The sequence below is a fragment of the Rhipicephalus microplus genome, chromosome 1 (assembly GCF_043290135.1).
Source record: "Rhipicephalus microplus isolate Deutch F79 chromosome 1, USDA_Rmic, whole genome shotgun sequence".
Classification (NCBI taxonomy): Eukaryota; Metazoa; Arthropoda; class Arachnida; order Ixodida; family Ixodidae; genus Rhipicephalus; species Rhipicephalus microplus.
The window spans coordinates 95,217,339-95,289,427 of NC_134700.1; positions in this window are offsets into that span (position 1 = coordinate 95,217,339).

Genomic DNA, 72,089 nt, shown 5'->3' on the forward strand with positions numbered 1-72,089 from the left:
TGACAAAGCAAATGGAAAAAAGCCATATTTTGTACACGATAAGTTACGGATCGATGACGACACTTCTATGTGGAACGATAGCAAGAACATAAGCGTGAAAATTTGAACCGTTTTAAAGCCGACACCAGTTTCAAGCATAGTTAGTCCATGACAAGCCCCTTGCCGATGTAATCAAAGTTTTCGCCTCCTCAATATTGTTACGTCTACGAGAGGGGTTTATTCAGAGCCGACGTAACAGTCGACTCGACGATATACAGCAGTGAACGCGCACCAGCGAGCTCTTGCCACCAACCGAACGTCCTCTTTTTCTGCCACCACCATGTTCCCCGCTACACAGGTGCACATACCTAAATTACCCATGTGGTAACGTTTCCCTCCGCGCAGACGAAGCCCACTGCGCGAGTCAGTCTCTCAGGGAATAAAGCGCTTCAAACGTGCAACATGGACAAGTTCAGTTTTTGCAGACCGTCGGCCGTTCGAATGGAGACGCGCTATGCGGTAAACTAAATCACTGATACGGTCTACAACAAGATAAGGGCCCGCATAGTGCGCTAGAAGTTTATCGCTCAAACCGCGTTTTCTAGTTGGTGTCCACAGCAACACTAGGTCGCCGCGATTGTACGTCACGTGTCGGCGTCGGCGGTCAAAACGTGCCTTCGAGTGGTCTTGCGAAGCAAGAGTGCGCAAATAAGCAAGGCGTCTAGCTTCTTCGGCCCGACAGATGATCTCGGATATGCAGGGTTTATGGTGGTCCAAACACAGGAAGATGGTATTCAGGGTATGACGAGGTGGTCGAGTATATAGAAGAAAGAAAGAACTGTAGCCGGTAGTTTCATGCTGAGCGGTGTTGAATGCATATGTGATAAAGGGTAGAATACTGTCCCAGTCATTGTGATCTGATGCAACATACATAGACAGCATGTTCGAGAGAGTTCTGTTCGTTCGTTCAGTTAGACCGTTCGTTTGGGGATGATATTGATTTGTAGGGTTTAACGTCCCAAAACCATTATATGATTATAAGAGACGCCGTAGTGGAGGGCTCCGGAAATTTCGACCACCTGGGGTTCTTTAACGTGCACCCAAATCTGAGCACACGGGCCTACAACATTTGCGCCTCCATCGGAAATGCAGCCGCCGCAGCCGGGAATCGAACCCGCGACCTGCGGGTCAGTAGCCGAGTACCTTAGCCACTAGACCACCGCGGCGGGGCCTTGGGGATGATATGGCGTAGAGTTCCGAAAGCTTGAAGCACAGACACAAAGCATCTCTTCCATAACATCTGCTGTGAATCGTCGGCCACGGTCACTGATTACAATTTTGGGAGGTCCATGTCGAAGAATTACAAAACGTAGCATGAAGGAAGACACATCGGCTGCAGTTGCCGATGGTATGGCAGCTGTCTCGCAGTACCGTGTTAAATTGGTCGGTGCAAACGACTATCCAGCGATTTCTATCAGAAGACCGGGGAAAGGGTCCAAGGAGGTCAATTCCGACTTGCTCGAATGGAGTTCTAGGGGGCGGCACCGGATGTAATCGCCCTAAAGGAGCACTTAATGGGCGCTTATGACGTTGACACTCGTTACAGCTAGGTACGTATTGTTCCGTCGTCTGGCACATTTTGGGCCAGTAGAATCTTTCTTGAAGACGGCAAAGGGTTTTCGTTGTGCCTAGATGACCAGATGTTGGGTCATCATGCATAGCCTGCAAGACATAAACGCGAAGGCTCTTTGAAACCACCAGAGAATATCGTGAGCCGGTTTTGGTGTAGTTCTTTTTGTAAACTAGCCCATCTCGGATGCGGAAGCGCGTAGGCGATGATTTTGGTTTGGTAGAAAGAAGCTGTTGCATGGTGCTGTCCCTTTGTTGCTCATGCTTAAAGGTCTTGGTATCGGGAAATGGTTGGTCGAGTGATTCAATGTAGGTATCGAAGGTGTCCGCGTCACATTCCGTCGTTGGAAGCGGTAGTCGCGAAAGAGAATCTGCGTCAGCGTGACTTCGGCCGCTTTTATAGGAAACCGTGAAGTAATATTCTTGTAGGCGAAGTGCCCAACGCTCCAGCCGACCAGATGGGTCACGCATATTGACCAACCAGAATAGAAAATGATGGTCTGTTACGACGGTAAAGGGGCGTCCGTACAGGTAAGACCGGAAGCGCTGCACTGCGAAGACTACTACAAGGCATTCTTGCTCTGTGACAGTGTAGTTACGCTCCGACTTGCTGAGCGAGCGACTTGCATACGCTACGACGTGTTATGATCAATATTAATGCTCAAACCATTGTTAACAAAACTGTAGAACTCGAAAGTATATTGTTAACCTACACACGCCACATCACCGTTCTTGCGGAAACTTGGTTATGCGATAATAATTCTGATTAAGATATAGTACCGGAAAGCTACAAAATATTCAGACGAGATAGACCGAATCGCGGTGGTGGTGTCGCTGTTGTCTTGAATACTCACACAACCACTATTCTTTTGGATCAAATAGAAGATCATGAAAGCTTATGCCTACAGTTAAACGTCTTTAGAAACACAACTATCTTAATAGCCGTTTACCATCCCTCGTCTTCAGAAGTAGAATTTTTAACCAAGCTTTATGATTATTCACTCAAACACTCCAAAAACCACTTGAATATTGCCGGTGAATTTAATCTCCCGAACATCAACTGGGCTAAGTTACGCTCTCCATGTTTTAGCGATCCAGTTGTTTTTGATATTTTGTTGGCTTGTGATCTTGATCAAGCAGTATTAAATCCAACACGCGTTCAGGAAAAATAGTAAAAGTTTCTCCAATGTATATGTATCTGCAGAAGACGGTCTGTCCGACCATAAGCTTGTCCTTTTCTCATGTTTTGTAGTAGATCTATCTGACCAGGTGCCCTTAGAGCGAAAAATGCTTAAAGACTTTAGTAGGGCTAATGAATAATCTATTCTCGACTATCTTGATTTGTCTTTTGTTGGTTTTTCAGGCAATGATTCTAACGTTCTGTGGAAAAAGTTCCAGTTGCTGTGTGAGTTTAGCCTCGAAACCGTTATTCCAAACAAAGCTAAATAGTCAAACCACAGAAACCCTTGGATAACCAGAGACATTATTCATTTAACGTGCAAGGTTAAGAAAACGAAATAGCGGCAGCCGAAAGGCCCGCAGCTTCAAAAGTTGAAAGATACACTTGCTTATGATATACGCGCACCCGAACTCCATTACTTCTCAGTCACCCTGCCACAGTTCCTAAATAGTGATCCGGCTAAATTCTGGCGCAAATTTCGACCTAACAAACAAAAATCAGTCGAATGTGTCAAGTTCGAAGATGAGATTATCCGCGATTCTAAGCAAATCGCGATTGAATTTAACCGCTATTTCCACTCAGTGTTTTCTGACTCGTCCGAGTAGGCCAATTCAAATGATAACTGTATTAAGGTTGATCCCTATTTCATAACATTTGAAGGCGTATTTTTCATGCTTAGTATCAAAGCTAAATCGTCATGTGGCCCAAACAACAATCCTAATGTATTTCTTCGTCGCTACGCCGAGTCACTCGCACGTTTCCTGGTTGTGATTTTTCGCTCGGCCTTTCGCAAGGCAATGTCCCGAAGGATTGGTTCATCGCCCGGTTGGTCCTAGCCTTTAAAAAAGGAGATAATGCCATCGTGACAAACTATAGGGCCATATCACTAATTATGTCGATGATTGATATGTGGGGTTTAACGTCCCAAAACTACCATATGATTATGAGAGACGCCGCAGTGGAGGGCTCCGGAAATTTCGACCACCTGGGGTTCTTTAACGTGCACCCAAATCTGAGCACACGGGCCTACAACATTTCCGCCTCCAATCACTAACTTTGTCGTGCTGTAAACTCATGGAGCACATTATTTAAAAATAAATTTTTAACTTTTAGATGAGCGTAATATTCTGTCACTATTTCAGCATGGGTTTCGTAAGGGCCTTTCTACCACTACTCAGCTTATTACTTCTGTTCATTCCTTCTCTGCTGTAATTGACAAATCAGGCCAAACTGACATAGTTTTCATAGACTTCAGCAAAGCCTTCGACAGAATTTCCCAATCGAGGTAATTTTCAAGCTTAATTTACTGGGTCTTCCATCTACAATCGAAAACTGGATAAAATCTTACCTGCATTCCCGCGTTCAATTTGTAGATATTGTGGGCGTTTGTTACTCACATCGTTCTCATTCCTGCATGATCACAATCACCATCATCCGCTTGTCTTTTTTTCCTCATGCCACTATGTGTCATCATCATCGTCATCGTCTTTGTACTGGCTCTGCCCGTTCGTTTTGCGAGGTATTTCCTCAAATAAACGCTGACGACACAGAGACTACCAAGACATCAAAATATAAATGGTTCTTATTCAGACTTCTTACGTGTTAATTCCAGCGTCCCCCAGGGAAGTATTCTGGGACCATTGCTTTTCCTGATTTATATTAACGATGTAGTATCATGTGTTAAAGAAGGCGTTGAATACGATTATTTGCAGATGACTGTTTGTTATCCAGCACAATTAATTCTCCTGGTGATCAGCAAATTTTAAACTATAGCCTTAGCGCAATAAATAATTGGTGCGACCTTTGGGACATGAAACTAAAGACTGAGAAAACCGTAGTTATGCCTATTACTAACAAAAAGCAACCATATGAACATCGGTACACAATCAATGGTCTTCTTATCTCACGACCTGATAGCTTTAAATATCTTGGCGTTACAATTACTAGTAATCTAACATGGTCTTCCCACATTCTTAAAGTGTGTGCCTCAGCACGACTAAAACTAAACCGACTAAGACATAAACTGAAAAATTCGCCTGCGAACATGAAGCTTATTGCGTGTAACTCAATAGTACTAGCATGCCTTGAATACGCATGCATAGTCTGAAATCCACATAATAAAGAATACATTGTCGATCTCGAAAAAATCCAAAGATTACCCGTTCGCTTCATTTACAACCGATACCGCCGTCATGACACCACGACAGAACTAATGAAAGTGAATAAAATCTCTACTTTTCAATCTCGACGCAAAATGAATAGGTAAAATTTCTTTTCCAATTTTCACATGGAAATATCAGACTCGAAACATCGGCCTTCCTGACTCCATTATCATCACGTCCCACCAGGAATTACCATTCTGCAAAGTACACGCCTATCACAGCGCGCACTAACAATTTTAAGTATTCCTTTTTTTCCTTGAACTACGTATAACCAACGGGAGCAACCTTCCGCATGAAATTCTTTCATCCGATAATCTGCTGAAATGTATTGATCAAATGTTTGACTTGTAAATTTTGTATTATTACTTCACAGTGTTTTTCAAAATAATTTGTATGGTCCTGTTTATTGTTTTTACCTCGCTAACGATTGTATAATTGATCTAACGGCTCTGTAACACCCCCACTCCTGCTTGAGCCCAATTGTGGCCTGCAGTATTAATAAATAATTAAAAAAAGTCGCCGAGAAGGAGCAGCTGCGCGTCACCGACGAGGGCGATCGCCTCAGTGAAGAGGCGAGAGAAGTCTGCCACTTTCTCACGGGGTGAACTGTACACGTTTAGGATGAAAAGCGACTTGCCTGTGCGTTTGCGTAGTAGAACCTGTACGATCATATGCTGTATGCTCGTAGCTTCCAATTGGTACTGTACAGCTGTGATGCTGCTGTAAACGAGCGCGAATGTGCAGGGGGAAGAATGCGCATCAATCTGACGGTAGGCCACGTAACCGGGGGGGGAGGGGGGGGGGTTGTTGGAGAGAGCAGACGTCTCTTCGATAACACCCGGGGCCGGTTCCGTCGCCTGTGGATCAGCTTGCACTTTCTGTACGAGTTGCTGCAGGTGGCTCCGTTTCTTAGGGTACCCCCTGCAGTTCCACTGTCATGTGGTCAATGTGGGACACGCTATGATTAGGAGACTGCAGGCTTGGGGCCAGCCTGCTGCGTGGCAGGTTGGCCGAACGTGGGCTCGCGGCGCTCGAGCCATGCATGGATTTCAGCGGTGGTAGACTACGTGTAATTTTTAGAGCATTCAGTGATCGGTGGCCTCCATGTTGGTGGCCTCTTCAGGGCTTTCAGTGAGGTGTTTGTGTCCGCAATGGCGTGTTGCAGAGTCTTAAAACGGACTTCGAATTTCCCGTCTGGGATCGTGAGAGCCGCAGATACTGCTATAAAGACCGCCGTCACGATATCGGTTTCCGCATGAAGCGACGCGGTAGAGGTGCTTGCTTCGCGCTTACCCGCTAGCTACGATTGCGGCTGGGACGGGGAAGAGAAAGAGATGGCCTCCATCGGTTGCGACGCGGTCGCGACTGGTTCCTCAAGGGCTCTGTCTAGCTTTGCTTCTAATGACTGGATGTATTTTGTAAAGTTTCCTACCTGGGTCAATAGTTTAAAGAGCTGAGACTGGTGCGAGGAAAGTTGTCCCTTAAGTAAGGAAATTTCCATGACCAACTCCCTCATCAGTGGATCGTTCAACGGCGTCGGTGACGCTTTGAGCCAAGCTGGGGGTCCTTGGGCCCAGGCAAGCTTCTTGGGACCAGGCACGGACGATGACTGTGACAATCCCTGGGACGAACCAGGGGAGGAGGAGAGAGGCGACGAGGGCGAGTTGACGTAGCTAGCTGAACAGGACCACTATAGCCAATTGTACAGCGACTCGCACCGTAACTTGGACCAGGGCCTGGACCGAGGCCTGGACCGGCACCGCCACGGTTGCGGGGTCCGGAATGTCTGGTCTGTTGCTGCTGCTGTGGCTGGCCGAGAGGCGGGTACGACTGCTCTTGGGACTGTGAGTGATTGGTACAAAAGATTGATGGCTGCTGTGGTTGTGGCGCTTTGTCGAGTGCTTGGGCCGGTGCGTAGCCGTGTGGGGTAGGATTCTTAACGAAACCGTATTTGCGGTTTGAACTGTTCGTTAAAGCGGATACGGCATGTCGGGGGGGTGCCCTGTGGGATCGGCGGTTGTTTCTCGCCACAACGTGAACAGTTGTGGCATTTTGGGTGAGAGCAAACGTTAGTTTGGTGACCTACCTTGCGGCAGTTAAAGCAAGCTTCTACTCTTGGGTAGAAGAAGTAGAGGCGAATGTAGGCGCCGTGAGAGAAAATTCATCGGGGCAAACAATCTCCAAACATGGTGATGAATACGTCGTTGTTCCGTCCTGTGAGACGACCGCCCCCGACATGCATAGTTGTATTGCTCTCTAGCAAGTCCTTCCAGATTTCTGCATCAGTAAAGCTGTCGTAGGCGTTGAACATGATGCCACAAAATTCATCGTCGAGTGGTGGGGCGTAAACGTGAAATTCAATGGTCCGGACTCCAATCTGTAGTGACGTGATGCGAAGGCAGGCTCGTTCTCAGGCGGATCCTTGCAGACTAAGGGTGAAGGTGTTGTTTGTGGGGTGAACCCGCACACTGTCGCGGGACGCTGGTGGCTGGTTCGGTAGCGACGCGGCCTTCAGTAGGGCTTCGTACAGTTGTCATGGCGGCAGCTTCGCAAAGTCGACGGGAATTTTTGGCTGTCCCACGATGTGGATGGTGCCCGGCGACATCCTAGGTAGTGGACCGCGTCTTCGCAAGAGCGGCGGGCGCGCTTTCGTGTCGTTACGTGGGGAGCGTGGCTTGCTGGGCGTCATTCAGGTGCGGCGTTGCCTTGTGGAGCTCGAGGCGTCGCTTCTCCTGGGTACGGAAACCGGGCGATGGCTGCCAAGAGCCATCCGATCATTCTTCTGCCGAAATCATGGTCCCTTCAACCATGTACTCTATGTCGGGGCGACCGGGCACGGCAGGAACTTACCTCGCTCATCAAGCGGGATATATATTAGGAACGAGAACTTCATGAACGCGCTCGCACTGATATTATTTTTCATACATTGAGGTGACACGACGCACATTCTTGAATCCCACGAAGTTCAACCTTCAACAGGGTGACGGATGGCGCTCTTAGCCCAATTTGCGCGTTAAATATGTAATGCTCATCTTGCTATCACGCCTTTTTCTCGGATAATGCTTCGCAGGTTAACGTCTACATATACTACAATAGCATGTTTAAAAAGGCCACTTATGCACGGCCACGTAAAAAGTAATAGAATAAACTATTTTTGATACGGCATATTGTTTGCCATCGGTTCTTTGTCATATAAATTTTTTTGTGTGCCACAAAATCGCCTGCTTGTTACATGACGTCACGAAGCCAGAGAGCGTCTCCTTCTAAATGTAATTTAAGTAGACTAGCTGCGAATCACATAAGCAGCGGCTACATATGGCAGCTGGCGAAAGTTTAATAAAACGTTTACACTGGTAGCATAACTGTGTTTAGTAGTTTGTGTGCTTATCCGTCTCTTTGAGCTCATACTTGCTGAGAGAAAGATGAATAGAAAAAAATAAACAGCGCTTCGAGACTAAAATGTGTTTCGAGCTGTAAAGGACAATTCGAGTTGAGCGACAACCACCGAGCCCGACTCTTAACTAAGCCTCCATGGTGCAAAAAATCATGGTATTTCACGTTATTTCTGGTCCAGTGGGGTCAAGTTGTGCGCCTAGCCTAAAGGCTGAGCTTCCCGCTGAGCTCGAGTCCCCTGCTTCATTGGTGGCAGCCTTGCAAGCTGATGCTAAGGCTCAAAGTTACCATAAGCAAGGCAGCTCAGGTTTATGGCAGACTAAAGCGAGAACACTTTTGGGCGTTTTAGTGCAAAAAAACTTGAACACGTAAAGCGCGTTGTCACACTCATCTCGCAACAACATCGACAGAGCAGCGGTGATGATATATCCTTTTCCAAGAAAATTATTTTCCGGGAGCAGCAAATGCTTTGACCGGTCCATCTGTTGCGACGGAAAAATTTGCCTTACTTGTTAGTTTCCCCAGCGTGCAGCCAAAAGTGACCTCTGTTGAAAGTGGGGGAAGGCTCAGCCTCCCCTCTCTCAACTTTCCTCAGTGGGGAGGCTCACGCCCGCTTTTCCACCCGAGCTGATACGCCTATGGGCGCGTCTCTCCGCCGTAGATATCACACAATACATCATTTGTCCTAACGCTACGCAGAACATTGTTGTGATTAGCCATGGCAAGCTAACATCAAGGCCGGCGCAAGTTTAGAGGCTATCACCATTAACAACGCAGGGTACAAGGTTATCTCATACATTGCTCCACCCGACAACACATGCAAGAGAATCATCAGAAACAATGATATGGAGACTGACGACGAAGAGCTCAGGAGACTTATTATTCAGCCAAGGAATCCCACTGTTTTCAAAGTGCGGCGAATCAAGAATTCTAATACAGTCGTTATCTTTTTGGAAGGACTTCGAGTCCCGAATCGTGTCATGTGCGGTCAGATGCACCCTCTACCAGCATAGTCAGATGCACACTCTACCGACGGCGGACGGACGTCTGCTATGCCTGTGGTAGACTCGGCCATAGAGCCGACGTGTGCCCCACTCCAGGAAATGTCAGCTGCCGGGGTTGCGGAACAACCTCCCCTGGCGACAAGCACGTTTGCTCGCCGAAGTGCACCTTTTATGGAGGGCCTCATCCAACGGCCTACAGAACCTGTAAACAAAGATTCGAGATACCTTACATTGTCAGACAGCAAAGAAACAAGAGACGCGACTTTGACAAAGATTTCACAACGATACGTAAGCTGTCCGAACCGGCAAACAAGTACAGGTCCCAGTCCAGGTCCAAGTCCCGGAGCTGAGGGGGCGCTCCCGATACAGGAACGGTACCCGGTCCACAACCTGTTCCCAGTCCAGGAGCTGTTCCCGATTAAGGGGCCCGGCCATCAGCATTCAGATGCCTGCTGTGCTGCCATGGCGACCGAGTGGGCTGACCGCCTCAAAGGGTCCAAAAAACAGGTACCGGGGGGTATGCCGCCAGAGCAGAATATTTATAGATTAATTAAATTGCAAAGGAACAACGCTGGACTAAAAGAGGCGATTCCGCAACTTGGGGTCGAGATGTTTTCACTTAAGAATGCCAGTAACCCTAAATGTCAGGCTCTACAATCAGGCCACTACACCCGAAACGCCAGTCGAAACGCCGATAGAAACGCCCATGGAAACACCTATAGGCAGCCGGCAATGCAGTTTACGAGATCTGATGGTAGCGCCAGAACACAGCCTAGCAATAGGCGCCGCAAAACCGAGTCTTTCAATGCATAGCCTAGCGAGTAGACGCAGCAAAACGGAACTTGCACGTGCATATTATTTTCTTTTTAGTTGTGAACAAGGGGGTGACGGCTGATTATAAAAGCCCCCAGGAAGCGTTCTTTGAAAACGTGCCAAAAAGGGCACTCACATTTTAGCGCGTCACTGTGTTCAGCGAGCGTTCCATTTTCTTTGTATCCCTGGTGCTCGGTGCCAACAATGCTGAGGCAGCCCAAAGAGCTTCATCGTGCCCTCTGGTCCACTGTCGGGTGCCTATGAAAAGAGCCATAGAAAAACCCGCGCAAACGCTCGTCGAAACGCCCATGAAAGTGCAGTGTACAGTTCGTCCAGCCAAAAAGAGGACTTGGACGAGGCCCGCACATGATGAGGAACAGTCGCATTGGTTCATGTTAAGGTAGACACCTTGGTGGACAAGTTCAGCGCGCTGGATGATAAGGTCCATACGTTGAACACTAACTTCTGTTGAGTGAAGGAAGAGCCGCCGTGCCCATGGCGAAGCCCACCCGTCGACATCATCTTCATTCCGAACAGTGATCTACCTCCCCTATGATGATAACATCACTCCTCGTCTTCTACACAATTTGTAACATCCTCCACGCCCCCCAGCCCCGCCGCGGTAGTCTAGTGACTAAGGTACTCGGCTGCTGACCCGCAGGTCGCGGGATCGAATCCCGGCTGCGGCGGATGCATTTCTGGAGGAGGCGGAGATATTGTAGGCCCGTGTGCTTAGATTTGGGTCACGTTAAGGAATCCCAGGTGGTCTAAATTTCCGAAGCCCACCCCTACGGCGTCCCTTATAATAATATAGTGGCTTTGGGACGTTAAACCCCACATATCAATCAATCACTCTCCGCGCCCCCCAGTGTGGCTTCATGATTAACAATATCCCAGTTGCTGCAAACACCAAACACACAATGTTCGTCTCTAATAGTTTGAGGTCCAAGTCAATCCACGTGGAACAATCCTGGTTTGCTCTTGCACCTGGTTTTCCAACAGTGCTTCCGACGCTTGTTCCATATACGTGCCTTCGAACGCGTTGCCTTCGGTGAACTTTCGCTCTCGATGATCAGGTTTTGTTGGCAGAAACAAGGTTCCTTCTGCGAGCTTCTGGTGTGACTTATTTTGAGAAGTTTTGCCTTTGAATTTCTCGCCTTGGCTGTGTTCACCTTAGAAGCACCATCTTTGTTCCTTCATCCCGGACTTGATTTCTTCATTCGCCGGTTCGGCCCGGTCTCAATATACTGAATCGGTAGCGAGGCAGCTTGTACGGTTCACATTCTTCTCCCCCTAGATGTTTGTAGCTTACTCGTAGGACTAATACAGGTAGCAGGCTCTTCTGCCCTCGCAGTTTTTCTCATGCTTCTTTTCGATTGAATGTGCCTTGATTTGCTTCCGTCAGACATTTCTACACGTGGCTGCGAGGACTATGCAACATCTAAATCTGTAACACAATTTGTAACAACTTCTGTGCATTGCCCGTTAAGGTCAACGCGCTCGAATGCAGGCACATATCTTTCAAGCCTAACCATGGCGCGTCCACCTAAACACGTCAGGATTTGGCAGTGGAAATGCTAGGGGTTCATCCACAAGAAGGCAGTTCATTCGTTCTCTTTCTGAAAAGCCGCACGTCATTTTGCTTCAGGAGACGCTTTCGGATTCTGTTATTCTTCCGGGTTACAAATCTCACGCTTTTCATGAAGACGGGTGACGAGGCATTTTCACGCTCATCTCTAGTGGATCCACCTATACTTCGCACGACCTTTCTATGGACACTAGTAAAGTGGAACACTAATTGGCCGCAATTATTCTGGGGGGTCACTACAAAAGTAGTGTTTTGATCCCTCATATTTATAGTTCGCCAAATGACTCGAGACAAAGGTTTGCGGTTCCCTTGAGTAAGGCTGCCGCCAGTGCCGGTATCTCCCCGCTTGTGGTTGCGGGTTACTTCAACGCTCCTCATCGGGCTCGGGGTTATCTGCGGTCATCCCGTAGAGGCGAGGATTTGTGACAAGTAGCGGCAAACCTGAACCTCACACTGCCCACGGACCCAGCAATCCGACCAGGATGGGTAACTCCTGCACGAGGGACACAACACGCCAGATATTACCTATGTTAAAAATGTTGAATCTGCTACTTGGCACAACTTGCACATAGATCAAGCTAGTGACGATAATGTCTTAGCTACCCATATCAATGTAAAGAGAAAGCCCGTAAGAGAGTTGAGTTTCACAAATTGGGATTACTTCCGGCATACTAGAAAAGAACGCGCGCAAGCTGAAGACTCAATTCCCATCCTGGATCAATGGGCCAAACAGCTCAAGGGAGACGTTGGTGAGGCAACAAAAGAGATACACACGGATTTGGAAACAGATAGGATGAACGAGAGGCCAAAAAATCATTGCTCAATAGATGGAAGGGACAGAGGCTAAATCATCGGCTCCACAAGAAAATTCCAGAACTTAATTGATCCATCGATCACCACTACCAGATTCTCTTAGCAGCAGTAGGATGAGATGTGCACTTCTGTTTATGGCTAAAAGAGAATAGAAGGGACATGCCGTTCGCTAAAGCATCTTTTGAACGAGTCCAATTCCAAAAGTAATTAAAGGAAATCTATTGCTAAACTCATACAAGCAGCCAGACAGTCTGAATCCGAAGACGCTATACTGTACGATTTGGCTTGCAGATATCTACTAATTGGTTCTTCGAGCTGTTCAGACTATCCATCCTACACTGAGCCCCCTTGCACTGAGATCGGAGAGCCCTTTAATGTCAGCGATGTTTGGAAAGTTCCTCAAAATATTAATGGACGATCGGCTCCGGGGCCGAATGGAATCTCTAACAGGGCCCTCGGGAAGCTGGAAAACGAATCCAACAGTTTTCTTACCGATGATAACAATCGTATATGGAGAAGGTGCTGTCCCAGACTGTTAAAAAATGGCGTCAGTTGTGTTCATCCCCATTCAGGGGCGACCTCCAGGTTTAGCCAATCTTAGGACCATATCGCTAACGTCCAGTATCGGCAAGTTGGCGCAGCACTTCACTTGCAACCGTATCTTTATGTACATCGAGAAGACGGGTCTTTCCCCTTACAACTTGGTTGGATTTCGTTTGTCTTTGTCCACACAAGGCACAATGAAGACACTCGAGCATCAAGTCATGGACTTGAACAGAAGGGACGCAAGAGGCATCCGGGGTCTTGCCTTGGAAAAAAAAGCGTATGACATCGTCTCTCACGCGCACATCTTAAACTTCATTTCAGAGGGACCAAGCCTTTCACAGATACCTCAGCTCTTCTCTCAAATCCAGGAAGGCCACGCTCAATATTGGGGACATGAAATCCTCTCCTATAGCACTCGGTCCTAGAGGCAAGCCGCAAAGAGCGGTGATATCCCCGCTTCTCTTTCACATCGCCTTGTGCAAGTTGTCGGCACTGCTATCCAACAAGAAGGGCATCAGCCACGCGCTTTACGTTGACGACGTTACCATCTGCTGTGCAGGAGGTAGCGAAGGGGAAGTCGAGACTTGCCCCGCCGCGGTGGTCTAGTGGCTAAGGTACTCGGCTGCTGACCCGCAGGTCGCGGGTTCAAATCCCGGCTGCGGCGGCTGCATTTCCGATGGAGGCGGAAATGTCGAGGCCCGTGTGCTCAGCTTTGGGTGCACGTTAAAGAACCCCAGGTGGTCAAAATTTCCGGAGCCCTCCACTACGGCGTCTCTCATAATCATATGGTGGTTTTGGGACGCTAAACCCCACAAATCAATCAATCAAGTCGAGACTGCACTGCAGGAAGCTGTCGATCAGACGGAGCTCTTCCCTCTTGGCACTGGGCTGAGATGCTCCTCGAGTAAATCGGAGTTTTTTTATGCAGGCCCGGTAGAAAATGATCCAAGTCAAAGAGCTGGAAGCCTTTATCAGAGGTGGACATTGAGCTTCACACTGAAAGTGGCGCCCCCATTCCGAGAGTGGACGCCATTAGAGTGCTGGGCATGATTATAGAGTCGCACGGGCACAACACCGTCGCTAGTATTTGAACGAAGACCGAGAACACGATGAGGTCAAATAAAAAATTGGCCCCGCATCTACCTGTTAACCTGCAAATGGCGTCGAAAGGCGATAAGGTTGCGTGTGGAGAGAGTGAACAAAACATTTATTTGATGTTCTGCGCAAGAAAATTGGTGAATGATTTTTTGGAGCACCTCAAGCGTGCAGCGGAGGCGAACAAGCGCATCAAGTAACGTCACACGTGAGACATGAGCTCCATCTGGCAGTTTTCTTGGAAAACGTAGCGCGGCTCTGAGACGAGCATGCGCATGACGATAGTTATAGCGCGACAACAAAACGACTACACAGAGACAAGATGGACACGAAAGACACGTGCGCGCGCCTCAGAGGTGATAAGGTGTAGAACGCAAGACGACGGGTAGGTGCCGCCACCGTGTCGTCTTAGCAAAAAGTTGGAAACACTCGCCTTTTCGTGCAAGCGTTGCATGGTCAGTGCAGCGTGATAAACGCTACCGTCCTTAGAATTACTGATCTTTGCCTTTTCTAGTAAGAGACGCACATGCAGAATATATACGTCCTGTTATGCTGCCTTAGTTATGCGCAATAATTGCTTTTTATTTGAAGATCGCACAAGTATGACACTGAACATTGAGCAACATTGGTGGGCGCTGCGCATTGGGTCAGCTGTTTGGGGTATCGAGTGCTGCCGTTTCGAGTACCGTTAAGGGTGGACAAACAGACAGACCAAATTTTCTGCGCCGAAGGTCTCCAAGAAAGACTATAGTCTTTATTAGGGTTTCAAACCAAATGGTGGGACTCAGGAAGGACAATCTACTGCGGCTCTTTCATGCATTCCTCATTAGCCATAAAACGTACGTTGCTGTCATGCATTCTTTGTACTGTTTTGAAACAAAGAAGCTGAAAACTGATCAAAAAGAGCATGAAAAGAGCGTTGGGTATCCCCACGCGGACACGCACTAAACAGTTCATGCAGCTAGGGATTCATAACACCCTAAATGAGATCATTGAAGCCCAAGGGACTGCACATCTGGTGCGCCTGTCGTCTACGCCGGCTGGTAGGAAGATTCTGTCCGTCCTTGGTCTCAGCCCTGCGCTTGTAGATGATTGCCGTTTTCAAGTGCCGGATGAACAGCGTACTGCCATCCAGGTCTCTCCCTTCCCGCGAAACGTTCATCCTCAGCACAATGTAGGCAGGCGCTGGGCTAGAGCCATCACGCTTCTGAAGACCGTCAGGAACGATCCTAATTCCTTGTGTTTTGTCGATGCCACTCAGTACGGTTGCTCAGAAAGGTTTGCAGTTAATTCCGTCAATCACGTGGGTTTTATTGATGATGTTTGATGTTTTATGGCGCAAGGGCCATTTCACGGCCAAAGAGCGCCAATTCATCTTACTAAAAACATGGACAATGATTGCGATAAGCGGCTGTATAAGGGCCATAAAATTCCTCGCGGTAAGGCGGGTAAAAACATACAAGTAATAAAATCATGACCATGTCGTGAAAGGTGTGTGCGGTGTGAATAGATGACAAAAGTTGGTGATAATAAAAGACGATGGTGGATATTTATGGCATTAGCACAAGTGCCTCACTCGTTCATACCCTTGCGTCCAAGGGCCGTGAGGCAAGTGCTTTCTTGTGTAACCACCGCAGCAAAAACCTCTCTGGAGAGGTCATGCTACGGGATGCCAGGGTGTATGATGTGAAAACTATGAATTTCTTTAAAAACGCTAACAATGATTTGTGACTAAAAAGCGGTTCCCTACCGACGAACATTGCAGGGTGTAAAGGTATATGTTGTCGGTAGGGTAATGGAAAGTGCTGTTTTCTTACAGTGTCCAATTCTTTGCACTCAATTAAAATGTGAAGAACTGTTAAAGCCTCACCACATTTATCACACAATGGTGGGTCCCCACCGGATAAAAGATGTGTGTGTGTCGTGTATGTGTGCCCTATCCTGAGTCTTGTTAGTGTTACCTCTGTTAGACGTGATTTTGATACTGGTGGCCAATGGCCAAGGTGTGGCTTGATAACGTGTAGTTTGTTTTGTGTGTGTGTATCCCACTTGCTCTGCCAGTAGTTCCTGAGGTTTAGTTTGAGAGACGGCTTAAGATCAAGGGCCGGGATTGATATGGATGTAATGGCGGTGCTCTCATGGACGGATGCAGCGAGCTGATCCGCCCTCACGTTGCCTTGGATCTCACGGTGCCCTGGCACCCAGCACACTACAACATGTTGTTTGTGTGTGTAGAGTGTGCACAAAATGGAGTAAAGTGAGACAAGGACTGGGTTTTTTTGTTTTTTAAGACTGTGCAGAGCCGTTACCACACTGAGGGAGTCTGTATAAATTACTGCTTTTTGTATTTGTAATTGTTTGATGTGTTTAGCTGCCACCAGTATCGCGTAAGCTTCCGCTGTGAAGATACTTGTGCGTGGATGTAGAGGGCCAGCATCCGAAAAGGATGGGCCGACAGCAGCGTAGGACACAGAGGAGTTAGTCTTGGAGGCATTTGTGAAGAACTCAGGACGTGTGTATTTGTGTTGAAGTTCCAGAAAGTGTGTTCGAATATGGGCAATAGGTGCATGTTTTGTAACCTCTAGGAAAGACACATCGCAGTCTATAGTCTGCCACTGCCACGGTGGCGGGTATGCTACAGGAGCCATTAAACTGTGTTCGAGTGACACTCCAGTGTCCTCAGCTAGACCCTTCAGGCGAACTGAGAAGGGCTGCCTCATTGAAGGCCTATTTTGAAAAAGAATGGAGCTCGCCAAGTCATTAATAGTAGAGTATGAGGGGTGCCTCTTGTCTGCTTTCACCTTAAGGAAATATACAAAGGACATGTAGGTTCTTTGCAGATGAAGCGACCACTCATTTGACTCAACGTAAAGGCTTTCTACGGGGCTGGTGCGAAAAGCACCCGTAGAAAGGCGGATGCCCAGATGGTGCACGGGGTCCAGCATTTTCAAGGCACTTTGAGTGGCAGACTGATAGACAACGGCCCCATAATCTAAGCGGGTACGAATAAGGCTTCTATAGAGGTTCATGAGGCATTGCCTATCACTACCCCACGTAGTACGTGACAACACTTTTATAACATTCATGGCTTTTAAACATTTTGTTTTTAAATACTTTATGTGTGGTACGAAGGTCAACTTGTTGTCCAAGATTAAGCCTAGGAATTTATGCTCCGCATTCACAGACAGACGTTGGCCGTTCAGTTCAATGTCGGGTTCTGAGTGCATGCCTCTCTTTCGAGAGAACAAGACACACGTGCTTTTTCCTGGGTTCAGCCGGAATCCGTTTTCCTCTGCCCATTTGGAGACCTTGTTTAAACCTAACTGAACCTGTCGCTCACACATTGCTAGGTTGCATGACTTAAAGCCAAGCTGGACGTCATCGACATATGTGGAATAGAACATGTTGCGGGGGATGGACAGGTGCAAGGAATTCATTTTTATAATAAAAAGTGTACAACTAAGTACACCACCTTGCGGTACTCCCGTTTCTTGCACAAATATTTGGGAGAGAGTACTGCCCCCACGGACGCGGAATTTCCGATTGGACAAGTAACTCTCGATTATGGAAAGCATTCTACCGCGCACACCCAGGTGAGACAAGTCTCTTAATATCCCAAAACGCCATGTTGTGTCGTAAGCCTTCTCGATATCGAGAAACACTGAGAGGAAGTATTGTTTGTGGACAAAAGCGTCTCGGATCTGTGCCTCGATACGCACCAGATGGTCGGTGGTGGATCTACCCTCCCGAAACCCACACTGAAATTGGTCGAGCAGATGGTGTGTTTCAAGGAAATGTAAAAGTCGGCGGTTTATCATTTTTTCAAAAAGTTTACAAACGCAGCTGGTTAGTGCAATGGGCCTGTAACTTGAAACTGAGGAAGGGTCCTTGCCCTGTTTCAAAATAGGGATAACAATAGCCTCTTTCCAAGAAGCAGGGATGGTACCTGAAAGCCAGATAGCATTGTATAGAGAGAGTAAAGTTTTTCGCGTTTCGAGCGGCAAGTTTTTCAGCATTTCATATGTGACACGGTCGTAGCCTGGAGCGGAATTATTGCAAGAGTTTAGTGATGTTTGTAGCTCAGCTAAGTTGAAAGGTTGGTTGTATTCCTCGTAATTTGTGCACTTGGATTCTAGTTTCTGCTTTTCTATGTTTGCTTTGTGTCTTTGGAAAGCTTCAGTGTAGTGTGACGAGCTAGACACCTGCTCGTAGTGTGCACCGAGGAAGTTCGCTTGATCTTCCAGGCTATCACCTTGTGTGTTTACGAGTGGGAGTGAGTGTACTTGTCTTCCTGCTACCTTACGAACCATGTCCCAGACTTTAGCCTCTTGTGTATATGAATTTATCCCTGATAAAAACTTGTGCCAGCTTTCTTTTCTGGCCGCCGACGCGTTCTCCTGCCTCGAGATTTTATTTTTCTAAAGCTCTCAAGGTTTTCTGCTGTCGGCGAGTTCCGCAGCAACCTCCATGCCCTGTTCTGTTCCTTTCGCGCATTCTGGCACTCAGTGTTCCACCACGGAACGTGTCGTTTGCCGGGCAGTCCAGATGTTTGTGGAATGCACTTGGTTGCTGCGTCAGTAAGAAAAGCCGTGAAGTACTGCACAGCTTCATCTATGCCTAACCCGCATATGTCAGTCCAATTTAGGTGAGTAAGCTTTTGAAATCGTTCCCAGTTGGCTTTGTTTACCAGCCATTTGGGAACATGTGGAGGACATTCATTTGTTATTGGTGTACTCAAAACTAAAGGGAAATGGTCACTTCCGTATGGATTATTTATGACTTTCCACTGAAGTAATGGTAAGAGTGAAGGAGATGCGATACTGAGGTCTATGGAAGAGTAAGTTTTGTTGGCAAGGTTATAGTATGTTGCCTCTTTCCTATTCAACAGACAAGCACCCGATGAAAGGAGGAATTTTTCAATGAGACGACCTCGGGAATCACAGCGAGAGTCACCCCACAGACCATTATGTGCGTTCAGGTCCCCAAGGACCAGATAAGGTTCAGGTAGTTCGTCGATTAAAGACTGGAATTAAAGTTTTTCGAGACGGTGGTGCGGAGGTATGTACAAAGAGCAGACAGTGACAAGTTTGTTTAGAATAACTGCTCGGACAGCCACCGCCTCGAGGGAAGTTTGAAGGGGTAATTGTGTGCATGCTATACCTTGACTTACTATAACCGCTACACCACCGGATGGTAGCATGGCATCATCTCTATCCTTTCGGAAAATTATATAGTTACGTAAAAAGTTTGTGTTAGTTCGTTTTAAGTGTGTCTCCTGTACACACAGCACTCTTGGATTGTGTTCATGGAGGAGTTCTTGTAAGTCATCGAGGTTTCGAAGAAGGCCTCGGATGTTCCACTGTAATATTTCTGTCTGCATATTTAAACCAGAGAGATGCTGCTGTGTGTACAAAGAGTATCCTGTGTTGGAGTGAGGTCAATAATTCAGGTGGCAGGACGGTCGTCCGGCCCCGTTATTGGTTTTTTATTTTTCTTAACGCGCTCCAAGGAGGCGCGCCGCTCTTTTGGTACCAAGGGTACCGTTGTATCCATTGCCTCCGCAGAGGCACTGGTTGCCCGCACCTGCGAGCTGGTGGTTCGGATTTTAGGCCTCGCCTGGTGTGGGGAGGCCTTGAGACCAGAGGACCCTGGAGTCTCCGGCCTCAATTCGCTAGGCGGCGGAGTAGACTGAACTACTGCCGCCTTCGGGGCAGGTGCCACAGCCGTCGGCTCGCTCTGCGCTGGCCGAAGGAGTGACGAGGGCTGCTGCGGCGTTGCCCCCTGACGCGCCGCATCAGCATATGTAGCGCCATAAAATGGCGACACTCTTCGTCTTGCTTCCTTAAATGTAATATTTTCTTTAATTTTCAATGTGATAATTTCTTTTTCTTTTTTCCAAAATGAGCAAGACCGTGAGTATGCGGCATGATTTCCGCCACAGTTCACACAGTGTGATTGTTCTTCGCAATTGTCAGAGTTGTGGCCTGACACTCCGCATTGTGCACAAGTTTGGTGACTACGACAGCTTTGTGAGCCGTGGCCATACTTCTGGCATTTGAAACAACGACGTGGGTTAGGTATGTATGGTCTGATCGACGTCTTAGTGTAGCCTGTTTGAATACTTTCTGGGAGATTACTGGAAGCGAACGTGAGTATTAGGTGTTTTGTTGGTGTTGCCTTGTTGTCTCTTCTAATGGTGATCCTTTGTACATTGGTCACATTCTGACTCTTCCACCCCTCCAGAAGTTCCTCTTCAGTCAAGCTGAGCAAATCAGCATCAGATACTACTCCACGGGTTGTGTTCATGGATCTGTGTGGCGTTACAGTGATGGGAGTGTCACCAAAAGTTGAAAGATTCTGTAGCTTTTCGAACTGTTCTTTTCCTCGGACTTCAAGGAGGAGGTCTCCGCTGGCCATTTTGGTAACTTTGTACCCGGCTCCAAGAGTTTCTGTGAGACATCTGGCTACTACAAATGGTGATACGGTTCTGGCTTGCTTGCTGCTTATTTCACTATGTATAACATGAAAATGGGGGAAGTTTTCACTTGATTGGTTGAAAAAGCCTAAGTCTTCGGTGCGTACACGCTTTAAGGCGGTACGATCACTTAATAGGGGAAATGCTTTATGCATGCCAGTTTAATTTTCTTCAGAAGCGTTGGCGGCCACCCACCACGGAGCCCAACAAGGGGACGCTACAAGTTTGTGGATGCTAAAACCTGCAGACGCCAGCCGTACAACGCAACTATAACCCAATGCGCCTAGACCAAGGTAGGCTATTTGCACAGGGTTAACCCTCGCCGCCAGGAAGTTTGGAAGTAAACAGAAGAGAGTAGAAGACAGGACAGATAAACAGTAAGAGTTAAAGACGAAGATGTAGGGAGGGAGAGATAGGAAAAGGCGACTGCCGATTTCCCCTGGGTGGGTCAGCCCAGGGGTGCCGTCTACGTGAAGCCGGGGCCAAAGGGGTGTGTTGCCTCTGCCGGGGGGCCTTAAAGGTCCAATCACCCAGCATTGGCTCAACCCCCAGGATCCCCTTTTCCCCGGACACGGCAAAGCCACGCACGGCTAGGCGTGGGAGGGAGCCGAAACTCCCCCGTTAGCTCGGGTCCGTGGTGTCGCTACACACCAAACGCCTACTTGCGCAGGCGCCCCTGCGGGGCACGTGGGTTTTATTATCAATGCTGCATTAATTAGTGACTATACTCCCTAAAGAGCCAAACAGTTAGATGTAGCCCTTGCCCCTTTGGAGGGCAGTACACAACAAATATTCGCCGACTCAAGGTCAGTGGTCAGGGATTTCGCCTCTAGTTCCGTCTGTGCTGAAGTATTTAAACAACATCAATATAGGTCACTTCCTCCGCAAACCATGGAAGTGGCTAACACTTCCAGTTCAGTAGGCAGTCATTTGTTCCTCATCCAAGTCTTTCCTCAGCATGGTCTCCTCAGAGCCTTTTGACTCTACTTGTACTGATTTTGGGGAGGTTAGTGACTTTGAACATACGCTCTGGCGGTGCCCCTCATTACGGGGCCCCAGTCAGCTCACAAAAGAGGATTGGGACTTTGCCTTACGAACTTCACAGTTACTATCAAAACCACAGGCTGTCCAGAGAGCCCACGATACGGCAGTGAGGCTAGGATTACGGGGCCCAAGTCAGCTTACAGAAGAGAATTCGGGCTCTGCCTTACGAACTTCACAGTTACTATCACAACCACGGGCTGTCCAGAGAGCCCCCGATACGGCGGTGAGGCTAGGCCTCCCCGTTCCTAAGTGGTAGCGGCCCGCGGCATTGCCCTAAAAGACTAGCGTTTCTCAGGACTCAGTAAGGTCCTCTGTCTCTCTGTCTGACTGTTGGTCCGTCCATCCGTCCATTCGCCCATCCTTTCGTCCGTCCGTCCGTCCGTCCGTCTGTCTGTCTGTCTGTCTGTCTGTCTGTGTGTGTGTCTGTTTGTCCGTCTTTCCGTCCATCCGTCCGTCCGTCTGTCTGTCTGTCTGTCTGTCTGTCTGTCTGCCTGTCTGTCTGTTTGTCTGTCTGTCTGTCTGTCTGTCTGTCTGTCTGTCTGTCTGTCTGTCTGTCTGTCTGTCTGTCTGTCTGTCTGTCTGTCTGTCTGTCTGTCTGTCTGTCTGTCTGTCTGTCTGTGGCCTGGCATCCACACTAACCACTCTGTGCTCAAGCTACTAGGGATAAAAGAAGGTAAAGCATTTCAAACGGAAAACTCGGAAGGTCGGCCGCTTGGCAGATCCGTATTTGAATTCGCAGAGCATGTCAAACAATTCGTCAGGAGCTGCAAATTCTAATGTGGAACTTATCATTGTTTGCACAGTGGGGTAATTGAAAATACTGCTGTTATAGAAAGAACAGAGCTAACGTAAACTGTGTAGGATTTATTTGGTGTTGAATGGTTTACATAATTCTCTCTTTCTTTAGCGTGGGCCTTTGTGCTTATACAGCTCCAAGCAAGTAATTTCGTGATGAAAAAATGCACGCTTTTTTCCCGTAATCGGCCCCAAATCTCAATTTTGTGCTCCAGAAGCCAAATTCTGCCCCGAGGAGTGCTCCCAATCCTAGTCCAGCTGTTGTATCTTTGCTCTTAGGTGTTGAAGCTAAATTTGCGTTTTAACGCCACAGGGTTAAAGAGCTTGTTTCGCAAAAATTGCGGCACCGGCGTCGGCGTCATTGGTTGTGAGCAAAAATTATCAATTTATACGTGACCAAAAATTGAGAACGATGCAATCGATGAATAAATAAATGTAAAAAACAAGCCTGGAGGGGCGTGGGGTTCAAACCAGGGTTGTTTTGGGATCGATCCCAGGTCGTCTGCGCGGCAAGCGGATGTTCAAGAACACGCCTACGCTTCTGCTTGCGAAAACAGTGAAAACAACTTTCTCTGTTTGAAAATGCAGCGAAAGTGGCTTTCATTCCTCACAAACACACGCTCTCTCCATACTTGTTTCACAATGTAACAAGAAATATTGCAGTAGTAATGCCTGGTGCGAGCGTCCACTGCCGATGGGCGTCGAATAAGTGATTATCATAATGGCTCTGTGGTTGAAAGCTGGTACCCCACAACAGAAGGCAGACACGCTACTGCGCCTATTCTCTTTTAGGCCACAAAGTAGGTGCATAGCAAATTAAAAAAGGTGTCATGCACTAAGTGAAGTACGCATTAGGTACATGATGTCAGTATCGGGTTGAACTCATAACGCCGAAGTTTTACGGCCCCCTTATTTTTGGTTCCACGCAAGGTGTCTCAAAGTAGTTTCCAACACCAACGATTCCCCTAAAGTTTAATAACTGAGAGACACAGCGATCACATAAGAGTGTTTTATTTTGCTTCATTTGTCGTATTTTATATATAAATGAATTCCTTTCGTAAGTGATGCCACCTTAGGCAAACACTTCCATGAAGGTTAAAGCAGTTGTAGCAGTACAGCATTTTCGTTTATCTTTTACGTTAAAGCGCACCGCACCAACTCAACATGTCTGATGAAAAAGACCGTATGCAATACATTTCTTTCTTAGAAGAAATGTTAGACGTTCTTAGAATTCTTAGAACCGATGAGGACAATCACTCATGTTAATCGAGCACTTCTTTATTTCAGCCAGTGTCAATTATCTTACTCAAGGTACAAGTGTGCAGCACTTGTTACAACTATGCCAAAGCACCTAAGAAAGTTAATTCAAAGTTTGCCTGAAATAGCACTATTTGAAGCTTCTCTGAAATAGCACTTAAAATCTAAATTCGATGTTAGAAAAGTTCTTTTTGTTTTAAAAGATCTAGAACATATCACATGAGCGTATTTCTCACGTTGATTTTTGAACAGTTCGTTTCAGAATAATTACGAATGGCCAAACGGTTTATGTGACGTGCGCTTTGCAGCTATAGTAGACATGACTGCGGAAATAAAAAAGGAATTCCTCCATCAAATTTATGAGCATTTAATCTCTAGGATAAATTTTGGAATGTACGTATCAGCAGTTTGGAACTTCGATTTGCGGAGTCTTATAACCAGCATCACGCACGCGAATGAACACCGTTTGCGAAGTATTTTCTACTATACATCTCATATCTTATATAGACCAATGCGGCCTGAAGGAACGGGAGTTGTCCTAAACGCCGCGTCGGCGTCGCCTAAATAAGCTCGCCGACACTGAGTCCAGAACAATGGCGGGCGATTTGGCCGGGTCGACCTCAGCCAAGGCCATGAACGTGGTGTACGAGAAGGTCAACTCGTCGCCATTTCGTGGCAGCGCCCTCGCCGCAGCGTGCGCACTACCACGCACAAACTCTTCTCGCTGCTCCGGAGGCACTCGATGCAACACGGGGGAAGTGCCCCTGATCAGATCTGCGCGCAAAGAAGAACGTTAGGTCATACCGGTGGTCTGACTTCAGTAACTATATAAAAGCTATCGGCCCTTACGAGGTCAGAATAAATACAAGTTTCTCTCACATGGATCTCCGACTGAGCGAGAGAATGATGATATATGATGTTTTTGGCGCAAGGGCCATTTCATGGTCAAAGAGCGCCAGTTCATGGGACAAAGAATGTGGACAATGATTGTGATTAGCGGCTGTATAAGGGCCATAAAATTCCTCGCAACAAGGCGGGTAAAAACATACAAGTAATAAAATCATGACCATGCCGTGAAAGGTGTGTGTGGTGTGAATAGGTGACAAAAGTTGGTGATAATGAAAAACGATGGTGGGCATGTCTGGCATTAGCACAAGTGCCTCACTCGTTCGTACTCTTGCGTCCAAGGGCCGCGAGGCAAGTGCTTTCTTGTGTAGCCACCGCAGCAAAAACCTCTCTGGCGAGGTTGTGCTACGGAATGCCCGGGTATATGATATGAAAACTATGAAGGGCTTATAAAAACGCTAACAATGATTTATGACTAAAAAGCGGTTCCCTACCGACGAACAATGCAGGGTGTAAAGGTATATGTTGTCGGTAGGGTAATGGAAAATGTTGTTTTCTTAGGGTTTCTAAGTGTTGGCACTGGATTAACGTGTGAAGGACTGATAATGCTTCACCACATCTGTCGCACAATGGTGGATCGCCACCGGACAAAAGATATGTGTGTGTCGTGTATGTGTGTCCTATCCTAAGTCTCGTTAGTATTAACTCTGTATGACGTGATTTCGATACGGGCAGCCAATGACCAAGGTATGGTTTAATAACGTGTAGTTTGTTTTGTGTGTGTGTATTCCACTTGCTCTGCCAGTATACCTTGAGGTTTCGTTTGAGAGACGGCTTAAGATCAAGGGCCGGGATTGATATGGGTGTAGTGGCAGTGCTTTTGTGAACGGATGCAGCGAGCTGATCCGCCCTCACGTTGCCTTGAATCTCACGGTGCCCTGGCACCCAGCACACTACAACATGTTGTTTGAGTGTGTAGAGTGTGCACAAAATGGAGTAAAGTCAGACAAGGACCGAGTTTTTTTCTTTTCTAAGACTGTGCAGAGCCGTTACCACACTAAGGGAGTCTGTATAAATTACTGATTTTGTATTTGTAATTGTTTGATGTGTTTAGCCGCCACAAGTATCGCATAGGCTTCCGCTGTGAAGATACTTGTGCCTGGATGTAGAGGGCCAGCATCCGAAAAGGATGGGCCGACAGCAGCGTAGGACGCAGAAGAGTTAGACTTGGAGGCATCTGTAAAAAACTCAGGACGTGTGTATTTGTGTTGAAGTTCGAGGAAGTATGTTCGAATATGGGCAATAGGCGCATGCTTTGTAACTTCTAGAAAAGACACATCACAGTCTATAGTCTGCCAGTGCCACGTTGGCGGGTATGCTACAGGAGCCATTAAACTGTGTTCGAGTGACACTCCAGTGTCCTCAGCTAGACCCTTCAGGCGAACTGAGAAGGGCTGCCTCATCGAAGGCCTGTTTTGAAGCAGAATTGAGCTCGACAAATCATTATTAGTAGAGTATGAGGGGTGCTTCTTGTCTGCTTTCACCTTAAGGAAACAAACAAAGGACATGTAAGTTCTCTGCAGATGAAGCGACCACTCATTTGACTCAACGTAAAAGCTTTCTACGGGGCTGGTGCGAAAAGCACCCGTAGAAAGGCGGATGCCCAAATGGTGCATGGGACCAGCATCTTCAAAGCACTTTGAGTTGCAGACTGATAAACAACGGCCCCCTAATCTAAGCGGGTGCGAATGAGGCTTCGATACAGATTCATGAGGCATTGCCTTTCACTACCCCAAGTAGTACGTGACAATACTTTTATAACATTCATGGTTTTTAAACATTTTGTTTTCAAATACTTGATGTGCGGTACCAAGGTCAACTTGTTGTCCAAGATTAATCCTAAGACCTTATGCTGCGTATTACCAGACAGACGTTGACCGTTCAGTTCAATGTCGGGTTCTGAGTGCATGCCTCTCTTTCGAGAGAACAAGACACACGTGCTTTTTCTAGGTTAAGTCAAAATCTGTTTTCATCTGCCCATTTGGAGACCTTGTTTAAACCCAGCTGAACCTGCCGCTCACACTTTGCCAAGTTGCATGACTTGAAGCCAAGCTGAACGTCGTCGACATATGTACAATTGAACATATTGCTGGGGATGGACAAGTGCAAGGAATTCATTTTGATAATAAAAAGTGTGCAACTAAGCACACCACCTTGTGTCACGCCTGTTTCCTGGACAAATGTTTCGGAGAGAACACTGCCCACACGGACACGGAATTTCCGGTTTGACAGGTAACTTTCGATTATGTGAAACATTCTTCCGCGCACGCCAAGGTGAGACCGGTCTCTTAGAATTCCAAAACGCCATGTTGTATCATAAGCCTTTTCGATATCGAGGAACACAGAGAGAAAATATTGTTTATGGACGAAGGCGTCTCTGATCTGTGCCTCGATACGAACAAGGTGGTCTGTGGTGGATCTAGTTTCCCGAAACCCGCACTGAAATGGGTCGAGCAAATTGTTTGTTTCAAGAATATGTACAAGTCGGCAGTTTATCAATTTTTCGAAGACTTTGCACAAGCAGCTTGTAAGTGCAACAGGCCTATAACTTGAAGCTATGAAGAGTCCTTGCCCTCTTTCAAAATGGGAATAATAATAGCCTGTTTCTAGGAGATAGGGATAGTGCCAGAAAACCAGATAGCATTGTACAAACAGAGTAGGGTTTTTCGTGTTTCTGCTGGTAGGTTTTTTAACATTTCATACACCACACGGTCAGAACCTGGGGCAGAAGTACTGCACGAATTTAGAGATGTTCGGAGCTCAGCTAGACTGGAAGCTTGGTTATATGCCTCGTATGTAGCGGTTTTGTGTTCGAGTTTCTGCTTTTCTATTCTTGTTCTGTATTTTTGGAAAGTGTCAATATAGTGGGACGAGCTGGATACCCGTTCAAAGTATGCCCCGAGGAAGTTTGCCTGATCTTCCAAGGTATCACCCTGAGTGTTTACGAGTGGGAGTGAGTGTACTTTTCTTCCTGCTACCCTACGAACCATGTTCCAGACTTTGGCCTCTTGTGTATATGAATTTATCCCTAATAAAAACTTGTGCCAACTTTCTCTTCTGGCCTGCCGACGGGTTCTTCTGCCTCGAGTTTTTGTTTTCTTGAAGCTATCAACGTTTTCCGCCGTCGGCGAGTTCCGCAGCAACCTCCATGCCCTGTTCTGTTCCTTTCGCGCATTCTGACACTCAGTGTTCCATCACGGGACGTGTCGTTTGCCGGACAGTCCAGACGTTTGTGGAATGCACTTGGCTGCTGCGTAAGTAAGAAAGGCCGTGAAGTACTGCACAGCTTCATCTATGCCTAATCCGCATATGTCAGTCCAATTTAAGTGAGTAAGTTTTTGAAATTATTCTCAGTCGGCTTTGTTTACCAGCCATTTGGGAACATGTGGAGGGCATTCACATATTATTGGTGTACTCAAAACTAAAGGAAAACGGTCCCTTCCGTATGGATTTTTTATGACTTTTCACTGAAGCAATGGTACAAGTGAAGGAGATGCGATACTGAGGTCTATGGAACAGTAAGTTTTTATAGTATGTTGCCTCTTTCCTATTCAACAGACAAGCACCTGATGAAATGAGGAATTGTACAATGAGACGACCTCGTGGATCACAGCGAGAGTCACCCCACAGACCATTAAGTGCGTTCAGGTCCCCAAGGACCAGATAAGGTTCAGGTAGTTCGTCTATTAAAGACTGGAATTGAAGTTTTTCAAGACTGTGGTGCGGAGGTATGTACAAAGAGCCGGCAGTGACAAGTTTGTTTAGAATAACTGCTCGGACAGCCACCGCCTCGAGGGAAGTTTTAAGGGGTAATTGTGTGCATGCTATCCCTTGACTAACTATAACCGTTACACCACCGGATCGTGGCATGGCATCATCTCTTTCCTTTCAGAAGATTACGTACTTACGTAAAAAGTTTGTGTTTGTTCGTTTTAAGTGTGTCTCTTGTACACACAGCACTCGTGGATTGTATTCATGGAGGAGTTCTTGTAAGTCATCAAGGTTTCGAAGAAGGCCTCGGATGTTCCACTGTAATATTTCTGTCTGCATATTAAAAGAAGAGATGCTGCTGAGTGTACAGAGAGTGTCCTGTGTTAGAGTGAGCTTGTTAGGTGGCAGGACGGTCGTCCGGCCCAGTTATTGGTTTTTTCTTTTTCTTGGCGCGCTCCAAGGAGGCGCGGCCACTCTTTCGGTACCAAGGGTACCGTTGTATCTATTGCCTCCTCAGAGGCACTGGATGCCCGAACATGCGAGCTGGTGGTTCGGATTTTAGGCCTCGCCTGGTGAGGTGAGGCCTTAAGACCAGAGGACCCTGGAGTCTCCGGCCTCAATTTGCTTGGAGGCGGAGTAGACTGAACTACTGCCACCTTGGGGGCAGGCGCCACCGCCGACGGCTCGCTCTGCGCTGGCCGAAGGGGTGGCAAAGGCTGGTGCGGTGTTGCCCCCTGACGCGCCGCATCAGCATATGTTGCGCCGTAAAATGACGACACTCTTCGTCTTGTTTCTTTGAATGTGATGTTTTCTTTTACTTTAAGAGTGATTATTTCTTTTTCTTTCTTCAATTAGGACACGAACGCGAATACGCGGCGTGTTCCCCGTCACAATTCACGCAGTGAGGCATAGTAACACAGTTGTCAGATGTGTGGCCGTGGCTACCACATCTTGCACAAGTTTCCTGACCCTGGCAGTTCTGCGAGCCATGACCAAATCGTTGACATTTATAACACCGTCTTGGATTGGTAATGTAGGGACGGACAGAGAGTTTGATGTAGCCTGTGTCTATAGATGAAGGCAGTGTGCTAGATGAAAAAGTGAGTATTAAATGTTTCGTAGGTATTTCTTTGTTGTCGCGTCTGATGACGATTCGTTTCACATCCGTGACATTTTGCTCTTTCCACCCTTCAAGCAGTTCCTGTTCAGACATTTCAAGAAGGTCTGCTTCTGAAACAACTCCGCGTGAGGTGTTCATTGATCTATGAGGTGAAACAGATACTGGTATATTACCAAATGCTACGAGACTGCCAAGTTTTTCAAAGTGGTGTTTTTCAGGCAGCTCTAGGAGAAGGTCTCCGCTAGCCATCTTTGCACCCTTGTATCCTGGGGCCAAAGAGCTCAGTTAGAGATTTAGCAACAAGAAATGGAGATATGGCTCTGGCTTGTTTTGCTGGCTTTTCGCTGTGCACTACATGGAATTTCGGAAAGCATTGTCTGGGTTGGCTGAAAATTGATATTTCATCGGTGCGTCCCCTCTTAAGCGGAAGACGATCTAGGAGATGGGGAAATGCAGGTGTTCCCATTGTAGTGTACTTTTTTTTCGGCAGCAATGGCGACCACCCACCATGGAGTCCAACCAGGGGACGCTGAAGCACTTAATAGCATAAGGCTGCAGACGCCAGCCGTACATTGCCACTATAACCAAATATAACTACTCAAGGTTGAGTAATTACACAAGGTTAACCCTTGCCGCCAGGAAAAATCGGAAGTAAATGGAAGAGAGAAGAAGACAGGATAGGTTTAAAGACGAGAATAGACTAACTAAGATGTAGGGAGAGAGGGATAGGAAAAGGTGACTGCCGATTTCCCCTGGGTGGCTCAGCCCAGGGGTGCCGTCTACGTGAAGCCGGGGCCAAAGGCGTGTGTTCCCACTGCCGGGGGGCCTTAAAGGTCCAATCACCCAGCATTGGCTCAACCCCCAGGATCCCCTTTTCCCTGAACACGGCAAAGCCACGCACGGCTAGGCGTGGGAGGGAGCCGAAACTCCCCCGTTAGCTCGGGTCCATGGTGTCGCTACACACCAAACGCCTACTTGCGCAGGCGCCCCTGCGGGGGACTCAGCGAGGGAAAACTTGCAGGCATGCCCCATCTAAATGTATCAGCTAGCACATTTGACGTATTTTAGGCAATTGCACGTGCCCATACACACACATATTTAAGGGTGTCTTTTGAAATTCAAGGCACTTTTCCGCTGCTTCCAGTATTCGCAATTCGGGAAGCATAATTTTTCATGTAGGAGCGATGAAATTTCAGTCATTATTATGCATAGTGTTAACAAAGTCAGCAAAAATGACCTTACGATTACAAGTGACATGACTCAGCAAGGCTCTCTTACACACCCAAATGTTAGGTGCACCACTGGCTACATCGGCCTCAGGTCACGGCACTCAAGCGAGCGAATACATATTTCATCATCCGATAATACACATTCTCAGATGATGATGATGTTTGATGTTTTATGGCGCAAGGGCCATTTCACGGCCAAAGAGCGCCAGTTCATCTTACTAGAATTATGGACAATGATTGTGATAAGCGGCTGTATAAGGGTCATAAAATTCCTCGCAGTAAGGCGGGTAAAAACATACAAGTAATAAAATCATGACCATGCGGTGAAAGGTGTGTGTGATGTGAATAGATGACAAAAGTTGGTGCTAATAAAAGACGATGGTGCATATGTATGGCATTAGCACAAGTGCCTCACTCGTTCATACCCTTGCGTCCAAGGGCCGTGAGGCATGTGCTTTCTTGTGTAGCCACCGCAGCAAAAACCTCTCTGGAGAGGTCATGCTACGGTATGCCCGGGTATATGACATGAAAGCTATGAATTTCTTTTAAGAACGCTAACAATGATTTATAACTAAAAAGCGGTTCCCTACCGACAAACATTGCAGGGTGTAAAGGTATATGTTGTCGGTAGGGTAATGGAAAGTGTTGTTTTCTTACAGTGTCCAATTGTTTGCACTCAATTAAAATGTGAAGGACTGTCAATGCTTCACCACATCTGTCACACAATTGTGGATCGCCACCGGACAAAAGGTGTGTGTGTGTCGTGTATGTGTGTCCTATCCTGAGTCTCGTTAGTATCACCTCTGTATAACGCGATTTCGATACGGGCGGCCAATGACCAAGGTGTGGCTTAATAACGTGTAGTTTGTTTTGTGTGTGTGTATCCCACTTGCTCTGCCAGTATACTCTGAGGTTTCGTTTGAGGGATGGTTTAAGATCGAGGGCCGGGATTGATATGGGTGTAGGGGCAGTGCTTTTGTGCACGGATGCAGCGAGCTGATCCGCCCTCACGTTGCCTTGAATCTCACGGTGCCCTGGCACCCAGCACACTACAACATGTTGTTTGAGTGTGTAAAGTGTGCATAAAATAGAGTAAAGTGAGACAAGGACTGGGTTTTTTTGTTTTTTAAGACTGTGCAGAGCCGATACCACACTTAGAGAGTCTGTATAAATTACTGCTTTTTGTATTTGTAATTGTTTGATGTGTTTAGCTGCCACAAGTATCGCGTACGCTTCCGCTGTGAAGATACTTGTGCGTGGATGTAGTGGACCAGCATCCGAACAGGATGGGCCTACAGCAGCGTAGGACACAGAGGAGTTAGTCTTGGAGGCATCTGTGAAGAACTCAGGACATGTGTATTTGTGTTGAAGTTCCAAAAAGTATGTTCGGATATGGGCAACAGGTGCATGTTTTGTAACTTCTAGGAAAGACACATCGCAGTCTATAGTCTGCCATTGCCACGGTGGCGGATATGCTACAGGAGCCATTAAACTGTGTTCTAGTGAGATTCCAGTTTCCTCAGCTAGACTCTTCAGGCGAATAGAGAAGGGCTGCCTCATCGAAGGCCTGTTTTGAAACAAAATTGAGCTCGACAAATCATTAATAGTAGAGTATGAGGGGTGCTTCTTGTCTGCTTTCACCTTAAGGTAATAAACAAAGGACATGTAAGTTCTCTGCAGATGAAGCGACCACTCATTTGACTCAACATAAAGGCTTTCTACGGGGCTGGTGCGAAAAGCACCCGTAGAAAGGCGGATGCCCAAATGGTGCACGGGGTCCAGCATCTTCAAAGCACTTTGAGTCGCAGACTGATAAACAACAGCCCCATAATATAAGCGGGTGCGAATGAGGCTTCTATATAGGTTCATGAGACATTGCCTGTCACTACCCCACCTAGTACGTGACAACACTTTTAAAATATCCATGGCTTTTAAACATTTTGTTTTTAGATACTTGATGTGCGGTACGAAGGTCAACTTGTTGTCCAAGATTAATCCTAGGAATTTATGCTCCGTATTAACAGACAGACGCTGACCGTTCAGTTCAATGTCGGGTTCCGAGTGCATGCCTCTCTTTCTGGAGAACAGGACACACGTGCTTTTTTGTGGGTTCAGTCGGAATCCGTTTTCCTCTGCCCATTTTGAGAGCTTGTTTAAACCTAACTGAACCTGCCGCTCACACATTGCTAGATTGCAAGACCTAAAGCCAAGCTGGACGTCATCCACATATGTACAATAAAACATATTGCGAGGGATGGTCAAGCGCAAGGAATTCATTTTTATGAGAAAAAGTGTGCAGCTAAGTACACCACCTTGTGGAACGCCTGTTTCCTGGACAAATGTTTGAGAATGAACCGTGCCCACTCGGACACGGAATGTCCGGTTTGACAGGTAACTTTTGATTATGTGAAACATTCTTCCGCGCACGCCAAGGTTGGATAGGTCTCTTAGAATTCCAAAACGCCATGTTGTATCATAAGCCTTTTCGATATCGAGGAACACGGAGAGAAAATATTGTTTATGGACGAAGGCGTCTCTGATCTGTGCCTCGATACGAACAAGGTGGTCTGTCGTGGATCTACTCTCTCGAAACCCGCACTGAAATGGGTCGAGCAAATTGTTTGTTTCAAGAAAGTGTACAAGTCGGCAGTTTATCATTTTTCGAAGACTTTGCACAAGCAGCTTGTAAGTGCAATAGGCCTATAACTCGAAGCTAAAGAAGGGTCCCTGCCCTCTTTCAAAATGGGAATAACAATAGCCTCTTTCCAGGAGGTAGGAATAGTGCCAGAAGACCAAATAGCATTGTACAAACAAAGTAAGGTTTTTCGGGTTTCGTTTGGTAGGTTCTTTAACATTTCATACATCACACGGTCAGAACCTGGGGCAGAAGTACTGCAGGAGTTCAGAGATGTTCGGAGCTCAGCAAGACTGAAAGCTTGGTTATATGCCTCGTATGTAGCGGTTTTGTGTTCGAGTTTCTGCTTTTCGATTCTTGTTCTGTATTTTTGGAAAGTGTCAGTATAGTGGGACGAGCTGGATACCTGTTCGAAGTGTGCACCGAGGAAGTTTGCCTGATCTTCCAAGGTATCACCCTGAGTGTTTACGAGTGGAAGTGTGTGTACTTGTTTTCCTGCTATCCTATGGACCATGTCCCAGACTTTAGCCTCCTGTGTGTATGAATTAACCCCTGATAAAAACTTCTGCCAGCTTTCTCTTCTGGCCTGCCGACGCGTTCTCCTGCCTTGAGACTTTATTTTCTTGAAGGTTTCAAGATTTTCGGCTGTCGGCGAGTTCCGAAGCAGCCTCCAAGCTCTGTTTTGCTGTTTGCGCGCGTTTCGGCATTCAGAGTTCCACCATGGCACACGTCGTTTTCCAGGGTGTCCATTTGTTTGTGGGATGCATTTTGTTGCAGCATCGATCAAAAACGCTGTGAAGTAGTTCACCGCAACATCAATGTTCAAAGTACGGATGTCATTCCAACCTAGACTAGCAATAGTATAAAACTGTTCCCAGTCGGCTCTGTTTATGAGCCACTTGGGAACACGTGATGGACACTCAGTTACTGTCGTGCTCAAAACTACGGGGAAGTGGTCACTTCCGTACGGATTACTGACGACTTTCCACTGGAGTAGAGGCACAAGAGATGGAGATACTATGCGCAGGTCTATGGAGGAGTAGGTGTTATTGGCGAGATTATAATAGGTTGGTTCTTTTCGGTTTAGGAGACACGCGCTCGACGAGAGAAGGAACTGTTCGATCAGTCGACCTCGCGCGTCATACCGAGAGTCTCCCCATAGCCTGCTATGCCCATTAAAGTCTCCAAGGAGAACATAAGGTTCCGGAAGTTCATCAATTAAAGAGTGTAAATCACGTTTTTGTAGCTTATAACTCGGAGGAATGTAAATCGTGCAGATTGTGATCAGTTTATCAAAAAGAACCGCTCGAACAGCCACTGCCTCAAGGGATGTTTGGAGTTGTATGTGTGTGCATGCAATTTCTTGATTCACTATGATGGCAACACCTCCGGATGATGTCACGGCATCATCACGGTCCTTTCGAAAAATAACGTATTTGCGAAGAAAATTTGTGTGTTTTGAATTAAGGTGTGTTTCTTGTACACACAGCACTTTTGGTGAGTGTTCGTGTAGGAGTTCTTGGATGTCGTCAAGGTTTCTGAGAAGGCCCCTGACGTTCCACTGTATAATTTGAGTGTTCATGGTGAATGTAAAATAATGCTGTGTGTACGAAAAACAAGTGGCTGTTTAGACGGGGAGTTTGAGTTCACTTAACAGGGCCATCACCAGGCCCTGTTATTTGCTTTTTTGTTTTCTTGGCGCGCTCCAAGGAGCCACGCCGCTCTTTCGGCACCAAGGGTGCCGACGTATCCATTGCCTCCTCGGAGGCACTGGATGCCCGCACGTGCGGGCTGTTAGTTTGGATTTTGGGCCTCGCCTGGTGAGGGGAGGCCTTGAGACCCGAAGACTCTGGAGTCTCCGGTCTCTGTTCGAGAGTAGGCGGTGTAGCCTGGGCTACAGCCGCCTTGGGGGCAGGTGCCACAGCCGACGGCTCGCTCTGCGCGGGCCGAAGGGGTGGCGAGGGCTGGTGCGGCGGTGCCCCCTGACGCGCCGCATCAGCGTATGTAGGTCCATAGAATGGAGCGACTCTTCGCCGTGCTTCCTTAAACGTAATGTTCTCCTTCACCTTCAATGTTATTATTTCTTTTTCTTTTTTCCAGTATGTGCAGGAGCGTGAATATGCGGCATGGTTTCCTTCGCAGTTCACACAGTGTGCCGGTTCTTTGCAGTTCTCGGACACGTGGCCTAGGACTCCACATTGTGCACAAGTCTGGCGACCACGACAGGTCTTAGAGCCATGGCCATACTTCTGGCATTGGAAGCAACGACGAGGATTTGGTATATACGGCCTGATAGATGTTTTCGTGTACCCTGTTTGAATGGAATCTGGTAGTTTACTGGATGCAAACGTGAGTATCAAGTGTTTCGTTGGAATTTCCTTATTATCTCTTCTGATGACGATTCTCTGTACATTATTGACATTTTGGCTCTTCCACCCTTCCAAAAGTTCAGTCTCGGTGAGCTCAAGTAAGTCTGCATCAGATACCACTCCGCGAGTGGTGTTCATGGATCGGTGTGGTGTTATGGTGATCGGTACGTCACCAAACGTTGAGAGGCTGTTTAGCTTTACATATTGTGCTTTGTCCCGAATTTCTAGAAGAAGGTCTCCGCTCGCCATTTTGGTTACTTTGTATCCAGCCCCGAGAGTTTCCGTAAGACACCTGGCAACTACGAAAGGAGATACGGTCCTGGCTTGCTTTCCGGTTTTTTCACAGTGAATGACGTGGAAGTGGGGAAAAGTTTCTATTGGCTGGTTGAAGAGATTTATGTCGTCGGTGCGTACCCGCTTTAGGCCGGTACGATCACATAGTAGAGGAAATGCGCCTTGCATGCCGGTCTTATTTTTGTTCAGCAGCGTTGGCGGCCACCCACCACGGAGCCCAACAAGGGGACGCTGCAAGTTTACAGGTGCTGAAAGCTTGCAGACGTCAGCCGTACAACACTGCCATAACCCAATGCGCCTAGACCAAGGTAGGCTATTTGCACAGGGTTTTCCCTTGCCGCCAGGAAAATTGGAAGTATACAGAAGAGAGTAGATCTCCCTATCGGAAAAATTGTCATGGTGGATACTGGAAAACATGGTGGGCGTAGTGGAAATAATAGTGGGCATGGTGGAAATAATAGTGGGCATAGTGGAAATTATGATGGCCATGGTGGGGCGTAGTGGAAAATATGGTGGTTATGCCGGGACATACTGGGTGGTATGGTGTACAGATGATGGGTAAAGTGGAAATGATGGTGGAAAGCAGAGGCTAGATAGTGGGCAATAATGGGACACTCTGCCCACCATTGCGATAATGCTGGGAAGCCCTAAGCATATGGTGGGTGGTGCTTATTATGGTGGGCTACATGGTGTACCGAGCTGAGAAACTCTTCCCACCATTTCGATAATGCTGGGAAGCACTAAGCAGATGATGGGTGCTGCTTGTTATAGTGGGCCACATGGTGTACCAAGCTGAGAAGCTCTGCCCACCATTGCGATAAAGCTGGGAAGCAGTAAGCAGATGATGGATGGGCTTATAACGGCGGGCAATTTATATAGTGTACCAAGCTGGGATCTGTACACTACATGTTCTACCACCATGATTTCCACCAAAGGTTAGGCCTACTGACCGAGCCCGTACAATTGTGTTGTCCGTGCTTCCCGGTTTCAGAATACACGATTACGACGACTAAGTATGACAATACAGCGCAGCCATATGGCATCAATTAACCTAAACGAAGCATTTTTCATTGCGTATGGTGTCCGCTCAAGAAGCAACAAACATCGATGCGACGCGATTAAAGCCCTCCCAGAGAACGTAATTAAGTGTCTTCTCACCGACAGCCGCCGGTCGCACTCGCCGGCACTTCTCTAGCTTTTGTACGAGAACTCAGACGTGGCAATTCGTGTGCTTAGTGAACCAATATGATAGCGTAATGTTTCCGGCAAACTGCATTCGTTTTGGCCAAGCCGTTATGTAGTTGTTGCTTTAGCGAAAGAGCTACAGCATTGCGCTGGCGCGACCGCCCTCTACATTGCGCGAAAAGCATCCCAATACTCAATCAATTAAATTAGGCGGGATTATCTAAGGAATGAGCCTAGAAGCATCATAAAGCGTGAGCAGATGTCGCCCTTTAGAACGAGCGCGAAACGGATATTAAACTTGGCAGACCCCGCCGGTAAACTGTTGCTGCTCCCCAGTCCACTTGGTTTTTTTTTTCTTGAAGTTGTGAATTGTAAAAAAAAAATAGCACTAGTGCCATTAACATAGTGGCAATCGTTAGAGGCCGCAGTTGCTTGTGTTTAATAAATGTGCAATTTTTAGTAGCAGGTATAGATGTTGTATATGTTGTGTACACGACAAACATCACTTAAGTTGAACCTTAAGTTTATATGCCAACTAAGTATTTAACACTCAATCAACGTCATGTTGGGGTGGCGCAGTGGTTAGCGTCTTCATATGGGAATCCGCAGGTTGGAGGTTCGATCCTCCGTGGCGCCTCGTTTTTTTTTTTTACGGGACGGGTGTTTTTTATATCGTTTTTATAGAATTCTTTTTTATTTTTTGTAGCAGCTCGTCACGGTGATTCTGACGTCATTTCGCGCTCAAGTGTTGCCGGCACTGCAGCACCCACCATACCCACCATGCGCCATGGTGGGCGTTTCCCACCATTCACCCACTACATTAATCCACTATAATGGTGGGTGGTGGTTTCCACCATGCCCACCATTCGTTTTTTTCCGATAGGGGAAGACAGGAAAGATGTAAAGTGAGAACAAAAGACGAAGATGTAGGGAGAGAGAAATAGGAAAAGGCGACTGCCGATTTCCCCTGGGTGGGTCAGCCCAGGGGTGCCGTCTACGTGAAGCCGGGGCCAAAGGGGTGTGTTGCCTCTTCCGGGGGGCCTTAAAGGTCCAATCACCCAGCGTCGGCTCAACCCCCAGGATCCCCTTTTCCCCGGACACGGCAAAGCCACGCACGGCTAGGCGTGGGAGGGAGTAGAAACTCCCCGTTAGCTCGGGTCCGTGGTGTCGCTACACACCAAACGCCTACTTGCGCAGGCGCCCCTGCGGGGTACACATTCTCAGAAAAAGCCGTTTTATTTTCTTTTCTGTAAAGTCAACCTGGACGAAAAGCCTGCTACAAAAAAACAAAACAGTAAATATATAAAGGTTTTTTTTACATTTAACATGCCCCTCCTCTCTGTAATGTGAAAACCCTGAGGGTATAATAAACAAATAAAGGTCCAAGACGCTTTCTTTCAACATAGGCAGTAATTATCAAAACTCGAATATTGCCTTGCGTTAAATAACTGAACACACTTAAGCGATCACTACTACTGTGAATAGCATTCAATCACTTTCAACTTGCTTGCTTTCTGTTTCTTTTGCACTTTCGAACATCGTCTTAATAGCGCAAAACACGTGGCACATTTCATTTTTACCGGAAAATACACAAAACGTGCTCCGCTGAGAGCCTTCACCAAAGTTCAGCAGCGTAGGTATTCACACTGCAATGAAGTAGCTCTAACAGCTAGCAGGCGCAAGAAATAAATGACCATCGAGCAGAAAGAGAGGTCGCTGCGGTCGCCGAGGTGAATGGACGCTCTTCACGTCGGCTCCGTTCTCATAGAATGATTTCGCAGCGAATACAGCCAGGCACCGCTCGCATTTACATACCATCTTATTCTTCTCGTCACCGAGAATCCGAAGAGACCATATTCAAAGGTGGGTGATCATTTTTCGAGATTTTACGACCGAAAACCAGCCCCATCAAGCAGCGTCTACTATTTCTACGACCGGCGCTCCGCGTCGACTGGGGCGGCCTCACGATAACCAGGCCTCGGCGTTCGCGTCATACAGGCCGTAATCATCAATAATGGAGGTATCGCAGCAGAATGAAGACGCCACCCAACGGGAAGACGAAGACGTCCCCCAACGGGGAGACGAAGACGTCACCCAACGGGAAGATGACACAGGTGATGGGTGGACAGAAGTTCGAAACAGAAAACGTGCGAAGAAAGGTAGCCAGGAACGCCGGGGTAGTCCTAGCTCTACACGAACGCGGAGAACACGCGGTGCAAATATGATATCCCTGATAACCAGTGCCAGCAAAATGCCAAGACTGCCGACAGGTGACTACAAGATAATTAAAAGGCCAAGAGGAGGACTGCAGCTATCCAAACTCAGCTTAATGGCGCTAGACAAAGCTGTGTATGAAGAATCCGAGACTCCTTATGAAGAAAAAGAGACGGACACGATTTGTTCGAATAATTTCAAGAACATCAGGGTCATTAGCACCCCAAACCAAGACCATGCAGACAAATACCAAGGTATCAAGCACATCAAAGCCAACGACAAGTTGTACGAGGCGGGAGCATACGAGACGGCCCCAGAACTGACTGCCAAAGATGTAATCAAAGGAGTTCCCTTGAAAGAAACCCCACTGGACATAACCGCAGCAATTATTACTGCCCGAACTCCTACGGCGATCACAGCCAATCGTCTTGGCAACACCACGACAGTGATATTACTTTTTGACGGCAGCAGAGTTTCGACGCACGTCAAGTACAGAGGAGGGCTCACACGCTGTTCACTATACAGAAAACAAGTTGACTTTTGCAAACAGTGCAACAGACTTGGGCACATGAGCGACGTGTGTTGAAGGCCAAACGACAAGCTATGAGCGGGTTGTGGAACGTCTGATCTGAGCGAGGACCACCACTGTCAGCCACGATGCCAGCTGTGCGGCAAGGATCATACCACGGCCCACAAACTCTGCCAGGCCAAGTTCAAGACACCCTACATCGTAAAGCAATGCCAGTGGTTCCGACAACTTCAAGAGACGCACGAGAACTACCCCCCTGCCACCAAGCCAACCGAACGAGGGCAACGCCTGGATCCAGATCGAGATTCTAGTCCTGCACAACGCCACGCTGCCACACATCCCAGTCTCCGGGACCGAGAAGGCGCACTCTGTTCCGTTCCAGATCCCGGTCTAAGCCAAGGGTTGGCAATGGCCATCAAGGGAACCCGGCTTTCATGGTGAGCTGTACAGACGTGGCTAAAAGGATGCGCCCTTAGCCTTCGCGGCAGACTGCGCATAACGTCATGGATATAGCCGAGCTGAAAAAAGAAAACGCTGGGTTTGAGGATTGATATCACAGCTTACTCGGGAAATTCAAAGTTCTAAAAACACCACAGATAGAAGATCAAGTAAAAGGCGTTCCGCGGCCCAAGAGCGCCTCGGAGAAATGCCAGATAACCGAATGGACGAGTACAATACCCTGCCACCTCTCAAAACAAAAGCTCAGGTGTCTAATGACAACACTACGGCACCAACCTCGAACATTAATCAAACATTGTCTGAAATACAGAAAGCAGTTAAGGAACAGGCAGAGGCAGCAAACAACCTCTCGCTTGCAATATTTGTGATCATGGATAGACTAGATAAGCTGTAAGCTAACGTAGCCAATGTCAACCCTACGACATCTCCAGTACTTCCAGCTGCCAACTTTCCGATGAGCACTGAAGGCAATTCACACTTATCTCAGGGCACCACATCAGCGGCTATATGAACTAATGTCATGAGGCCTGCCTCGTTTCACCCTCCTCCCTCTTCGTTAGCCAATCCAAAATGGGTAAGCCCAGAAAAATGTACTTAATTATTTGGCAGTGGAATTGCAGGAGCTATGAGGGGAAGAGAGCTGTCCTGCAACAACACCTTAGAGACAGAACCAAACCGGATGTTCTAATTTTGCAGGAAACAATGGTTTAGCTAAGCTACCGGGATATCAAGCAATCGGCCCCACGACAGGGGATATTAGAACACTAACCACTCTTGTAAAGAAGGGACTCGTACCAATCTGCCATGACATCCGCATCACATAAATATAGCATATATTCGTACAGCTTGCCCCTACAAGAAAAAAGAAAAAAAATCTCGAGCATACTTATTCTGAATTTGTACAGCAATCCTACACATACGACAACGCTTCCTTCTTCTCTTTAAGAAGGCCGTAGAAATAGCGGGACCCAATCCACTCATCATAGGTGGAGACTTTAACGCTCCACACAGTGCTTGGGGATACGGATACACAAGAGCCAAAGAAAAAACGTAATGACAAGATATTCAAGAAATAGCTTCACTCTTATCACCGACCCTAACTCCCCTACACGTATGGGAACTGGGCTTGCAAGAGACACCACTCTAGACTTAACGTTAGTTCGTAACGCGGGGACCGCTAAATGGAAAAACACATTCGATGATATGGGGAGTGGTAATCTAATATTTGAAATCAGGATAGAAACCGTGGCTGCCGCAGAAATTCAGAGACAGAATAGATGGACCGACTGGAATAAGTTTCGGAAAGTCAGAAATGCGAAAAAACAAGACCCTATCAGCAATAGTGAAGATTGGATCAAACATGTCAGTAACGACGTCAGCGAGGCAACGCGAACTATCACTTCAAGCCACCCCTAGAGCAGGTTGATAGCCGTCTCGCACACATGTGGGATGCCAAGCAATCACTGCAGAATAGATAGTGGGGACAGAGGCACAACGGGCCCTTGCGCAAGCGCATAGCCAAGCTGAACAAACAGATCAAAGAACATTGTAAGCAGCTAATCAAACAGCAATGGGACCAAGTTTGTAGTAGTCTCGACGGCCAAATGAATGCTGGCTAGACATGGCGCATGCTCATAACACCAAGTCAGCACACAAGCAAACCTTGCGTAAACTTGTGCACCAGTACAACGGTAGTGAGGAGGACGTTATCGCTGAGGCTAGCAACACGTACATTCCCGCCACGCCCGTCATAGACCATATACCGGGGGCGCGAACGAGCTCTTAGATGAGGAGTTTACCGTGGCTGAAATCAGGGCGGCGCTACAGAAGCTAAACAGCAAATCTGCACCGGGACCAGACGGGACCATTACAAAACACTACGGAACCTTGACAACAATGCCATAGAGAACATCACGCAATATATTAACGAGTGCTGATTCGAGGGCACTATTCCGAAACAGTGAAAAAAAAGCTAAAATTATCCTCATCCCCAAGCCGGGAAACCCTCGGATTTATCAAATTTACGCCGCATATCACTAACTTTCTGTGCTGGGAAGCTCATGGAACAAGCTTTCCTAAACAGAGTCAACACCTATCTTGAGAAAAACGAAATCTACCCGGATTCTATGTTGGGGTATTGCCATGCTGCAAATTTGCCATGCTGCAAATTAAGCAGCAGATTCTGGACAACAAAACAAGAGCTACCCAGCGAACTTAGAACTAGACGTTACAAAAGCCTTCGACGAAGCATCGCATACGGCAATATTACATCAGATCTGCCAATTAAGCTTAGGATCAAAAGCGTATAACTATGTCGAGGACTTCCCAACAGACAGAACGGCATCCATCGTAATGGGAGAACTTAGATCTGAGGAAAGGCTTATGGGCAGTGCTGGTACCCCGCAACGTTCGGTCATATCGCCACTGCTCTTTAATCTCATAATGATAGGACTCTCGGTGCGGCTTAACTCAATATACGTAATACATCATTCGATATATGCAGATGATATCACCATCTGAACGTGTGAAGGTAGTGACGCAGAGATACAGCAGAGGCTACAGGAGGCCGTCACCACTATTGAGGAGTATCTTGAAGGTACTGGCCTCGAGTACTCGCCAGATAATTCTGAACGCCTCCTCTTTTGCCACACGTTTAAAGGCAGACCACGCAATGGATACAAATGGGACCGTGCTTACGAATAGATCCAAATTCACACAAAAAACGGCAGGACTATTCATATAGTGCAACAAATCAGAGTCCTTGGACTCATAATCAAGTCTAAGGGTACAAACGGCGAAACCGTGAAAGGGTTAGTAACCAAAGTCACCAACGCAATACAGCTAATCAGGAGAGTCACAAACAAACACCAGGTCATGAAAGAGGGTAACGTCATCAGGCTTTTTTGTTCATTCGCCATAAGTCCTATTATATACGTAGCGGCATATCCAGACTGGTATACAGTGGAAAAACTCAAGGTCAACGCACTCATACGCAAGGCGTACAAACAAGCTTTAGGCCTTCCAGATAGCACCAGCACCGACAAACTGTTTCAACTCAGCTTACATAACACTTTAGAGGAGCTAATAGAAGCGCAACAGATTGCCTAGTTGGAGAGACTAGCCAGCACGCGCACAGGACGGAGTATCCTTGACAAGTTGGGGATTAATTACCATAGCCAACAAGAAAGTATAGTGTCGGTTTCAAAGGTGATCAGGGGAAAGATCCAGGTTTCCAATCTGCCCAAAAACATGCAACCCGAACTTAAACACGGCAGAAGGGAAAGCCGTGCTACAACTCTACTTGAGGCCTACGGCAGAGACAAGGAGGCGTTGTTCGTAGACGCCGCGGAGTACCCTAGTCACAAATCCTACGTTGCGGCAGTAATAAACATCAACCGCAAATACGTAAGCGCATGCTCCATTTGCTTTGATAATTCAGAAATTGCTGAAGAGGTGGCTATTGCACAGGCCATAATTTCCCCAAAGTGTAGGTATGTCATCAGCGACTCGCAGTCGGCAATCCGTAACTGTGCACGAGGAAGAATATCTCCCGAGGCCGCCAACATACTCTTCCACAAGGCAAATCTCATATCATCCGAGGAATTCGAAGAAAGGTATATTATATGGTTCCCAGCACACACCCAGTGTGCGTCCCCCATTCCCATCTTCAACGAGGAAGCTCACCGCGTAGCGCGATGTCTCACTTACTGCACTGGCGTTGGAGCTTCACATGAGGTACCGGGAGGAGAGAAGTGGTGAGAGAGGAACAGAATGTTTACGTTCAGCGACATTATCCGATTCTACCAAAGTTTAGGCGCAGATTTCCGCCAACTAGCTCCACATTAGACAGATCTCAAGAGGTTTACTGGAGGCGACTTCAAACTAAAACATTTCCCAACCCGAAGCACCTAAATCACACCTACCCCGAACTATATCCAGTTGACTCGTGTAAGCTATGTAGCATGAGACATGCCACCCTAGAGCATATTTTATGGGAATGCACACAGATACAGGACGCCAATGCAGTCTCCTCAGAACAGCCTGGGGCGCGGTGGAGAGCCACGCTGATCAGCTCAGATCGGGCAGATCAAATATGGGCCATCCAGCAAGCGTGGGAGGCGGCTGAGAGACCGGGTCTCTCCAACGCCCCTGGCGCGGCTTAGGGCCCACGCCCCAAACCGCTGGTTAAATAAAGTTTGCTCACTTACTCACTCACTCAAGCTGAAAGTGGTGTTTACCTTCTAGATTCTCCGTGCCAGAGAGCCGCCAGTTGGTCTCGAGCAATTTGCTCTGCTTGACCATGAACCCGGCGTTCTCTATCATCTTGCACACAATGGTGGCGCATTTCTCTCCTGTGGGCAGCTTCGGATGGAACGCTTTGTAGTCCTGCAGTAATAACCACACAATTCAACCAAGAAAACAGCGGAACTAATAGACAAAGAATATGTATGACGTCACACATACGCACAGCTTTCAAACATCGTGTGCGAATCAAATGCTATTGAAAATGCAGACTGCAAGAAAAAATGAAGTGACTGTTTCATTTCAAAGGTGCAGCAGGGAATGAGATAGCAACAATGTGAGATGTTATAATGTTCATGGGAACCGGCAAACTCTTTTAGTATTCAATTTGGCGAAATTTAACAAAACGCTGGCGTAATGGACAGCGGCCGCTTCATCGAGCGAAGCGACTGTGCCGTGTATCGTTTCAACGTAAAGTACACAGCACGCGCCAAGGAATGGGCGATCTGGTGATATCAAGATATAGTTCAATAAAACTGCGGCACAATTACTCCCGGAGTTGACTGATATGTGGGGTTTAACGTCCCAAAACCACCATATGATTATGAGAGACGCCGTAGTGGAGGGCTCCGGAAATTTCGACCAACTGGTGTTCTTTAACGTGCACTTAAATCTGAGCACACGGGCCTACACCATTCCCGCCTCCATCGTAAATGCAGCCGCTGCAGCTGGGATTCGAACCCGCAACCTGCAGGACAGCAGCCGAGTACCTCAGCCACTAGACCACCGCGGCGGGGCGTTACTCCCGGAGATACAAAGCCCTTTACCACGACACGCCCCCCCCCCTTCCTATGTTTCTATAGTTTTTATACGACGAAAGAAAAACTCTACGCTTGCGCCAATGTAATCAACTGCCTTCGCATGCTTTTACACGCACATAGAACAAATGATGCGCACGACGATGTTCTCGATTTGGACTCCACAAAGAACCCCAAGGCAGCGGCGACAGCAAAAAAAGCGTTTGGAGCCACCATATTGCCACGACATAGTGACTGCATTCAAATAACGCGCCCATCACCACGCGCACAGAGACATACATGGGCGCCGTCTAGTGTTGCGCAGAGACGATGATGATAGCACGAGAAACCAGCTGGCCCCTGCTGATGTGTGCCACGCGCTTGGGACTCTTCTTGAAGAAGTAGAAGAGGAAGACATCTTGCCGTTCTGCTGTAACGTGCTACGACCATAGTCCCTTTGAGTTGTGGGCACAGGTTCGCCCTTTAATAAATACGTTTTGTTATACCCCGAGTCCTTCAACATCGTTACATTTCTGGTGGACGTGCTGGGTAATGAATCAAAGCCCTACGAACGCAAGACAGCGTAGCCCCGACCACCAGCCAGTTGATACTGCGGAGCCGACACCTGTGCATCAGAGGACCAGTCGCCGTCTTCGAGGTGATTCACCAGAATTCAGCCCACTCCACTTTGCGCCAAGGGGAACTCAGTCAATGGACGCCGCCACCATGACAAGTCATGAAACACCAGCCCAAGTGGTGATAAATCAGCCTCACCAGCCACCAGTATTTCATGGCGACTCGTATGAAGACCTAGAAGATTGGCTGAACCTCTTTGAGAGAGTGGCACGTTTGAACGGTTGGGACGAGAGAGAGAAGCTCCGCCGCGTATACTTTGCTTTGGAAGACTTCGCAAAGACGTGGTATGAAAACCATGAAACCTCCTTTACGACCTGGGATGAATTTCGGCGACAAGCTCTGGCGACTTATGCCAGCGCGGATCGCAAAGAAAAGGCGCAGGCTGCGCTCGAATCCAGGAACCAACTCACCAACGAAACTGTCGCAATGTATATCGAGGACATGATCCGCCTGTTCAAGCGCGCAGATACCCATATGACCGAAGACAAGAAGCTACGCCACCTCATGCGTGGGGTGAAGCAAGAGCTATTCGCTGTTCTCGTCCGCAACCCACCACGAACAGTTGCGGAGTTTCATACGGAAGCGACAGCCATAGAGAAAACGCTAGAACAGCGGGCTCGACAGTACAATCGAGACATAAACTATGCACCTGCCAGTGTCTTCTCTGGACGCCAGCGAAGTGACATGGACGCTCTGCGAGAACTCATCAGGTCGGTGATCAGGGAAGAGCTCAGCAAGTTGCAAGCGCCTCACACTACAGCAACACTGTCTGTAGTCGACGTAGTACGAGATGAACTGAGGCAGATGATACGTGAGCCGGAGCGTGCGCCACAGCCGATCCAACGCATCCCAACGTACTCTGAAGTACTCAGACAACCCGCGGCGCACACCAATGCAGCAGTTACGATGGCCTCTCCTTGCCCACAAACGGTACGCAGCGCACCTCGTCCACTGGAACCGACGGCTACCTACCTGCCACGAGCCCGTGGTGTAGCTCGCTACGTGGATCAAAGGCCCCGGAAAAGTGACATCTGGCGTGACCATGAGCGCAGGCCTTTGTGTTTCCATTGTGGGGAAGCAGGTCACCTGTATAGGTTCTGCCCTTACCGACAGGCAGGATTAAGGGGCTTTCCGTTGTACGCACCATGCTCTCGAAACGGTGAACGGCCAACCGAAATCGAAGAGTACTTGTCCGCGCGCCAGAGCCCACTCACTCCACGCCAACATCAGCCAAGATCGCCGTCGCCCAGGCGTTACCGATCACCCAGCCCACGTGCTTCTTCCGCACGGTCTGGGCACCGTTCTACAAGCCCACACCAGGAAAACTGAAGCAAGCGACCTGTGGGGGTGAGGCCGCTGATAACGACAGTTGCGAAGATCCTCCATTGCGGTTTCAAGGTGACGATGCTATGTTTACAGAGGATAAGCGCAGCAGTGCGAAGATTACTTCAGATTTGCGGTTGAAAATAGACAGATACGAGCTGAATGCTTTAGCTGACACCGGCGCTGATTATTCGGTAATGAGTCACAAATTGGCAAAGAAACTGAAAAAGGTTGTAACAAAATGGAGTGGGGCACAGATACGCACGGCAGGTGGCCACACTATTACACCGCTCGGCAGATGCACCTCAAGGCTCGAAATAAGAGACTTTACTTACGTTGATGACTTCATCGTGCTGCCGGACTGTTCAAGGGAGCTTATACTAGGAATGGATTTTCTGCAAGCCAATGGAGCCATAATTAATCCGCGCAGATCCAGTGTAACGTTTTCGACAGAACAAGCTATGTCGGTGGAGGAATCGGAAAAGCGACGTCTTACTGCTCTGCGCGTTGTTGATGATGACGTCACAGTGCCACCTCGCTGTAGTGTAATGGTGCTTGTTGAAAATAAGGCATTTTGTGACCACGAAGGAATAGCGGATGGAAACGTAGAGCTATTTTTAAACAAAGGAATTTGCGTGGCAAGGGGTGTTGTTCACTTAACGAATGGCCGCTCAGTTGTCCTCCTTACGAATTTTGGGAATGAATGTCAGCACATCGCGCAAGGTATGGCTATCGCCTATTTCCACGAGTTCTGCATGGCGACTGAACTATGCAGTTTAGCGACAACGCCAACCACTCCACAAGAGACCTGCAACGTCGATGCATCAGTTAACGTCAACCATAGGCTCCCAGAATATCAAAAGAAACGATTGTTTGCCCTTATAAAAGAGTTTTCGGACTGCTTTTCAACGTCCTCTAAGGTGCGACGAACGGCTATTGCAAAACACAGAATTATAACAGAAGAAGCCACGAGACCGATTTACCAACACCCATATCGAGTATCGCAAAAGGAAAGAGACGTCATCAAGAAACAAGTGGAGGAGATGCTTTCACATGACGTGATCCAGCCTTCCAGCAGTCCATGGGCGTCTCCCGTAGTGCTTGTTAAAAAGAAAGATAACAGCTTTCGATTCTGCGTCGACTATCGGAAACTGAACAGCGTAACGAAACGGGATGTATACCCTCTGCCGCGTATCGATGATACACTCGATCGACTACGGAGTGCGAAATACTTCTCCTCCCTTGATCTCAAGAGCGGATATTGGCAAATTGAGGTGGATGAGCGCGACCGTGAAAAGACGGCATTCATAACCCCAGACGGACTCTACGAATTTAAAGCGCTTCCATTCGGCCTGTGCACAGCGCCAGCTACGTTTGAGAGAATGATGGACGCTGTCCTCGCGGGACTGAAATGGCAGTCCTGCTTGGTGTACTTGGATGACGTTGTCGTATTTTCCGCTACATTCTACCAACATCTAGAGCGACTCCGCACAGTATTAGAAGCCATTCGTTTAGCAGACTTGACTATCAAGCCAGAAAAATGCCACTTCGCTTTTGAAGAGCTTCGATTCCTCGGACACGTCGTCAGCTCCGACGGCGTTCGGCCAGATCCCGAAAAGACAGCTGCCATCGCGAAGTTCCCGACACCCAAAGACAAGAAGTCAGTACGTCGCTTCCTGGGTTTATGCGCGTACTATCGGCGATTTGTGGAAAATTTTTCGAACATTGCTGAACCACTTACTAATCTGACAAAAGACGAGGTGCCCTTTAGGTGGGAAAGTGAACAACAGGAAGCATTTGATGAGTTAAGAACACGCCTGCAAGCCTCTCCAATCCTCGCCCACTTCGATGATACTGCCGAAACTGAAGTTCACACCGATGCGAGTAACGTCGGCCTCGGAGCCATTCTAGTCCAGCGGCAAAACGGCCAAGAAAAAGTGCTAGCGTATGCCAGCCGCAAGCTTTCGAAAGCTGAGACAAATTACTCTGCAACCGAAAAAGAGTGTCTCGCGGTCATTTGGGCCATAAGTAAATTTCGGCCGTACCTCTACGGTAGACCATTCCGAGCAGTAAGTGACCACCATTGCCTGTGTTGGCTGGCGAATCTTAAGGATCCCTCTGGCCGACTAGCAAGATGGAGCCTTAGGCTACAAGAGTACGATGTTACTGTGGTATACAAATCTGGGAAAAAGCACAGCGATGCCGACTGCCTGTCACGCGCACCAGTGGAGACGAGTGAGCCGGAGGAAGAAGACTTCCCGTTTCAAGACGTCGTCCAGGCATCAGAAATCGCTGAACAACAACAAAATGACCCCGATTTGCTGCCGCTTATACAGCGTCTCCAAGGACTCAACGTTAAAGTCCCGCGCACTTTATCCAGAGGGCTCCCTTCGTTCTGTCTTCGGGAAGGGGTCCTTTACAAGAGGAACTTCAAGCCTCATGGTGACAAGTTTTTACTCGTTGTACCTACACCTTTACGAAACGAGATTCTGCACGCATGTCACGATGAGCCAACATCTGGGCACATGGGTGTCAGCCGTACATTCGCCAGAATTCACCTAAAATACTACTGGCCAAAACTGTTATCATCAGTTCAGCGCTATGTGAAAACTTGCCGTGAGTGTCAAAGACGCAAAACTCCATCCGTGAAACCTGCAGGCCTCCTCCAGCCAATAGAACTACCGCATGCCCCAATCCAACAAGTTGGTATGGATCTCCTAGGCCCGTTTCCGACATCGACTGCACACAAGAAGTGGATAGTCGTAGCCACAGACTATCTCACTCGCTATGCTGAGACTGACTCGCTGTACACTGCAACATCTCTTGAAGTTGCCAAGTTCTTCATCAACAACATAGTCCTCAGACATGGTGCACCCAGCGTGGTAATTACAGATCGTGGCCCAGCTTTTACTGCAGACCTAATGAAATGTCTGATGCGAATGACCCACACAGACCAGAGAAGAACTACAGCATACCATCCTCAAACAAATGGCCTAACGGAGCGCTTGAACAGAACTCTGACTGATATGCTTTCAATGTATATCGACGTCGAACATAAACTGTGGGATGAAATATTGCCCTACATCACGTTCGCATATAATACAGCCGTTCAAGAAACAACGTGAGTGACACCATTTGAACTTGTATTCGGCCGAAGAGTCACCACTCCACTGGATGCCATGTTCCCACTGAATGATGAAAGCAGCAATCCACCTGGCCTAGACGACTTCCTGCAAAGAGCCGAGGAAGCACGACAGATGGCGAGATACAGAATACGCCGCCAACAACGTATCGACTCCTATCGGTACAATCAGCGTCGTACCGAAGCGCATTTTCAACCAGGTGACAAAGTATGGATATGGACCCCAGTGCGTCGCCGCGGACTTTCTGAAAAACTTTTTAGCCACTACTTCGGGCCTTACGAAGTACTCCATCGTGTAAGCGATGTAACTTACCAAGTCAGATCCGCTATACACGGGAGCTCAAAACGCCGCAACCCTACAGAGGTTGTACATGTAGTCCGGATGAAGCCGTACTATGAGAGATCACCGGAAGACCAGTGACGCCTACGCCTACCACGAATCTATTCATTGCCTGACGCATCGGGACGATGCGTGTGAGGAGGGGGATTATGCCACGACATAGTGACTGCATTCAAATAACGCGCCCATCACCACGCGCACAGAGACATACATGGGCGCCGTCTAGTGTTGCGCAGAGACGATGATGATAGCACGAGAAACCAGCTGGCCCCTGCTGATGTGTGCCACGCGCTTGGGACTCTTCTTGAAGAAGTAGAAGAGGAAGACATCTTGCCGTTCTGCTGTAACGTGCTACGACCATAGTCCCTTTGAGTTGTGGGCACAGGTTCGCCCTTTAATAAATACGTTTTGTTATACCCCGAGTCCTTCAACATCGTTACAATATAACTGCTGTTGCAAGAACAAAAGGTAGCACGTACCAAATACTGACAGGAGACAGTTAAAAGGAGTCTGAAAAAGTTATGACAATCTGTACGAAACGCACTGTGCCGGCAAATAAACTGCTAAGAATCATTCGTAGACGAGATTAGGTTCTCCGTCTAGAGGACATGAAACATGTCAATTGCTATAGGTCGCAGCGGCGCAGCTGAGCTAGTTTTCAACTTCCCGGTATTCTTCTACATAGCGTTGTTACATTATGAGGAACACCGACGACCGCTGTCGTTGGTTATTCCCAATTTACGTCGCTGATCGCATACGGTGGACAGCGAGCACCATCCGCTTGTGTGACAACGTGCTCTGTCTTGACGAAATCTATGCGACATTGTTATTGGGAGATTCTTCTTCTCTAACACTGTTATTGCCCTAACTAAGTTGTGTGACTCCAGTTTAGCAATTACTGACTAGTTAAGCAGCGACACCATCTGAGGAAAAGAAGAACGCTGGCAAGGTGAATTACGTCCAGCGCTGAGGATTAACCCTTTTGTGTCGGTGGCGACAAGAGGCAGCCGCCAAGTTGCCCGAACCTAAGTATGGGTTCCGGATGCACTGGCTGCGAATCGAGGCCCTAGCCTCTTCCCACGGTAGAAGGAACACGCCGGCGAGTAGTAAGTGATCACCACGCAAGTTGACCTCTCACCCAGTTAGGAACATGCCTTGCTTATGCAAAAGGGGCGTGATTGGACTATAATTTAAAGGCAGAGTGTTCAAGAATGTCACACGTATGATTGGACCCATTTCGATGGTTCTCATTTCCTCCAAGAAGAGAATTAGGGGATAACAAGGTGTTTGAAGCGCAGGATATCACCCTGCTTGGCAGTCTGGTTGATTGTACAACATGGGATAAAAGAAGATCATCAAGTATCTCTTCTAGAAGTTTTAGATGCGGAAGCATCTTATACTCGCGCCTTGTAGTGCGCCGTCCGCACCGCTTCTCGAACATTCGACAGCTGACGCGCGCGCATGCGCCGTCGCGCCGTCGCCCACTCTTCCACCATCTGTGCATCCCTTCCTCCTCTACACACCACGCGCGCTTCACTCCTCCACCATCTGTGCACCCTTCCTCCTCTACACACCGCGTTCGACATCTACAATTCTCCTGATTCTCCAGTGGACGCGCATGTGGCGTCGCGCTTCGAGAACATTCAACAGCTGACAGTGCATGCGCCGTCGTGCTGTATATATACTCAAGGTCGGCGCTCGCTCGCTCAGTTGCCGCTCGTCGGTTGGTTTGTACGGCGCGTCGACGTCCAAGGTCGCGGTGGAATGAATTCCAACGAATCCACAAACACAATGATCGACGTCCCTTCGACCAGCGCCGCCCTTTCGCATACGTGTGTACGTGTTCACTCATTTAACACCCTCTCCTACAACCACGTTAACCAATTTAGCCATCGACCCAAGTAAGTCGCAATTTAACACCCCATTTCACAACCACGTTAACCAATTTAGCCATCGACCCAAGTAAGTCGCACTTTAACACCCCGTTAACCAATTATATGGTCCGCATCCTCCTCAGTGTTCCCCCGAGGGAAGCTGCGGGCAATTTTTTTTTAATGTGGCTTTGTATCGGCTGGCCACCTGAATTTGGCCGTTTGTCTAGTTGAGACGCAATCAACGTGTGTCTCGTAGACGTCGCAACTTTAACTCAGGTTAGCTCAACCTTCCTGGGTTCACCATCAAGCTCCAGCTCCCGAAACACCAGCGTTGCAATGCCGCCGACATTCTCGGGGCTTCTCGCATCCAATCGTCGCGGACCCAACGCTGCCGATCATCACACGTATGCCATCACTCGTTAATACTTCATGAACGTTCGCGTATTTAGCTATTGTTTAGGCTTGTAAGCCTATTTATTTTTTATCGTATGCTTCTTAGTTTTTTGAAGTGTTGTATTTCTGTTCCACGTACTAGTATAATAAATCTATCGCTTCATTTGTTCACACACGTCTCTGATCTCCTCACTGATTCTGCTTTCGCACGGAATGAACTCACCTGTTTTAATTCCCGCCACCGACTTCGCGCCGGCGACGCTAAAGTGGCAGCTTGTAATAGCCCTTACGTAGGGTGCTTCCACTGCACAAGTTCTGTCCTGACGCTACAGAAGAGTGTTTTATCGGTGATTTGCAGTTTTCCAATCACATTGCTGACCTATGTCCTCGCAATGCCCTAAAAGAATTGTTGGAATAATAAATGCGTGCTTACCGCGGCCACATCGGTCCAGCGCCCTTCCTCGACAAGCATCTTGTAGAGTGGCTTCAGGTTCGAGTGGACGCGGAACATGAGGAACAACTCGCCGCCCTCTTCCCACAGCAGTCGTCGGATGTTGTTGAGCGCACGTTGCTTGTCCTGCACGCTCTCTAGGTGGTACAGGGAGAAGACGCGTCGGAACTGGCCCCAGCTGGACAGAGCCTCATCCACGTCACGTTCCACATCTACAACCTCGTAAAGGATGTCTCGCTGAGCCGCATTGCGGCGAAGAACCTTGAAGCACGTGAACAACAACGACAAAAACGGATGACCAAATTAACCACATTGGACTTTCGGGTAGTCAAAGCTCGCGCAGTGAGAACGGTAGTGCCAAAAAATTCATGCTTCCTCTTTGCGGTACCACGTTAACGAAGTGTGTAGTGTCGAAATAACAGAGATAACGTGACCGAAATAACGCAAACCGAAGATATATAAAAAACAGTCACTCATATACGACCGCAGTTTTTTTGAGGGCGTTAATCTCTTTTTTGAAGCTCAATTTCTAGTTGGCAATAGTATACTTCACCCATATCGATCACTCGTATATACATCGGTGAGCCGAACAGCTCAAAGCTTCTGTACCATGTATAATCACTTTTTGTTATTTTTCGCAATCAACCAAAGGCACACAAGTAGGGCAGCTTTGAAAATCCAGTGGGTGCCAATATTATTTTATACAGGTGACTGCTGATAAAACTTAACAGGAGTTGCCGTATGCCCTCAGTACCTATTTTGCATCTCTCGGTTGCCTCGTTCGGTTTCCTTGAGTAACATGCACGAAATATAAGTAGGTTCAATCATATGTGGAGTTTAACGTTCCAAAACCATCATATGATTATGAGTGACGCCGTAGTGGAGGGCCCATGAAATTTCGACCACCCGGGCTTCTTTAACGTGCACCCGAATCTAAGCACACGGGCCTACAACATTTCCGCCTCCATCGGAAATGCAGCCACTGCAGCCGGGATTCAAACCCGCGACCTGCGGGTCAGCAGCCGAGTACCTTAGCCACTAGACGACCACGGCGGGGCGAAATATAAGTAGGGGCGAATACTGAACTTGCAAGACTTTCTCTGCGTCTGTGCCTTCTATGAGAGTATGACTCCAGAGGTATAGTAGCGATTCTCTCTAGTTATCAGTAAAAATAAAGAATCTGCTTTATACTCTGAGGACAGATAGCCGGGCGAAACGCTCGCAAAAGTTCGCTGCAAAATTTGCCGGCTATATTAGCTTCTACTCTTTTGGAGCCATGACTTCAATATGGTCAGAAGATCAGCAATACAAGGGGAAGCACGTAACAAAAGCGCCAAATATCGCGTGCACGTTTAATACGCACCTTAACCACATCAGGCGACCTTTCGGTGGCGACGACGACACGATGACGACCACCGAACTCTTTGACGATGCAGCGAGTCAGTTCGCCAGCGCCACATCCGAGGTCGAGGAACTGGTCCCAAGACGTTGTCTGGCGCATTTTCGCTCCCAAGCACTTGAAGGCCTTTTCGCAGTCGCTCATGAAGTAGGGGCGCCTCGCCGTCATCCATGGTGGCAGGGCTAGTTTCTGGCCGCCCTGCATGGCCGCACGCTCGGCGGAATCACGGCATCGGCTCCTACGGGTAAGTGGCGGCGCCAACACGGGTGTCAAACTGGAGCCTTGAGTGGACGAGTGCAGCTGACGAAAACTGTTGCTGGAATTTAGATATACTGCAATCGTTCCCGTAGGGTGCCTCCGCCATTCTGCTGTCGTATTCATTGCAAGAGTAGAGTATTCTGGATGGTAATCCAGACGGTTCTCCACCCCCTTAAATATTCTCACAGACCCTCCATAGGCAATGGTCCAGAAACAGCGCGTCTGATGCCCGACAAGCTGAGCGCAGCACGTTGGCGCTCTAGGAGCAACAAGAAGCCAAAACAGATGGCGTTCAATATGTCGCACATGAGGCAACCTAGAAAGATTTAGGCTCACCGAGTTCCTAGTGATCAAATCGTTGGGGGCCGCTAGAGACAGCGGCACTGTAAGGACAGTGGAATGGCCATTGCTATAACTACGGCGTCCTCGAACCGGCTTTACTAGCGTAGTCGAAAAAGATCGGCAGGATGCACTACCACATTCCAAGGCCCATAATTGCCTACCTAGGCGTGCACGGCAGCCGATAGCTAGCATACTTGAACTTCAATTGTCATATATGCGTAACACAAGGAAAACAATTTGGTGCTCAGATAGCACAGTTGCTGCTTACTCCTCGATGGCTGACGGGTGCCAGCGAGCCCCCATTCAGGTAATGATAATGATGATAATTCCCAGAATAATGACAAAACCCACCACGGAGGATCAGCCACAAAGTGTGCGGCTTGTTATGCCCAAGAAGGAAACAAAGCAGTTGCTAATACCCGCTATGGAGGCTTGGTAGATTGACGGCCCCGATGTCGCAAATACACTTCAGTTATACTAAAAAACAGATAATCAGATTCATCTGCTAGTGGTTAAGCGTGCATTACGTGTCCGTAAGTGTGGCGACTGGCGTTAATGTTAACGTGAATGTACATATTGCCCTGGACACCCTCAGCGTGGGGGGACGCGCACCTTCATAAATGGTGTGGTTTTTGTCTACCCGCATACCCACCATGCGTGCGGTTTTAAACAGTCGATAAATGTTTGTTACAACGTAACAAAAGTGGCAACTAGGATGGGATAGACTCCAAGCATTTTGCCGACGCAACGAGCACTACCAGGAGAAACCTGCAGCTCGAAACAAGGGGGGACTGAGCACGTAGAGGGTGATTTTGGACAATGGCTCAAGCTGCTCAGGCACAACCATTGATCGCGACGTCATTGCCGTTCAAGGCGACTTCGGAGTCATGGATCAGCTATGTCGAAAGGCTGGAGGCATTGTTCGAAGCCAACGACGCGACTTCGAATTAAAAAAAAACGGTCGATCCTAATCTCTGTTCTCAACTCCGAGATCTACGCTCGTCTGTGGAGCTTGTTGGCACCGAGCAAGCCGAAGGATGAAACGTATGTATCGTAGCGCTAATGGCGGCCCACCGGCTCGAGGAAAAGATGACGAGCACTGGTAGCTCAAGGCGTGAGGAGCCTAGAATGTTCGTAGGTTTCTAGCTGGCTGGATGCCACGGCTGCTGCTCTACTTCGGTACCTCACTTCCTCCTGCACGTCTGGTCTCTTCATTTCACCTGCGACGACGGCACGTCTACATCAGACGCCGTCACGTCGCCTACAAACTGGTCACCACGGACACACGGAAAAGCGACTGGCGCTGCACAACTGCCGCCGAGCTCCACGGCCACGTTCCAGCCAGCGCAAGCCTGGCAGCCGCAATTCGACCCACCACTGCTACTATTTCGGACCACTCGCCTAGAGTCATGGTTCGAGGAGTTTGCGGTGGCCCTTTATCACAACGGAATCTGGATCCAAGAGTTCTTGTGCGAGGTATAGGAATATCATCTTCCACATGAACTTAAACGCCACCTCACATACTTCTCCTGGAGCCCTCGCCCTTACGATGAACGGCGAGAAGCCGTGCTCAAGTTCTACGGCATAAAACGTGATGCTTTCCCTAAGGGCGACACCGCGGCACCTGGATCACTTGCCAAGACGCCTTCCGATTCATGGCCACTCGAGACCATAGTCCTGCCGGCTACCGGCTACACAGGTGATGGAGACTTCCACTTCGATCCCCTCGTTTACCGAAAGATCCACGACACCGGAGTTCACAATTCCTGCCTCCGATGTGCCGGTTATGCCAACAAAAGCACTGCCACTTCTCTCCATCGCAGATTCGACACTAGCCACCGCCCCGTGCGCAGTTGAATTCACTACAGAGACCTGGTCGGCTGCACTGTCTGCACCGGGTGATTCGACGACCTCAGCCTGGCCGGCTGACCTGCCTGAAGACTTCACGCCTGTCCCGGCACCTGTTGCGGCCCGCAATTTTCAAATTTCCCCTGTGTCACAGCGCGCGGTACCCTCCAGCCCTCAGCTCTCCACTGAACGCGACTTAACTTCTCCAGCAACGTCTTCTTCCGCCTCTCGCGCGGCCACTAGCGCAGCGAATCTCGCACCCGACTGCCCTCAAGACGAGGTTCAAGACGTTCGCGCTGCCAACGATCAGTCCGCAATAGGTGCGTTTTTTTCGAATTTCTCGGCCAATGGTCGTCAAGGCGCGCTCACCACCCACACGTCTTCTCCAACCTCCACATTCCACGATCCATCTGACACGACCCCAGACATCGTCACGCCCGCTATTCGCCCCCCCCCCCCCGATCGCAGAAGTTTTGCTGTCCACAATGTCCGAAGGCAACTTTCTATCTATCTATCAGCATTTTGCGCGTCCTGCCAGCTACCGCTATCATCGCCTTCGGTGTATGTATCTTGCAACAGAAGCTCATGCCTCTCACCAGACACGGCTGAACGTGCGAGATGTTGCAACCACGACCGACGCGCATGCGTACGACCGGCCTGACCCGCTTGTACCAGAGCACACCGCTCAATTCGGCCACAATAGAACGCAGAAGGTGTCATTGCACCACCACCGACTTCTACACGACTTTCACCGACACGCTGCCAAGGTTAGCGGCAGAACCATCACTTCTACGGGCACCTTTCACAGCCGCGTCTGCTCGCGTTACCTGATGCGCTCAGTATTGCACCCACCAAGCCATTGTGAGACTTGCCTGTCTACAACCACGCCGCGGTGCCTTTTTCCTCGGCCGCTATGTTTTTCAAGTGTCGTCTGCCGGAACCATCGGACTCCTCCGTACGTCTTCCACCCTGGCGACATTCAGACTTCCAAGTGGACGCTAATTAAGCTGCCGCACATGTATATAGTGTTTACAAGTTACTGTTACACTTTTTTCATTAATTTTCTATTGAATCACACGCTAGGCGGGGAGCCCGTGTAGCGTAGCGCTAGTGGCGGCCAACCGGCTAGAGAGAAAGATGACGAGCGCTGGTAGCTCATGGCGCAAAGAGCCTAAAATGTTCGTAGGTTCCTAGCTGGCTGGACGCCACGGCTGATGCTCTACTTTGGCAGCTCGCTTCCTCCTGCACGTCTCGCTTTTTCATTTAACCTGCGACGACGGCACGTAACATCGGATGCCATCACGGCGCCTACACGTACGATACCATTGTTCGTGTCCTGACGCAACACCTCAGTCCTGAGCCATCGGAGATCTACAAAACTTTGAGATCAGACCCGGGTGCAAAACAGTGAGAAAGTGTGGCCTACTATCTAGCGGAACTGCGAAAGATTGCCGACCACTGTGGGTTCGGAGAAGCCCTGGAAAGGAATCCTCGTGACCGTTTCGTCATCGGACTCCGTGAAAAGGGGGTACAGTGCGTACTGCTTGCTGAACCTCGTAGTTTGACCTTTAAAGACGCGCTGGACACCACCCTAGCCGCGCAGTTCGCCGTCTCGAATGCAAGTCGCTTGCGGGGATCAAGCGACACGCCAGCCGTTACGGCGGCAACCAGTGTGAATGTTTTGGAGCAGAAGAAGCGTCACGGTAACCAAAAAGCGAGCCGGTCACCGCGCAGGAAGCTCTCGTGCATTTGTTGTGGCGGGAAAAGTGATTCACTGCCGGAATTCCCGCACAAGAACAAAACGTGCTTTGAGTGAAACAGTGGACTTTCAGCAAGTCAGTGCTTCGGGAACAAGACTCCCGGCCATTGAGGCAAGTTTCATTCGAACATGGTGGTTGAAGAAGAACCTGAAAGCTTCCATCTGTCCACCATTCAGAGCCCGAAGGACGTGCGTAGCACCACGTACACTACCACTCAACTGGGGTTGAGTAAAGCTCCAAATGCAAGTGGACACCAAATTCCCTGTGTGCGTGATTGTAAAAGAGATCTATAGGCGTGAAGAACATTTGTGATCGAAGTTGGAGCCAACAGACAAAACTCTATATTGTTACACTGGGAAACTGCCTCTACTGGGAGTTTTGAATCTGGTGGTGAACAACCGAACCAGTGAAACGGAAGGGGAGCTGTATGTGATAGTGTGTTCCGGCCCATCGCTCTGTGGTCGCGACATCATTTAGAAACTGAACATTCTTGGACCAAACAGCGTCTCGTTTGGACAGTTCCGCTCAGGAAACACCGACAAAGCTGAAGAGGAAATCCGGTGACTTGTTCCAACCTAGTACGGGGTTGATGAAGAGGCCGCCAGCGCACAACAACTTGAAGAAAGGGGTGAACCCGAAATTCTTCAAAGCACGCTTTCTACCCTATGCCATACGTGACACAGTGGCTAGGGAGTTGGATCGGCTGTGTGAAGAAGGCATCCTATCACCGGTCACCCACTGTGAATTGGCCACCCCAGTGGTACCAGTGCTTAAAGGGGATGGCAGTATGAGGTTGTGTGGTGACTTCAAGGGCACTTTGAACACAGCATGCGAAGTAGACCAGTACTTACTGCCTTAAGTGGAGGACATGTTCACCAACTTGAAAGATGGCTGTTGGTTCGCGAAACGGGACTTGCGGGAAGCATACTGCTATGTGCCGTTAGATGAAGAGTCGAAGAAGGCAGCAGTGCTGAATACTCACAGGGGACTGTTTTCGTGCGACCGTTTGCCTATAGCATCAGCACCTACAATTTTTCAGAGAAAAATGGAGGCAGTGCTCGAGGACATTCCAGGCACTCAGGTGTTCTTGGATGACGTTTGGTGGCTGAACGCCAGCATGAGCTTGGCACAAGCCTATGGAAGGTGTCGTTAGCTCTCCGTGAAATCAGTATGAAGCTCAGGGAACAAAAATGCATTTTTGTTGAAGAAGGAATGAACTACCTTGGGCACCGAAGAGACAGAAGGTCTGCATCCCTGTGAAAAGAAATTGGATGTCATCATGCAGGCACCTGAGCCACGCAGTGTCCAGGAACTTCATTCATTTTTGGGCTTCATATTTTACTATTGGAGTTTCTTACCAAATATGTCTACTATGCTTTCTCAACTCCATAAACTTTTGAGGAAAGACTTAAAATGGAAATGGGGCGAAGAAGAAATCGCGGCGTTCAGGGCGATCAAGCAAGCACTACAAAGTTCAAACATACTGCTCCACTTTGACCCAAACAAGCAAGTAATGTTGGAATGTGACGCATCACCTGATGGAGTGGGAGCAGTACTTTCACACGTCATTTATGGTCTGTAACAGTTCATTGCGTTTCACTCAAGAACATTCACGAACGCAGAAAAAAACAACTCTCAACTTGAGCGGGAAGCCTTGGCACTTGTTTATGCAGTCAAGAAGTTCATGGACTACCTGCTAGGTCACTCGTTTTTTCTGAAAACAAAGCATGGGTCATTGACGGGGTTATTTAAAAAAACCAAGGCAGTACCTGCAGTGGCAGCAGCCAGAATCCAGATATAGGGTCTTATCCTGGGAGCGCATCAGTACGCAATTAAATATATACCGGGACAGCACGATGGGAATGCCGATGCCCTCAGTAGGCTTTCTGCAGATGAAGCTGAAGACGCAAACTTTCAGTGAGCAAGTACTGCCAACAAGTCTTCTGGGCAGCAGCCCACTGTCATGTCAGCAACTTGAGGAGCTGACCAATAAAGACCCTGTGTTAATGGAAATTCGCCACCGAATTGAACAAGGATTGCCAAAGAAGGGTAAAGATAGCAAGTTGCAACCTTTCTGGCGGCTATGACAGGAACTCACAGTGTACAATGGACTGATCAACCTTTCTGGCGGCTATGACAGGAACTCACAATGTACAATGGACTGATCTGCCGCGGTGATCGTGTGGTGATTCCTCAGCAACCAAGGAGGGCGTTTCTGCTAGGACTACATGACACATATCTCGGAATCAACTCTACAGAAGCTCTAGCAAGGACACTCATGTAGTGGTCTGGCATAGGGCCGGAGATGGAACAACTCTTGCATGAATGCAGTGTTTGTCAACAAGTAGCAGCAATGCCTGTATCTAAGGAACCTTTGAGCTGGCCGGCCACAATACAGCCATGGACTCGCACCTACGTTGACTATGCAGGCCCAGTAGAAGGCAAGATGATCCTGGTGATTGTGAACAGCCTTTCGGGGTGGGAGGAAGCCATTCCAAATCCATCAGCTACGGCAGCCGTGACAGTAGAACACTTAAGAACTGTGCTTGCGCGTTTTGGCCTGCCTGTATGCCTGGTGAAGGACAATGAAACGTCATTCACCAGAGTCAAATCCCAAGACTTTGCAAGACGAAATGGCATACGGCACATTTGTACGGAGCCTTACAAACCACAATCTAATGGTTTGGCCGAAAGAGCTGTACATTCCGTCAAGGAAGGTCTGAAACGTATGACCGGAGGAAGCCTTACCACAAGATTGGCCAGGTGGTTGCGCATTCACCGCATAACTGCATTGGGGCAATGGATACGTTCACCAGCAGAACTAATGCTTTCGTTCACACCAAGAACCAAGCTGGATTTGACTATATGGGTCACGGTGCCATATAAGTGCCATTGCCAGGAAAGACAAGTGGCTACCAGAAAGGTGACTAGTCTTCTGTAAAAACTTTGGTACTGCTGAACAGTGGCTACCTGGAGAGATGGTTCAAGTGCAAGTATCTTGGTAGTGAAAACTCGAAGATGGATTTTTGAGACAGCATCCGGATCAGATACGTCGGCGGCACATAGCAGACCACACAAGTTCGAAGGGGAAATGAAATGAAGAGCCACCAGAGGAATTATTCCCCAAATGGCAGCGAGAACGACCGGTTCCAAATGCTCAGCTCCAGCAGAAGGGCTACCACAGCAGCACCCACCAGTTGTGTAAAACCGACCACAGCACTCTCGCTGACCTCCAACTCTATTACACCTTTAGGGGAAGTTTTCGTGTAAGGGGGGGGGTGGCGACTGGCATCAATGTTGGCGTGAATGAACATAATGGCCTGGCAACCCTGAGCGTGAGGGGCACGCGCGCCTTCGTGAATGGTGTGTTTTTGTCTACCCGTGCATCCGGCATGCGTGCAGTTTTAAACGGTCAATAAATGTCACAAAGTAACAGTAAGCTATCACGATAATGATACGTGGGTTTTAATGGCGCAAGGGTCATGCTTAGCCAAATAGCGCCTTGAACAATGATGATATAACAGCAACGGTTCATTATGTCACCTGATATACACAGGATATGCACTATACAGTTACGCTGTAAAGTTGCCTAAAATTCTGCGTCCTGGGGTGGGTTAAAACATACTGATATCAAAATCACTAGAGAGACGTGAAATATGAGTATTGGGAACAAAAAGCCGTGTTCATGGTGATGGTCACCACAGCCGCGACCTCAGCACAGAGTTAGTGCTACGGATTTCCTCGAATTGTGGGGTAAAAGCTTCGTACATCCTTTGAAAACGTAATCAGTGATTGATTTTTAAAAACCACCAGGCCTGCGCGGAACGCGCAGCAGAGTGAAGCGAAAGCATCAAGAGCGTCCTTTCAGAGCCTTTTCTAATTAGCCTTTGGGCAAGTGCTAGAAGCACACTTGCTGGGCACCCACTACATCATAAATAATAATAGTTTCTGTGTAGCAGGATGGCATTCATTGTGCTATCCTTCATCATTCTTCAGAGAAGCGTGGCATCCGCTAAACACTTGCAACAAATTTTGTGTTTCATTCAGTGGCTGGCGACGATGAAGAATTACGCCTGAAGTGGGTATGCGCCACGATTAATAGGTGATGAACAAGCGTTTGTAATGTGTTGGAGCATTAGATGAGCCACTCGTTACGCTATTTGCGTAGTGTGACGACTCGGTGTTACTTTGCTGTTCTAAAACGCCTTATTACTTATAATAACGCAATTATTTTTCGACATCAAGCCTGTTTGAGGAAGTTTGCGAGCGAGTTCCAAGCACGAGCGTAGCTTAGCAGTAGAATACTGGGCTGACATGCAAAGGACCCGGGTTGAAATTCCACTATGCCACCTATTGTCTTTCAAAGTTTTTTATTCCGTATTTCATACGATAGTGGTTACGGACAACGCTGGCGGTGTCGGACAACTACGGCACTGAGCGTGACCCATGCTGTGATTTCATAACAGCTTTCGCTGTAAAAGCAGATCGCTATCCATGAGCATGGCAGGATGTACTGGGAGTTGCTGTCGGTAGGGTAGTAAAAACTCAATTTTTCTCAGAGTACCTAACTCATGTTACAGGACGAGGATGTGGAGAACCGTAAGTGGTTCTCCACATTTTTCACGCAGTGGTGGATCGCCATCAGAAAAAAGTTATGAATGTGTAGACTGTGTAGGTCTCGTTCTTAGCCGTGTAAGTGTTACCTCTGTGTGTGTAATTTTGATCGTGGCGGCCAATTACCAAGTTGCGGCAAGAAGAGTTTATTGTCTATCTATTCCACGTGCTCTGCCGATTGCCTCTGAGCTTTCGTTATAAAAAAGGATTCAAGTCAAATGCAGGGATATGTATTGATGCATTGGTAGCGGTGTCGTTGGCGGATGCAGCCACCTTGTACACCAAGACGTTTTCTTGTATCTCACGGTGCCCTGGCACCCAGCAGACCACAACATGCTGTTTGGACGTGTACACTGAAAAGTGAGTAAAGCGAGACTAGGATGGGATTGTTGTGTTTTTTAAGAGCTTTCAGGAATGTTACCGCACTTATGGAATCTGTGTATATTACCGCCTATTGCAGTTTTATCTCATTGATGTGTTTTACAACAGCCAGTACGTATAAGCTTCTCTTGTATCGGGATGGAGGAGAGCGGCCTCCGAAAAGGATTGGCCGACCGCTGCCTATGACACAGAACTGTTGGACTTTGAGGCATCGGTAAAGAACTCAGGACATGTATATTTCTCCTGCAGTTTCAGGAAGTATGTATAAGGATGTGTGTAAGTGGCGCTTCCTTTGTGACTTCCACAAAAGAGACATCATTCTACATAAGCTGCCACTGCCACTGCGGCATATAAGCAGCAGGAGCCGTCAACCAATGTTAGAATATACACAAAATATTGATTGTGAAATGATAGTTTTTCTTGTCGGCCTTGCGGTGGCACAAAGAAGGCAAAGAAAAAACAAATGCAAACCTACCTAGGTTACATGTACATTAGGTAGCAGCAATGGAAATGACGCCGGCTCTCAGTAACTACAGAAAGGGCAAGAACGAAATAAGGCGAGAAAGATTTTATAATGATTCAACGGGAAGCGCTTTACTATGCGATGGGAGATCGGGTTGCCTTAGCATGCTTAGTCATAGAGCGAGATTCAATAAAGAAGACGAACAATGTACATGCTGTGGGAGAGCTCAGGAAACGATGGAAAATGTTCTGATTGTATACGTGTAGATAAAAAGCTTACATGAGGCTTTGAGTTTCAGGGACAAACATGGGAAGCTGAGCACGTCCGCGATAGAAACAAGTAAGAGCCCGTTAGGTGCTGGTGGCAGAAAAAAAGAGATAAAGTACACAAATAGCGAAAAAATGAGGTCATTTTGCCTGTAGAGGCAGAGAGATAGAACCTAAATTTACATTTTTCTTTGTTATAATAAAATCGATTGAATTGAGGTAGATAAGGCATTAGGCCAACATAAAAAAAGTTTTCTTTCCTTCTTTATTTCCCAGGCTGGTGGCACACATGTCACAGCCCTGTTGTAAAGGCGACGCTGATAGCATCCGCCAATCCAGAGTCCAAGACAACTCCTCTCTCTTCCTTCTGCACCGGCGTTCGCTTTCCAATTTTTCGAACCTGGCTCCATCTACGTGGTACATAGCTAGCAGATGCTCTTCGCGTGGAACGCTAATACCGCGAAGCGCTCGCGCTCGTAGCTGATATTTTGGTAATTTTTTCTTCACTCTGTGAGTGTGCTGTGAGTGAGCAAACGTTATTTAAGCAGCGGATTGAGGCGTGGTCCTAAGCCGCGCCAGGGGCGGTAGAGCAACCATGTCTCTCAGCCGCCTCTCGTGCTCGCTGGATGGCCCATATTTGATCTAACCAATCTGAGCTGATCAGCGTGGCTCTCCACCGCGCCCCAGGCTGTTCTGGGGAGACTGCATTGGCGTCCTGTATCTGTGTGCATTCCCATAAAATATGCTCTAGAGTGGCGTGTCTCATGCTACATAGCTTACACGAGTCATCTGGGTATAGTTCGGGGTAGATGCGATTTAGGTGCTTCGGGTTGGGAAATGTTCTAGTTTGAAGTCGCCTCCAATCAACCTCCTGAGATCTGTCTAATGTGGAGCTAGGTGGTGGAACTCTGCCGCCTCGACTTTTGGTAGAATTGGATAATGTCTCAGAACCTAAACATTCTGTCCCTCTCCCACCACTCCTCTCCTCCCAGTACCTCATGTTAAGCTCCATCACGAGTGCGGTAAGTGAGACCTCGTGCTACGCGGTGAGCCTCCTCGCTGAGGTTGGGAATGAGAGACGCACACGGGGTCTGGGCTGGCAACCATATATTATACCTTTTTTCGAATTCCTCGGATGATATGAGATTTGCCTTGCAGAAGAGTATGTTGGCGGCCTCGGGAGATATTCTTCCTCGTGCACAGTTATGGATTGCCGACTGCGAGTCGCAGATGACATACCTACACTTTGGGGAATTATGGCCTGTGCAATAGCCACCTCTTCCGCGATTTGTGAATTATCTGAGCGTATGGAGCACGGGTATACGCATTTGCAGTCAGTGTTTATTACTGCCGCAACGTAGGATTTGTGACTAGGGTACTCCGCTGTGTCCATGAACAACGCCTCCTTGTCTCTGCCGTAGGCCTTAAGTAGAGTTCTAGCGCGGTTTTCTCTTGTGCCCTGATTAAGTTCGGGGTGCATGTTTTTGGGCAGATTGGGGACCTGGATCTTTTCCCCGATCACCTTCAGAACCGACACTTTACTTCCTTGTTGCCTATAGTAATTTATCCCCAACCTGTCAAAGATACACCGTCCTGTGCGCATGCTGGCTAGTCTCTCCAACTGGGCAATCTGTTGCGCTTCTATCAGCTCCTCTAAAGTGTTATGTAAGCCCAGCTGAAACAGTTTTTCGTTGCTGGTGCTATCTGAAAGGCCTGAAGCTTGTTCGTACGCCTTTTGTATGAGTGCGTTGATTTTGAGTTTTTTGGCTGTACACCAGTTTAGATATGCCACTACGTCTGTAATATGACTTATGGCGAATGAATAAATAAGCCTGATGACGTTAGCCTTTTTCATGCCCTGGTGTTTGTTTGTTACTCTCCTGATTAGCTGTATTGCGTTGGTGACTTCGGTTACTAACCTCTTGACGGTTTCACCATTTGTACCTTTAGACTCGATGATGAGTCCAATGATGATGATATATGGTGTTTTTTGGCGCAAGGGCCATTTGATGGCCAAAGGGCGCCAGTTCATGCGACAAGTAATGTGGACAATGATTGTGATTAGCGGCTGTATAAGGGCCATAAAATTCCTCGCGGTAAGGCGGGTAAAAACATACAAGTAATAAAATCATGACCATGCCGTGAAAGGTGTGTGTGGTGTGAATAGATAACAAAAGATGGTGATAATAAAAAACGATGGTGTATATGTATGGCATTAGCACAAGTGCCTCACTGGTTCATACCCTTGCATGCAAGGGCCGTTAGGCAAGTGCTTTCCTGTGTAGCCACCGCAGCAAAAACCTCCCTGGAGAGGTCGTGCTACGGGATGCCCGGGTATATGATATGAAAATTACGAATTTCTTTTAAAAACGCTAACAATGATTTATGACTAAAAAACGGTTCTCTACCAACGAACATTGCAGGGTGTAAAGGTATATGTTGTCGGTAGGGTAATGGAAAATGCTGTTTTCTTATAGTTTCTAAGTGTTTACACTGGATTAACACGTGAAGGACGGTTAATGGTTCACGACATCTGTCACACAATGGTCGATCGCCACCAGACAAAAGATAAATGTGTGTCATGTATATGTGTCCTATCCTGAGTCTCGTTAGTATAACCTCTGTATGACGCGATTTTGATACTGGCAGCCAATGACCAAGGTGTGGCTTAATAATGTGTAGTTGTCACGGTGCCCTGGCACCCAGCACACTACAACATGTTGTTTGAGTGTGTAGAGTGCGCATAAAATAGAGTAAAGTGAGACGAGGACAGGGTTTTTTTGTTTTTTAGGAGTGTGCAGAGCCGTTACCCCACTGAGAGAGTCCGTATATATTACTGATTTTTGTATTTGTAGTTGTTTGATGTGTTTAGCAGCCACAAGTATCCCATAAGCTTCCGCTCTGAAGATACTTGTCTCTAGATGTAGAGGGCCAGCATCCGAAAAGGATGGGCCCAAGGCAGCATAGGACACAGAGGAGATAGACTTAGAGGCATCTGTAAAGAACTCAGGACGTGTGTATTTGTGTTGAAGTTCCAGGAAGTATGTTCCGATATGGGCAATGGGCGCGTGTTTTGTAATTTCTCAGAAAGACACATCGCATTCTATAGTCAGGGTGGCGGGTATGCTACAGGAGCCAATAAACTGTGTTGCAGTGAGACACCAGTTTCCTCAGATAGACCCATGAGGCGAACTGAGTAGGGCGGCCTCATCGAAGGCCTGTTTTGAAACAGTATGGAGCTCGACAAATTATTAATAGTGGAGTATGAGGGGTGCTTCTTGTCTGCTTACAAAAGACGTGTAAGTTCTCTGCAGATGAAGCGACCACTTATTTGACTCAACATAAAGGCTTTCTACGGGGCTGGTGCGAAAAGCACCCGCAGAAAGGCGGATGCCCAAATGGTGCACGGCGTCCAGCATCTTCAAAGCACTTTGAGTCGAAGACTGATAAACAGCCCCATAATCTGAGCGGGTGAGAATGAGGGTTCTATACAGGTTCAGGAGACATTGCCTGTCGCTACCCCACGTAGTACGTGACAACACTTCCAGAACATTCATAGCTTTTAAACATTTTGTTTTTAAATACGTGACGTGTGGTACGAAGGTAAACGTGTTGTCCAAGATTAAGCCTAAGAATTTATGCTCCGCATTAACAGACAGACGTTGACCGTTCAGTCAAATGTCAGGTTCTGAGTGCATGTTTCTCTTTCGGGAGAACAAGACACACGTGCTTTTTCTAGGTTAAGTCGAAATCTGTTTTCATCTGCCCATTTGGAGACCTTATTTAAACCCAGCTGAACCTGCCGCTCACACATGGCCAAGTTGCATGACTTGAAGCCAAGCTGGACGTCATCGACATATATAAAGTAGAACATGTTGCGGGGGATGGACAGGTGCAAGGAATTCATTTTAATAATAAAAAGTGTACAACTAAGTACACCACCTTGCGGTACTCCCGTTTCTTGGACAAATGTTTGGGAGAGAATACTGCCCACACGGACAGGGAATGTCCGATTGGACAAGTAACTCTCGATTATAGAAAGCATTCTACCCCGCACACCCAAGTGACACAGGTTTCTTAATATGCCAAGACGCCATCTTGTGCCGTATGCCTTCTCGATATCGATAAACACAGAGCGGAAGTATTGTTTGTGGACGAAAGCGTCTCGGATCTCTGCCTCGATGCGCACCAGATGGTCGGTGGTGGATCTACCCTCTCGAAACCCACACTGGAATCGGTCGAGCGGATTGTGTGTTTCGAGAAAATGTAAATGTCGGCGGTTTGTCATCTTTTCAAAAAGTTTACAAAGGCAGCTTGTAAGTGCAATGGGCCTATAACTCGCAAACGAGGAAGGGTCCTTGCCCTGTTTCAAAACAGGGATAATATAGCCTCTTTCCAGGAAGAAGGGATGGTGCCAGAAAGCCAGATAGCCTTGTAAAGGGAGAGTGAAGTTTTTCGCGTTTTGAGCGGCAGGTTTTTTAACATTTCATATGTGACATGGTCGTAGCCTGGGGCAGAATTACTGCAGTAGTTTAGTGATGTTTGTAGCTCAGCTAAGTTGAAAGGTTGGTTGTATGCCTCGTAATTTGTGCACTTGTATTCTAGTTTCTGCTTTTTAATCCTTGCTTTGTATCTTTGCAAAGCTTCAGTATAGTATGACGACCTAGACACCTGCTCGTAGTATGCACCGAGGAAGTTCGCCTGATCTTCGAGCCTATCCGCTTGTGTGTTTACGAGTGGGAGTGAGTATACTTGTCTTCCTGCTACCCTACCAACCATGTTCCACACTTTAGCCTCATATGTATATGCATTGATCCCTGATAAAAACTTGTGCAAGCTTTCTCTTCTGACCTGCCAACGCGTTCTCCTGCCTCGAGATTTCATTTTTTGCAGTGCTGAGCAAGAAATACATCTTTCCCGTTTCTAAAATTGCACTGCACTGAGTGCAATTGTGCGCCCCTTTTCAAGGACACAGCGACGCTGTACAAGCACAGAGATGAGCGCACCCGAGTCATTGTCGAGGCCGCTCAGACGGCATGCGAACTAACAGGTGCTTTGTATTAGAAATCCCTCCATGGCTCTGTCCGAGAAGGAACTCAGGTTCCTCGAAGGTATCGGTGCGCGCAAGTAGTTATATTATCTTTACTTTTGCGCCCCTTTTCAAGGACACAGCGACGCTGTACAAGCACGTAGATGAGTGCACCCGAGTCATTGTCGAGGCCGCTCAGACAGCATGCGAACTAACAGGTGCTTTGTATTAGAAAGTTCTCCGTGGCTCTGTCCGAGAAGGAACTCAGGTTCCTCGAAGGTATCGGTGCGCGCAAGTAGTTATATTATCTTTACTTTTGCGCCCCTTTTCAAGGACACAGCGACGCTGTACAAGCACGTAGATGAGTGCACCCGAGTCATTGTCGAGGCCGCGCAGGCGGCATGCGAACAGGTGCTTTGTATTAGAAAGCCCTCCGTGGCTCTGTGTGAGAAGGAACTCAGGTTCCTCGAAGGTTTCGGTGCGCGCAAGTAGTTATATTATCTTTACTTTTCTTTGCCAATTTTCTGTGCTTTTGTTTTTGTCTTTGTTTTTTTCCTACTTATGTTCTGCTCTTTGTTTCATAAGGTTTTTATCACATGGTGGCTGTCTCCTCTATATATTTTCGTGGTCTGCGCAATAAACTCAGTTGGAAGTTAGCGCTCGTGTCTTTCGTGTCCTTCTTGTCTCTGCGTTGTCGTTTTGTTTTCGTGCTATAACTATCGTCATGCCATACCAACTAGCCCAAGCTGCCACACTCCTTTCGGAAGATTACTTTGTTACATAAAAATTTTGTTTTTGTTCGTTTTAAGTGTGTCTCTTGTACACACAGCACTCTAGGATTGTGTTCATGGAGGAGTTCTTGTAAGTCATCGAGGTTTCGAAGAAGGCCTCGGATGTTCAACTGTAATATTTCTGTCTGCATATTAAAAAAAGATGCTGCTGTGTGTAAAGAGAGTATCCTGTGTTGGAGTGAGCTTGTTATTTAAGGTGTCAGGACGGTCGTACGGCCCCGTTATTGGATTTTTTTTATTCTTCTTGGAGCACTCCAAAGAGCCGCGCCGGTCTTTCGGCAACAAGGGTACCGTTGTATTCATTGCCTCCTTAGAGGCTCTGAATGCCCGCACATGCGAGCTGGTGGTTCGGATTTTAGGCCTCGTCTGCTGAGGTGAAGCCTTGAGACCAGAGGACCCTGGAGTCTCTGGCCTCAATTCGCTAGGAGGCGGATTAGACTGAATGACTGCCGCCTTGGGGCCAGGCGCCACAGCCGACGCCTCTCTGCGCTGGCCGAAGAAGTGGCGAGGGCTGGTGCGGCGTTGCCCTCAGACGCACCGCATCAGCATATGTAGCGCCGTAAAATGGCGACACTCTTCGTCTTGCTTCTTTGAATGTGATATTTTCTTTAATTTTCAATGTGGTGATTTCTTTTTTCTTTTTTCCAAAATGAACAAGACCGTGAGCTTGCGGCATGTATTTCCGCCACAGTTCACACAGTGTGATGGTTCTTCGCAGTTGTCAGAATTGTGGCCTGACACTCCACATTTTGCACAAGTTTGGTGACCAGGACGTCTTTGTGAGCCGTGACCATACCTCTGGCATTTAGAACAACGACGTGGGTTAGGTATGTATGGTCTGATCGACGTCTTCGTGTACCCTGTTTGAATACTTTCTGGCAGATTACTGGAAGCGAACGTGAGTATTAGGTGTTTTGTTGGTGTTACCTTGTTGTCTCTTCTGATGATGGTTCTTTGTACATAGGTCACATTCTGACTGTTTCACCCTTCCAGAAGTTCCTCTTCGGTCAAGCTGAGCAAATCAGCATCAGATACCACTTCACGGGTTGTGTTCATGGATCTGTGCGGTGTTACAGTGATCGGAGTGTCACCGAAAGTTGAACGATTCTGTAGCTTCTCAAACTGTTCTTTTTTTCGAACTTCAAGGAGGAGGTCTCTGCTGGCCATTTTGGTAACTTTGTACCCGGCCCCAAGAGTTTCTGTGAGACACCTGGCTACTACAAAGGGGGATACAGTTCTAGCTTGCTTGCCACTTATCTCACTATGTATAAAATGAAAATGGGGAAAGTTTTCATTTGATCGATTGAAAAAGCCTA